This window comes from Bos grunniens, chromosome 9, assembly GCF_055505025.1.
Source record: "Bos grunniens cultivar Pamir isolate PY7600 chromosome 9, Bosgru_T2T1.0, whole genome shotgun sequence".
NCBI classification, from domain to species: Eukaryota; Metazoa; Chordata; class Mammalia; order Artiodactyla; family Bovidae; genus Bos; species Bos grunniens.
The window spans coordinates 100,512,914-100,585,002 of record NC_141173.1 but is presented as its reverse complement, the minus strand read 5'-3'; the positions used below and the strand labels follow the sequence as shown (position 1 = coordinate 100,585,002).

At 41.4% G+C, this 72,089-nt stretch overlaps 2 long non-coding RNA genes across 3 annotated transcripts in view; both read right to left on the bottom strand.

Moving 5' to 3' along the window:
• Nucleotides 1–39,134: 39,134 nt before the first annotated feature.
• On the bottom strand, nucleotides 39,135–47,729 carry LOC147366461 (uncharacterized). Its single transcript, XR_015132493.1, has 2 exons — nucleotides 47,397–47,729; nucleotides 39,135–40,285 (listed from the first exon to the last, which is right to left on the bottom strand). It is a non-coding gene; the product is annotated as an uncharacterized LOC147366461 (long non-coding RNA).
• Nucleotides 47,730–68,885: 21,156 nt separating this feature from the next.
• LOC147366460 (uncharacterized) overlaps nucleotides 68,886–72,089 on the bottom strand; it is a 23,641-nt gene continuing 20,437 nt past the window's right edge. Inside the window, exon 5 of one of the 2 annotated variants that reach the window (XR_015132492.1) lies at nucleotides 68,886–69,663. This is a non-coding gene — a long non-coding RNA (uncharacterized LOC147366460). Of the gene's footprint in view, nucleotides 69,664–71,128 lie in introns of those variants that run through there. The other variant, XR_015132491.1, reaches the window with a different exon arrangement.

The following is a 72,089-nucleotide window of genomic DNA, read 5'->3' as shown; positions in this document are numbered from 1 at the left end:
GCTGCAGAGCTGGGAAACGCACTCCTATCTGGAAGGCCATGTTGGGTGGGGAAGGACTCTGCCTTTCCAATCAAATTCTTTCCTGTGAAGCAGAAGCCATTGACAAAGGTGATTTTGCTCCTTTCTGCATATGTTGTTAGGGCTTCCCTGGTGGCTCAGTTATCAAAGAATCCAACTGCCAGTGAAGGAGACAGCAGCTTCCATCCCTGAGTTAGGAAGGTCCCTGGAGGAGGAAATGGCACCCCACTCCGGTATTCTCGTCTGAAGAATGCCATGGACAGAGCAGCCTGGGCTGCTGCAGTGGGTGATAGGGCTGTAAAGAGCTGCACAAGACTGAGCACGCACATACATGCAGTTAAGAGCCCAAGATCATATTCATCTACTGTCTTAATTTGAAAAACATAACGGAGTAATAATTTCTGTTTCCAATTTGCAAATAGACCATTATCAATAGAATTTAATTTGACCAAAATTCTAGGTTTTTGGAATTTATCTCAAATCCCCTAAATTTAAAAGCAGATGTTATTGGGTCACCAGATCAGAGAAAGCAGGGCCCCACTTCATTGCCACTACCCAGATGTTTTCCTGTCCTGTTAATGTATAAAGCCTACAACTAAAGATCATCCATCTGGTCTAACAGCTGCCCAGTGCCTTTTCCAAAATCTGGTGCTGTGCTGTGAGGTTGAGAGTAGCAGCATCATTTAGGTAAGCAGGGGACCCTCCCAGGTAGGAAAAGGATATGGACAGTACAGCTAACTGGGATAACAATGATGCCCTGTAGCATAATAATGGAGACTAACAGCATTCCTGAGGGAAGACCCAGAAGTGAAGATGACCCATTAAGATAATGCTGCTGTGCTTCAACTGAAAGGTGTGTGTGGGGTGTGTGTGTGTATGCATGTGTGTAGAACTTACTACTGGGAATTACACTTAGTCTCATATTAGTGTGGGAACAACAACAAAACTTAATCCACATTTATAGTATTTGCAGAGCCAACCAAGACGGACAGGTCATGGTGGAGAGTTCTGATAAAATGTGGTCCACTGGAGAAGGGAATGGCAAACCACTTCAGCATTCTTGCCTTGAGAACCCCATGAACAGTATGAAAAGGCAAAAAGATAGCATACTGAAAGATGAACTCCCCAGGTTAGTAGGTGCCCAATATGCTAACAAGGATCAGTGGAGAAATAACTCCAGAAAGAATGAAGAGATGGAGCCAAAGCAAAAACAATACCCAGTTGCGGATGTGACTAGTGATGGAAGTAAAGTCTGATGCTGTAAAGAGCAATATTGCATAGGAACCTGGAATATTAGGTCCATGAGGAAATTGGCAAAAAGGCAAATTGGAAGTTCTCAAACAGGAGATGACAAGAGTGAACACCAACATTTTAGGAATCAGAGAACTAAAATGGACTGGAATGGGTGAATTTAACTCAGGTGACCATTATATCTACCACTGTGGGCAAGAATCCCTTAGAAGAAATGGAGTAGCCATCATACTCAACAAAAGAGTCCAAAATGCAGTACTTGGATACAATCTCAAAAACAACAGAATGAGCTCTGTTCGTTTCCAAGGCAAACCATTCAATACTAAGGTAATCCAAGCCTATGCCCCAACCAGTAATGCTGAAGAAGCTGAAGTTGAGCAGTTATTTGAAGACTTACAAGACCTTCTAGAATACCCAAAAAAGATGTCTTTTTCATTATAGGGGACTGGAATGCAAAAGTAGAAAGTCAAGAAATACCTGGAGTAACAGGCAAATTTGGCCTTGGAATACGAAATGAAGCAGGGCAAAGACTAATAGAGTTTTTCCAAAAGAACACACTGGTCATTGAAAACACCCTCTTTATCAGATGGTCAGCACTGAAATCAGATTGATTATATTCTTTGCAGCCAAAGATGGAGAAGCTCTATACAGTCAGCAAAAACAAGACCAAGAGCTGACTGTGGCTCAGATCATGAACTCCTTATTGCCAAATTTAGACTTAAATTGAAGAAAGTAGGGAAACCACTAGACCATTCAGGTATGACCTAAATCAAATCCCTTATAATTATACAGTGGAAGTGAGAAATAGATTCATGGGATTAAATCAGATAGACAGTGCCTGAAGAGCTATAGACGGAGGTTTGTGACATTGTACAGGAGGCAGTGATCAATACCATCCCCAAGAAAAAGAAATGCAAAAAAGCAAAATGGCTGTCTGAAGAGGCCTCACAAATAGCTGTGAAAAGAAGACAAATGAAAAGCAAAGGAGAAAAGGAAAGATATACCCATTTGAATGCAGAGTTCCAAAGAATAGCAAGGAGAGATAAGAAAATCTTCCTCAGTGATCAGTGCAAAGGAATAAAGAAAACAATAGAATAGGAAAGACTAGAGATCTCTTCAAAAAAATTAGAGATACCAAGGGAACATTTCATGCAAATATGGGCTCAATAAAGGACAGAAATGGTAGGGACCTAACAGAAGCAGAAGATATTAAGAAGATGTGGCAAGAATACACAGAAGAACTATACAAAAAAGATCTTCACGACCCAGATAATCAAGATGGTGTGATCACTCAACCTAGAGCCAGACATCCTGGAATGTGAAGTCAACCAGGCCTTAGGAAGCATCACTATGAAAAAGCTAGTGGAGGTGATGGAATTCCAGTTGAGCTATTTTAAATCCTAAAAGATCATGCTGTGAAAGTGCTGCACTCAATATGCCAGCAAACCTGGAAAACTCAGCAGTGGCCACAGGACTGGAAAAGGTCAGTTTTCATTCCAATCCCAAAGAAAGGCAATGACAAAGAATGCTCAAATTACCACACAATTGCACTCATCTCACATGCTAACAAAGTAATGCTCAAAATTCTCCAAGCTAGGCTTTAACAGTATGTGAACCGTGAACTTCCAGATGTTCAAGCTGGTTTTAGAAAAGGCAGAGGAACCAGAGATCAAATTGCCAACATCTGTTGGATCATCAAAAAAGCAAAGAGTTCCAGAAGAACATCTACTTCTGCTTTATTGACTATGCCAAAGCCTTTGACTGTGTGAATCACAAAAAACTGAAAATTCTTCAACAGATGGGAATACCAGAACACCTGATTTGCCTCCTGAGAAATCTGTATGCAGGTCAAGAAGCAACAGTTAGAACTGGACAGGGAACAATAGACTTGTTCCAGATAGGAAAAGGAGTACGTCAAGGCTGTATATTGTTACCCTGCTTATTTAATTTATGTGCATCATGAGAAATGCTGTATGGGATGAAGCACAAGCTGGAATCAAGATTGCCGGGAGAAATATCAATAACCTCAGATATGCAGATGACACCACTCTTATGGCAGAAAGCAAAGAAGAACTAAGGAGCCTCCTGATGAAAGTGAAAGAAGAGAGTGAAAAAGTTGGCTTAAAACTCAACTTTCAGAAAACTAAGATCATGGCATCTGGTCCCATAACTTCATGGCAAATATATGGGGAAATAATGACAGACTTTATTTTTTGGGGCTCCAAAATCACTGCAGATGGTGACTGCAGCCCTGAAATTAAAAGATGCTTGCTCCTTGGAAGGAAAGTTATGATCAACCTAGACAGCATTTTAAAAACCAGAGACATTACTTTGCCAACAAAGGTCTGTCTAGTCAAAGCTATGTTTTTTCCAGTAATCATTTATGGATGTTAGAGTTGGACTATAAAAAAAGCTGAGCACCCAGGAATTGATGCTTTTCAACTATGGTGGCAGAGAAGGCTCTTGAGGGTCCCCTGGACACCAAAGAGATCCAACCAGTCTATCTTACAGGAAATCAGTGCTGAATATTCATGGGAAGGACTGATGCTGAAGCTGAAACTCTAACACTTTGGCCACCCGATGTGAAGAACTGACTCATTGGAAAAGGCCCTGATGCTGGGAAAGATTGGAAGTGGAGGAAGAGGGTAACAGAGGATGAGATGATTGGATGGCATCACCGACTCAATGGACAGGAGTTTGAGTAAGATCCAGGAGTTGGTGATGGACAGGAAGCCTGGTGTGCTGCAGTCCATGGGGTCGCACAAAGTTGGACTCGACTGAGGGACTGAACTGAACTGAATAGCACTTGCGATGGAGTTTGCTTATAGTGTATTGATAGCACAGAACCTCATGCATCTAATGTCTAAAAATTCATTTGTGAGAGTCTTATGGAAAAGAAAGGTTGAACTGATTTGTGGGTCCATGCTCAGTCTTACTGGACTTTTTGTGACTCCCTGAAAGGTAGCCCACCAGGCTCCTCCTTCCATGGGGTTTTCCAGGCCAGAACACTGAAGTGGGTGCCATTTTTTTCTTCCAGGGGATCTTCCCAACCCAGGGATGGAACTCATGCCTCCTGTGTCTACCTGGCAGACAGATTCTTTATCACTGAGCCACTCGGGAAGCCTGAACTGATTTACCCGTATTTGTTATCTTCAAATATTGGTGGACATTTAGCGTGCATATGCATGCTCATCCCTTAGTGTAGGACTCATAAAGTTGTTGGCATCTATGAAAGACTTCAGGAAGAAAAGCTGGTAGCGAGCAGGATCCTGTCGGCCTCCTGGGTGCACAACTTGCTATGTCCTCCATTTCTTGATTACAAGAAATAGGCTTCATTCAGCCTCCAAGACTTTTCCTAAATTCCAACAGGTAGGTTAAAACAGTTGCTAGTTGTGGAAGGGAGGAGATCTGGAGACAAAGAAACAGAAACAACACTGCAGCCTCAGGGCAGGGTCCTGACTCCCCTCCCCAGGGACACTCTCAACAGTATCTTTGAGCCGTTTTGCAGATCTGAAATCCTTGCCAGGTGGGAGAATTTAAAGATATGCTACCCACAGGCTTGTAGATTCCAGACTAGTTGGAACCAGAAGGTTGATGATGCTGATGCCCATTCAGCGCAGTCAGAAGAATGTCTACAGCTGATCATACCCCTCTTTAAATGATGACTATAAAACTTCTCACCAGATGGAGACACACAGTCTTGAGGACCTTAGCCCTCTGTGGCCCCCTTTGCCTGGCAAACCAGTAAAGCTTGTCTTTCCTACTTCACGCAAAACTGTCTTGAGGTTTCAATAAAGTGATGGGGTACAGGGCTCGGATTTGGCTTCAAAGCCTCTTTCCATTACTGTGCACTTTCCACTATGCAAAGGGAAAATCTGTGCAGTGGGGCTTTACGAGGTAGAAACCAGAGACGGCTCTGGGTCCACCCAGCTTAATCAAGATCATAAAAAATGTCCACATTTGTGAAAAATTTCTAGCCAACACTAATGACTTTTTTTTTTTTACTTAAAAAATTTAAAGTTGAATTTTGCTAGCTTTTAAAAATATCTCCAGATATGGAGGGGAAAAAAAAAATAGATATAACCACTTTACAAGTTGATTACACCCAAAGATAGTTTGCTTTGTAACCAGACATATTATTCACCAAAAGTTGTCTTAAAAAAAAGTAAACACATTTGATTATGCTTTATTTCATTTAACGCTCAAAAATTGAGAAAAATATTTTTGTGCAGTTTTGTGTGTGTGTGTGTGTTTTCCCCAGATAAACAGTGTTAGAGAAATGAGGTGCGCTTCCCTGGTCTGTGCAGCTGTTTACCCCAGGTCTGAATCTGCAGGTCGGGTCTTTGGACCCTGAGCTCTTCCCATGATAACACAGCGGCCTCCCAAGATTGTCTTCCGGGCAAGCATTCCTTGAAACCGTGTTTTGTGGAGGACCAAATAAAGCAATGTGCTGTCCTGGTGGCTCCATGGGAAGGAATCCACCTGCTAATACAGGAGATGCAGGTTGGATCCCTGGGTCGGGAAGATCCCCTGAAGTAGGAAACGGCAGTCTATTCCAGTATTCTTCCTGGAAAGTCCCACGGACAGAGGAGTCTGGTGGGCTACAATCCCTGGGGTCACAGAAGAGTAGGACATGACTTAGCCACTAAACAACAACCACCAAATAAAGCAACTCAGTGTGCCCTGCATGTTTGATAAAGTGTGAAATGTGAAAGTGGATAACACCTGTCAATGACAAAGACAAATGAAGCACTTTATTATAAAAGTTTAATGGGGTAAAAATGAAAAATTTACACTTATTATTCATAGCTCAGTAGGCTTGTGGCAAAATGAGTTTACTTATTGAGACCCTATGTCCTCCAACCAGGAAAACAGCAATAGGCAGAATGAATGACACCATCTCAGCCTCCTCATCTCAGGCTCCCAGGATTAGAGCCCTTCCACGTTGGTGTTATAAGAACCATTAAATAATCCAAAGTCATGAAGCCAGAATACCTGCACATTCACTAAAATCTTCAATAGCTTCCGGGCTCCATGCAACCATTTTGTGCTTGACTCTTTTTCATTTGTAAAATGAAGGGACTTTGTAAATCCCTGCAGATTCTGAAAAGTAGTTGTAGACACAAGAACCGCAGTTCTGCAAACTCTGAAATCTTAGCTCCACCCCCACTCCCCACCCCTCCGGGTGGCCAGAGCCCTTCTGCTCAGGGATCCAAGGCCCAAAAGAGAAATGCAGCCCTCGGGGCACAAGGCCAACAGTGAGATCTTTCTTTGCATGTTGTTCAGTCTCTAAGTCATGTCCAACTCTTTGTGACTTTGTGACCCCATGGACTGCAGCACCCCAGGCTTCCCTGTCCTTCATTATCTCCCAGAGCTGGCTCAAGTTCATGTCCACGGAGTCGGTAATGCTGTCAAACCATCTCATCCTCTGCTGCCCTCTTCTCCTTTTGTCTTCAATTTTTGCATGATGCAAGTCTAATCATGCTATCACTCTAAATCTTCTGTTATCTACCCGTATTGTCAAGATAGGGGTTTCTCTGATAGTTCAGATGGTAAAGAATTTGCCTACAATGCAGGAGATTCAAGTTCAATCCCTCTTAAGGAAGATCCCCTGATGAAGGGAATGGCAACCCACTCCAGTACTCTTACCTGGAGAATTCCATGGACAGAGGAGCCTGGTGGGCTGTAGTCTATGGAGTTGCAAAGAGTTGGATATGACTGAGCAACTAACACACTTATTGTCAAGATAAAGAAGACCAAGGTCCTCAGCTTATTATAATAAGAATCCTTTAAATCTGATCCTTGGACCTCAGCCTCAACTCTCACCTGTCTCCTCTCCACACCTCTGTAGGCTGGTCATGATCGCCAGCTGGTATTTTTACTTCTCAGTACATTTCCAGGTATCTCCAAGGCAGAGCCTGTGCTGATGTCTGGGTCTGCGATCATATCCTCCTATAACCAGAAGCTAAGAACCTCTCTTTCGGAACAGTTTTAACTCTGCTAAGAGAACAGGGTTTGGAATCTGTGAGACCCTGTCTAAATTCCCAACTTTACCACTAACAAACTCAACATGTCAATGAATCTTTCTAAGCTTTAGCCCCTTTAAATTGTGAATGCATGTGTGCATGCTAAGTTGCTCCAATCCTGTCCAACCTCTTTGCAACCCTGTGAACTGTAGCCAGGATCCTCAGTCCATGGGATTCTCCAGGCAAGAATACTGGAGCTGGTTGCCATGCCCTCCTCCAGGGGATCTTCCCAACCCAAGGATCAAACCCACATCTCTTATATCTCCTGCATCAGTAGGTGGGTTCTTTACCACTAGCATCACGTGGGAAGCCCTAAATTGTGAATAAGCATATTTAATTCAAAGAGTTGTTGCTGAGGATAAACACTATAATGAACGGAAGGCATCTAAAACAGTGCCTGGCACAAATAAATCATTCAATAAATAATAGTGTGTTTGTGTGCATGCTCAGTCTTGCCTAACTCTTTGGGACCCCATTGACTATAGCCCATCAGGCTCCTCTGTCCATGGAATTTTCCTGGTAGGAATATTGGAGTGGGTTGCCATTTCCTTCTCCAGGGGATCTTCCAGACCCAGGGACTGAATCCACATCTCTTGCATCTCCTACATTGGCAGGTGGGTTCTTTACCACTGAGCCACCTGGGAAATGATATTAGATGGTATACTTATTATCATTAGGTTAGACCCAACTAGAGCTGTTCCTCCTCCAGAAAGAATTCTCTGTATGTCTCTAAATCTCTCCTCAAGCCCTAACCTACCATTCCATGGGAGGAATTAAGAGTTCTTCCAAGTACAGAGGTTCTTCATTGACTGAGCTGTGGCACAGTCTTATAGGCTGAGCTCTTTCCAGGCAAGAAAAGGAAGTTTCTTCTTTCTAAAAACTAAGATCCTGGCATCCGGTCCCATCACTTCATGGCAAATAGATGGGGAAACAATGAAAACAATGACAGACTTTATTTGGGGGGGCTCCAAAATCACTGCAGATGGTGATTGCAGCCAAGAAATTAAAAGACACTTGCTCCTTGGAAGAAAAGCTCTGACCAGTCTAGACAGCATATTAAAAAGCAGAGACATTACTTAGCTAACAAAGGTCCATCTAGTCAAAGCTATGGTTTTGCCAGTAGTCATGTATGGATGTGAGTTGGAGTATAAAAAAAGCTGAGTGCCGAAGAATTGATGCTTTTCAACTGTGGTGTTGGAGAAGACTCTTGAAAGTTCCTTGGACTGCAAGGAGATCCAACCACTCCATCCTAAGGGAAATCAGTCCTGAATATTCATTGGAAGGACTGATGCTGAAACTGAAATTCCAATACTTTAGCCACCGGATGGGAAGAACTGACTCTTTGGAAAAGACCCTGATGCTGGGAAAGATTAAGGGCAGGAGGAGAAGGGGACAATAGAGGATGAGATGGTTGGATGTCATCACTGACTCGATGGACATGAGTTTGAGCAAGCTCCATGAGTTGGTGATAGACAGGGAAGCCTGGCGTGCTGCAGTCCATGGGTTCGCACAGAGTCAGACACGACTGAGGGACTGAATGGAACTGAACTGAACTGAACTGAACTGCTGTCAGCATAGGGCCTGAGAGCCCTCCCCGCCTTCCTTAGCCTCCTGACTATCTTTTATTGACCTTTCTGTGTATCTCTTTTGCAATGTGCGTGCCCACACTGAGAAATATATTGCTACATTTTTTTTCTTGAAATATAATTTAAAGTTTTTATTCTTATTTTTTATTGTATTATAGTTGTTTTACCATGCTGTGTTAGTTTCTGCTGTACAACAAAGTGAATCAGCTATGTGTATACATATGTCCCCTCCCTCTTGCACCTCCCTCCCACCACTCCCCATCCTACCCATTATTTGTAGAGATGTGGATGGAACCTCTCCCTTCTCCAGGGGATCTTCCTGACCCAGGGATCGAACCAAGTTTGCTGCATTGCAGGCGGATTCTTTAACCTCTGAGCTACCAGGAAAGCCAATGGATGGCACTAGAGCCTGTCATACAGAGTGAAGTATGCCACAATTTTTAACATATTATTTTAAACACATTTCTAAAAGGCCATACCTTTCCATCAAGTTTTTGTTTGTTTGTTTGTTTGTTTTTGCCTTAATGCTACATTTTTCAAGTTGTTGTTGCTGTTCAGTCACTCATTTGTGTCCAACTCTGCAAACCCATGGACTGTAGCACGCCAGGCTTCCTTGTCTTTCACCATCTCCCAGAGCTTGCTCAAACTCATGTCCATTGAGTCAGTGCTGCTATCCAACCACCTCATCCTCTGTTGCCCTCTTCTCCTCCTGCCCTCAGTCTTTCCAGCATCAGGGTCATTTTGAGGTAAGGCTCAGCAAAAATCACATTCACAAGACTTAGAGTAAGTATTTGAATTGTTCAATTTTCTGCCATTTATTGGCATTAGTTGCATTTATTTCTTCTCTTCTTATTTGCTTGCAAATTCCCAGGAAACAGCAACCAAGTTTTCATACAACTCTATATCCTTCACAATTTCCTGCACATTATAGTCCTTAGTTAAATATATGCTAAGTGACTTATTGACACATTAAATAAGAGACAAATGATTGAAGTGTTATATATTAGAAAAATATAGTGTTTATCTACATTCAGCTGATAAGTAAGTAGCAGCATTCACTTATCTCTTGGAAAAATCTCTGAAACATTTTGCAAAAAAAAAAAAAAACAGAACTTGCATATTTTTTTTTCCTGCCTACAGAATGAACAGCAAACTACCCTGTTCTTTTACCATAAAAAATATAGCGTTAACTGCAGGAATAGACTCTTTTGTCTTTTCAGGATCTCCAGTACATAGGTTGCATGCTGGAAATTATTTTTCTTGATTTCTATCATGGCTTTCTTGTTAGGCACCAGGAGGAATCTTTATAGACACAGCATTTGGTTTCTGTTCTTTGAGAACATGTCTGCAGCAGCTATTCTTAGAAACCTTTGTGGGAGGCCAAGTTCCACCTCTGTGGAGAGTGAGTCACCACTGCCTCACTAATTATGCATTATTCCCACTGAAGATTATGGGTCTAAATAACTACAAAACCAAATCCAAGGAACCTGGAGGCTAATTGGGCTGAAAACATCCCTTTGCTCAAGCCGGAAGGCGGGAGATATGCAGTCAATTAAGCTCTAATGGGCAAACCCAGGAACCACTGCTCCCCTCTCCCTGCAACCGCCAGGCTCAACTTGCAGGCTTCAAAACAGTGTGCATGCATTGTATGCCCCCTTAATTCCCTGAAGCAATTTCCTGGTAAGTTCTGCTGCTCTAGTGTTCGGATTTCCTTTTTAAAAATATTAGTTAACAGTGTTTCTTTCGAGAAATCCTGTTTGTGAAGCACCATGAAGGCTCCTGAGCTTCCCTGGTAGCTCATCCAGGAAAGAATCCACCTGCAGTGTGGGAGACCTGGGTTCAATCCCTGGGCTGGGAAGATCCCCTGGAGGAGGGCATGGCAATCCACTCCAATACCCTTGCCTGGAGAATCTCCATGGACAGAGGAGCCTGGCTGGCTACAGTCCATGGGGTTGGAAAGAGTCAGACATGACTGAGAAACTAAGTATGATGGCTCCTGGGGTGACTAAGAGCATTTGCCGCCCAGAAAACGACCTTCTAGTGAGGAGAAACAGACTTAGACACAAAATTTAAAAGAGCTTCTGATGAAGGATGGGAGGCAAAACAGGGACACATTCAGAACTGGCTAAGCCTTCAACTCCAAATTGTAGCTCTGGGGTCATGGCAAGGGTCCTTTAATTTTTATTCAGGGTCTTAAATTGGTCATAGAGCAATAGGAAACTTCAGACAGACAGTTCTATTCTGCCCCTTTCACCTGAGGTATTGGTAAGGTCCAGAGGTATAAAAAAGCCACAGGATAGATAAGACACAGAACATTAACTTTACATGATGGGTATTTTAAACAGTCTTGCATAGAGACCAACAAGTGTATCTGCCCAACACACACTTGCAGTGTGGTTGCAGGGTTCCATGTAGTCTTCCAGTCACTGAGCATTGAACTCAATCAGCAATGGCCCTGTTCTCATTGAGTATCATTTATAGGGAAATGGGAAGGGACAATTAATGAATAAGTAAGGGAGCATACAGTACTTCAGAAGGTGAGAGTCATGAAATGCAACAGAGAAGATGTAGGATGTGATAAGGTGACCAACTGTGTGCTCTTCCTGGTGCTGAGAGGCTTCCAGGACTTGGGACTGTCAGGGCTAAAACTGGAGAGTCCTAGCCAACCAGAACAAGTTTTTCATCCTAGGCATGGGAGGCATGGAGGAATCAAAGGTGACTCTAAGGATCTGGGCCAATATGAGGACGGACTTGCCACTGAACACAAATAGAGAGCAGAGGGTTACAGAAACAGTGGATGAAGGAGCACAGAACCAGGAGGACTGTTGCGACGTATTAAGTTTAAGATGTTCATTAAACATCCCAGTGGGTGTGCTGGGTTAGTAATTAGATACAAGTCTGAATTTCAGGGGGAAAACCAAGGTAAAAGAAATAAATCTGGCTGTCATTAGAATGTAAATACGTTTACTGCATTAAAGCCATTGGGCTGGATGCAATCATTAAGGGGGGTGTAGTTACAATGGTGATGGAATGATCCAGAAAAGGAGGAAATTTGATGAAAAGAGAAATCATGACTTACAAAAGAGAAATAATGATTTGCAAAAGAGATGGTCATGAATGAGTCAGAGGGGATAGGAAGCACTGCACAAAAGGAGAGATGATTCTAGATGGGAGAAGGAAGAGTTTCGCTTGGTTATAGTGGGAGGGGTGATAGTCTAGATGGCACAGGGAACTTGGAGACAGAAGTTTTGATGTAAATTAAGTGAGTACTAAAAATATTCTTTGAACTAGGAGAGAGAGTAAGAATAGAAAAGAATAGGAAATACAGGAGTTCATTGCACCTAATATGAATAAGATTTTTTTTTTCTGAAATGCATGTGCATATGTATCTTAGTCATGATATAATATTACTTACTGATTGCTCATGGGGGTGATACTTATTGCATACTTCAGTGATATTTCAGAGCTATTTTTCTGTGTGATTATCAAAATAACCATAATTTTAAAAATAATCATAATAATGGTAGCAGCAGTACTGAGAAAAGCATCAATGATTGGAAGTCATAAACTTCAAGGAATGATGGAGAGTGACCCAGGGTTCTGGCTGACTATACCAAGAAAAGGTTCTATATCATGGAGCTGCAGATGGAGGAGGAAACATGACCCAGAGTTGGCAGTGATGACTAAGCAGAATTTCTTCCTCCACTCCAAGCACAGTGGGGCACAGTGTGGGAGAGAAAGCAGCTGTTACTAAAGCAGGCTGCAAGAGAAGCCACACCCTTAGAACAGCGCTGGGATTATGCAGGGAATTGCAAATGCACATGTCTTTTCAAGATAAATATAAGTGGCATCAAAGAAATTTGTCACTTCTAGGTGGAGAAATCTGCAGGATCCCCACTTGGACTGAGAATTACATGTGCTCTCTTTCCCCTGCTCTTGGGGCATGTTTCATGTTCCTTGAATCACTGTGAGAAACGCTGACCTTATGGGAAGCAGGCTAATATGTTTTGAGTGTCTGCTAAGTACTTTATAGTCGTTATTTTATTCTCAGGAAAGCAATATGTGCTAAGATTACCCTAATTTGAGAGATAAAGAGACTGAGACACAGCACTTTTGTAAGACTGTAGAGTAGTAGCAGAGGCACAATTAGAACACGCCTCTCCCTGACTTCAGAGCCTAGGCTCTTTTTAATCATGCCACCTTGTAGGTGTGGAATGTCTCGTGCATGCCCACCAGTTATACTAGATGATTAAGACTGAGAGCTTTTCATTCAAGGTCAGGAACAAGATGGGGTGTCAACTCTCACCACTCTCACCTAACATGATACTAGAAGTCCTAGCCATAGCAATCAGGCAAGAGAAAGAAACAAAAGACATTCAGATCAGAAAATAAGTAAAACTGTCTTTGCCTATATCAGTAATATGATCTTATATGTAGAAAATTATAAAGCTCCATTAAAGAACTGTTAAAAACAATCAACAGATTTGGAAAGCTGCAGAACCCAAAATCAACATGCAGGAATTAGTTGTGTTTCTATACACTAAAAAGGAAATATCTGAAAAATACATAAATGGAACAAGCCTGTTTACAATGACATAATGAAGAAGAAATGCTTAGGAATAAATTTAAGGAGTTGGAAGAAGTTGGAAAACCTGCAGACTGAAAACTATAGGACACTCGGAGCAATTTAACAAAGAAATAACCAGCAAAATATTCCATGTTTATTAGTCAGAAGAATTAGTACTGTTAAAAGGCCCATACTACCCAAAGATAAAGACATCTACAGATTCTACGCAATCTCTATTAAAATTTCCAATGAGATATTTCACAGAAATTTTAAAAATAATATTTGTGTGGAATCACAAATAACCCCAAATAGCCAAAGAAAGTCTGATTAAAAGCAAAGTCGGATCCATGATATTCCCTGATTTAAAACTATACTATAAAGCTATTGTAATCAAACCAGTATGGTATCGGCATAAAAATAGACAAACAGACCAAAGGAACAGAAACAAGAGCCCAGAAATAAATCCTAGGATATGTGGTCAACTTGTAGTTGACAAGAGAGCCAAGGATACTCAGTGGGGAAAGGACAGTCTCTTCAGTAAATGGTGCTGGGAACACTGGATACCCCCACGCAGAGAAATAAAGTTGAAACCCCATCTTACATCACTCATAGAAATTAACTAAAAAATGTTTTAAAGACTTAAACATAAGACCTGAAACTGTAAAGCTTCTACAAAAAACAAACAAATATTGGGTGAGTGCTCTGACAGATTATCTGTAAAACTGTTCTAACTGATGTTCTTGAATGCAAGTTCTTCAGTGGTCCCTTTTCATTTTGACTCTATGCTTGAAAAATAGAACATTTGCAGAGATTATGTAAACAGATTTGAAAAGTGCTTTCATAATTGCATATAAGGACAGAACTCTGCATGTTCTTTGGAACCCCCCTACCATAGCCCCCCTGAGGAAAACACAGCCGACTTGCATCTAAGAGATGCCTGACACTGCAACTAACGTCTAAGTGTTTTCCAACACCCTAGCTTACACTGAGCCAAGCTCCACACTAGAGTGATGTACTGGCTCACAATAGAAATCAGTCAAGTGATCCCAGACCAGAAAAACAACTCATCTTAATTGGAAAAGTGGCAGATACGTAAATGTTTATGATTCTAACCCACTGATTTTGCATTAAAAACCTAATAGATACAACAATGTGTGGGGCAAACAGAAGATTATACACAGTTAAAGAGAAAATTCAGACCTAGAAGATCTGAAATCTCCAAAATGTATCAAATAGAGACTAAGAGATGGAAAAGATTAAAGATGGATATCTGCAGGATACATTGAAAATGTGGCAGTTTGATCTCTGGTTCCTCTGCCTTTTCTAAATCTAGCTTGAACATCTGGAACATCATGGTTCATGTACTGTTTAACTCTGGCTTTGAGAATTTTGAGCATTACTTTGCCAGCATGTGCTGCTGCTGCTGCTGCTAAGCCAGCATGTGAGATGAGTGCAATTGTGAAGTCGTTTGAGCATTTTTTGGCATTGCCTTTCTTAGGGATTGGAATGAAAACTGACTTTTTCCAGTCTTGTGGCCACTGCTGAGTTTTCCAAATTTGCTGGCATATTGAGTGCAGCACTTTCACAGCATCATCTTTTAGGATTTGAAATAGCGCAACTGGAATTTCATCACCTTCACTAGCTTTGTTCATAGTGATGCTTCCTAAGGCCCACTTGATATCGGACTCTGGGATGTCTGGCTCTAGGTGACTGTTCACACCATCGTGGTTATCTGGGTCATGAAGATCTTTTTTGTATGGTTCTTTTGTGTATCCTTGCCACCCCCTCTTAATATCATCTACTTCTGTTAGGTCCATACCATTTCTGTCCTTTGTTGAGCTCATCTTTGCATGAAATGTTCCCTTGGTATCTCTAATTTTCTTGAAGAGATCTCTAGTCTTTCCAAGTCTATTGTTTTCCTCTATTTCTTTGCATTGCTCACTGAGGAAGACTTTCTTATCTTTTCTTGCTATTCTTTGGAACTCTGCATTCAAATGGGTATCTTTCCTTTCCTCCTTTGCTTTTCGCTTCTCTTCTTCTCACAGCTATTTATAAGGCCTCCTCAGACAGCCAGTTTGCTTTTTTGCATTTCTTTTCCTTGAGGACAGTCTTGCTCCCTGTCTCTTGTACAATGTCACAAACCTCAGTCCATAGTTCTTTAGGCACTCTATTTATCAGATCTAATCCCTTGAATCTATTTGTCACTTCCACTGTATAATCGTAAGGGATTTGATTTAGGTCATACCTGAATGGTCTACTGGTTTTCACTACTTTCTTCAATTTAAGTCTGAATTTGGCAATAAGGAGTTCATGATCTGAGCCACAATCAGCTCCTGGTCTTGTTTTTGCTGATTGCATAGAGTTGCTCCATCTTTGGCTGCAAAGAATATAATCAATCTGATTTCTGTGTTGACCATCTGGTGATGTCTATGTATAGAGTCTTCTCTTGTGTTGTTGGAAGAGGGTGTTTGCTATGACCAGTGCATCCTCTTGGCAAAACTGTTAGCCTTTGACCTGCTTCATTTTTTACCCCAAGGCCCAATTTGCCTGTTGGGCAAATCTCTTGACTGTCTACTTTTGCATTCCAGTCCCCTATAATGAAAAGGATATCTTTTGGGGGTGTTAGTTCTAGAAGGTCTTGTAGGTATTCAAATAACTGCTCAACTTCAGCTTCTTCAGAATTACTGGTTGGGGCATAGACTTGGATTATTGTGATATTGAATGGTTTGCCTTGGAAACGAACAGAGATCATTCTGTCATTTTTGAGGATTGTATCCAAATCTGTATGCAGGTCAAGAAGCAACAGTTAGAACTGGACATGGAACAACAGACTGGTTCCAAATAGGAAAAGGAATACATCAAGGCTGTATATTGTCACCCTGCTTATTTAACTTATATGCAGAGTACATCATGTTTTGAAATGCTGGGCTGGATGAAGCACAAGCTGGAATCAAGATTGCCGGGAGAAATACCAATAACCTCAGATTTGCAGATGATACCACTCTTATGGCAGAAAGTGAAGAGGAACTAAAAAGCCTCTTGATGAAAGTGAAAGTGGAGAGTGAAAAAGTTGGCTTAAAGCTCAACATTCAGAAAATGAAGATCATGGCATCCGGTCCCATCACTTCATAGGAAATAGATGGGGAAACAGTGGAAACAGTGTCAGACTTTATTTCTGGGGACTCCAAAATCACTGCAGATGGTGATTGCAGCCATGAAATTAAAAGATGCTTACTCCCTGGAAGGAAAGTTATGACCAACCTAGATAGCATATTCGAAAGCAGAGATGTTACTTTGCCAATAAAGGTCCGTCTCGTCAAGGCTATGGTTTTCCCAGTAGTCATGTATGGATGTGAGAGTTGGACTGTGAAGAAAACTGAGCACCGAAGAATTGATGCTTTTGAACTGTGGTGTTGGAGAAGACTCGTGAGAGTCCCTTGGACTGCAAGGAGATCCAACCAGTCCATTCTGAAGGAGATCAGCCCTGACTGTTCTTCCGAAGGAATGATGCTAAAGCTGAAACTCCAGTACTTTGGCCACTTCATTAGAAGAGTTGACTCATTGGAAAAGACTCTGATGCTGGGAGGGGTTGGGGGCAGGAGGAGAAAGGGACGACAGAGGATGAGATGGCTGGATGGCATCACTGACTTGATGGACGTGAGTCTGAGTGAACTCCAGGAGTTGGTGATGGACAGGGAGGCCTGGTGTGCTGTGATTCATGGGGTCGCAAAGAGTTGGACATGACTGAGTGACTGAACTGAACTGAACTGAACTGCATTTTTGACTCTTTTGTTGACCATGATGGCTACTCCATTTCTTCTAAGGGATTCCTGCCCATAGTAGTAGATATAATGGTCATCTGAGTTAAATTCACCCATTCCAATCCATTTTAGTTTGCTGATTCCTAAAATGTCAAATGTTCATTCTTGCCATCTCCCATTTGACCACGTCTAATTTGCCTTGATTCATGGATATAACATTCCAGGTTCCTATGCAGTATTGCTCTTTACAGCATCAGACTTTACTTCCATCACCAGTCACATCCCCAGCTGGGTGTTGTTTTTGCTTTGGCCCCATCTTTTCATTCTCTCTGTAGTTAGTTTTCCACTGATCTCCAGTAGCATATTGGGAGTAGCATCCCAGCAGATAGCAGTAGCTATCTCCAGTAGCATATGAACCTGGGGAGTTCATCTTTCAATGTGCTATCTTTTTGCCTTTTCATACTGTTCTTGGGGTTCTCAAGGCAAGAATGCTGAAGTGGTTTGCCATTCCCTTCTCCAGTGGACCACATTTTGAAGGTATAATGACTGAAAGTTTTCCAAAATTGTTGAAAACATCAATCTTCGATTAATATCCAGTTCAGAATGACTGTGAATCCCAACAAATAAGAAGTAGAACAATGTTAGATCTAGACACACACCAAGTTAAAATGTAGAACACAAAAAGAGAAAAAAAAAAAGATTGTAACAAAGTACAAATTGAGGGGCAATTTACAAAATATCTAGGCTTTACTCTTCAAAAGTATGAAGGTTATGAAAGATAGAGAAAGACTGAGGAGCTCTTATAGGCTAAAGAAGACTGAGGACATAATTAAAAGCTAAAAATATTTACAGCGAAATGATAATAACAATGCTAATTAAAACTCATGAGATGCAGCTAATAAGATACTTAAATTCTCATCATGTTTAATGCTCTTATTTGAAGGTAGAAAGACTGAAACAAATGAACTAAGTATCCAATTTAACTTGTTAAAAATAATAAATAAAAAATAGAAATAGGCAATAAGGGCACAAATGAATGAAATGAAAGTGAAACATAACATTAGAGAGAATCAGCAGAAATCAAAGACTGATTATTTAAAATAACTACTAGGAATGACAAATCTTTGAAAATATTAATCAAGAATAACAAAAGTTAAATTAAAATACTGTTAAAATCAATAAAAGTATTATTTTAATAAAAATTTTAGTATTTTAATAAATTAAATTTTTTTATTTTTAATAATTTTTATAAATTAAATTTTTAATTAAAAGTGTTAAGTATTTTAATTAAAAAATTAAAATACTGTTAAGACAAAATTAACAGTATTAAGAATATTAAAGAGAAACATATCTGCAGATATAGCTGAGATAAAACAGTTGTAAGCAAAACTACAAAAATTCAGATTGATATATTTGAAAATTTATGTAAAATGGGTAAATTCTAGAACATTTCAAATTACTAAATCTAACTTAAGAGGAGAAAGAAAATCTTACCATTAAAGAAACTGAATCAGCATGTAAAAATCTTCTCCAGAAATCATTTTCAGACCCAGAGAGTTTTTACCACTAAGTTTTAACAAACATTCAAGAAACAATTATTTCCAAACCTTACCAAGTTCTTTCAGAGAATAGAAAAATAAGTGTTGCCTCTAAGGGTCATTGCAGTCTCGAGGTTTTTTTTTTTTTTTTTTTTTTAGAAAAAGCATAAATGAGGGATGGCAATGAAGAAAATTATAGCCTATTCTTACTTACAAGAAAAATATTAAACAAAATAACATCCAGATTTCTGATGTATAATCTAACGTACCATCACCACACTTCATTTAGTCCACAATACAAAGTTGCTTCAGTATTTGGAAAATATCATAATATAAGCCTTTTATTAAAGAATAAAAGAAACAGCAGAGGAAGAATATTTCTGGGAATAAATTGCAAATGATAATTAAAAAAAAGAAAAAGAAAAGGATTTCCTCAAGTTTAACAGTTATTGAGTCAGGGGCAGAGAGGTCAGAACTTTAAGAGAATGAGGTATGGGAGTGTGGTTGTCTCCGTTTTCTTTTTTTTTTTTTTTCCCCATTTTAGAGTATCACCAGAAAATGAGGCATGAAGAATGTAATTATTCTCAAGTTTCCTAAAAGAGCTCAGGCTGGGGGCTTATCTCATCATAGTCATTGTTGGAGGGGTGTTGACAGCAGCAACTCACGGTGGGCTGCCTGGTCTATAGACCCTGAAAAAACTGCCAGTTAAAAGAAATTCCCTTGAAACCAACTTTTACCCCTAAGATTCCTATTTAAGATTATGTATATCAATTGTTTCCAAAAGTTCTTTTTTTTCCTTGTATGTGATTATACACCATGTTTTTAGGTATTGTGATAAGCTTTATACAATGAAATGGTGATGTTAGTAAGTGGTGGGTTTTATGTAAGGACTTTCTGAACCAAATAAATAATGGCAGCTGTGTGTTATATTACACTTCTAATTTTATGGGTCCCTGAAACTGAAAAATTTGGGAACCAAAAATATGTACTTTTAATCATAACTCTTAGCACAGTCTTATTTATTTTACTCTTTGTCTTCCCCAAGGAGTTATGGAGCCCCTTGAAGATGCAAACTGTGGCCTGTTTATGCAAGATCTGAGTGGATGCTTGCACACTGGAAAAGCAAAATAACATACTTTCCTAAGGGGTGATACCACATGTTTTCTTTTGTTGTCTCTTTCAGGAAATTTTGATCCATCTAATGAGGAATACTGGGTGATTAGGGAAAGGACATGTTATAAATAATTGGAGTCAAGAGTTTTGCATTGGCTCAGATAAATGAAACGCTGAAGAATGGCTGGCACTATACTTCAGACTCCACAGCAGAATCAAGCCTTAGCCAAAACGTGAAGCACATCCCTCCTGTCTTGTTTGAGAGCGCGTCTCCCAAGGCTGTCCCGAGTACACCTCCCGGGACACCCCTGCCGCTGCTTCTCCAGATCATCCTTCCAGCTTTCTCCCAGGAAAGCAGGCAGGGTTGCATCAGCTGATGACACCGGGGTGGGGAGTATGCTGACATCTCCTGAGGGCTGTGCTCCTGTCACAGTGAACCTATAAAAATCATTGACAACCTCCCTCACGCTGGATTCCTGGTGCTTCTCAGTCTTTATAGGCAACGTTTTTTGAAGATAAAGATGAAACCTCCCTTGGACATCATCCCATGTAGGTACTAGGCAGCCATCTCCTCCTCTGCCATCTCTCCATCTCCTTGTGGTTGCTGTTTAGTTGATAAGTTGTGTCAGACTCTTTGTGACCCGTGAACTGCAGCATGCCAGACTTCCCTGTCCTTCTCTACCTCCTGGAGTTTGCTCAAGTTCTTGCCCATTGAGTCAGTGATGCCCTAGAACCATCTCATCCTCTGTTGCCCCCTTCTCCTCTTGCCCTCAATCTTTCCCAGCATCAGTCTTTTCCAGCGAGTTGGCCCTTTGCATCAGGTGGCCCAAGTATTGGAGCTTCAGTTTTAGCATCAGTCCTTCCAATGAACACTCAGGACTGATCTCCTTTAGGATTGACTGGTTTGATCTCCTTGTTGTGCAAGGGACTCTCAAGAGCCTTCTCGAGCACCACAGTTTGAAGGCATCAATTCTTCGGTGCCCAGCCTTCTTTATAGTCCAACTCTTACATCCATACATGACTACTGGAAAAACCATAGCTTTGACTACTTGGATCTAACTTTCATCCCCTACTGTCTCTGCAGATATCCTTCATTGCCTGAATCCATAACTGGATGCCACAAGGAGTATTTACTTGTCCAGAGACATCAGTGTTCCATTCTCTGTGGTGAAAACTCTCCAATCCACCGAGGTCAATAAGAAATATATATTTACTGAAAAGAACTATGAAAATACACCTGCCTTACTTATGTATATTTCACAGACTGTATGAAGTGAGATAGTCCCTGTATGAGCTTCTGTCTCCTCTCTCAGAAAAGAAAAGTAGGTTTCCTATAATGACATCAGTTCTGGTACATCTTCGCCTACACTTCGCTCACAGCCTTCAAGACCGCAGTTCCTGACGGGGCTCCCAGATGGCCTTGCACACTCCCACGCTGCTGGTGGGATGTGCAGGCCCTGAGCCAGATGGGTCGACAGCATGTCTGGAAGTCATACTTCTTACCTTCCTTCTGCCTAGATTGGTACAGCAGTCCATCATCTTCCTAGTTCTTATTTTTTTCTGTATAAGTAATTCCATTCATGTGTTAGCATATCAAAAGTATATAAAGGTATATAATGAAGTTTCCTTTCTGTCTCCTCTCCTATTTGCTAATTCCCCAAACTCCTTCCATAGGTAACCATGGTAACTAATTGTTTTTCAAGACATGTAATAATACAAATATACATTCCCCCTTCTCTTTAGATGCCTAGTGACACAGATACTGTGCACCTTGCTTTTTTCTAGTAGGGATATGTAAATGAGATGATGGCAGAGAAACCTACAAGTCCACAAAGTACATTCTCCCATTTCAGGGTAAGTAGTTATAGCTCAGAGCAGCTGCTCAGGCAGGAACGGGCATTTTACAACCTTTGTTTGATTGAGCTATGGCTGTGGGTCCAGCTCTTTCAGATACAATGTGTTAAGATCAAGAGTTAAGAAGCAGGGATGCGGTCACCATTTCACTGGCTGGACGCAGACGATGATGAAGCTTTGGAGGGAAGTAGGACCAGATGAGGAAAGGAAAAACATGATGGTCTTCACGCAATCTCAGTTAAAGAAAACAAAATGATCCTTTGGAGTTAAGGTCCCAGAATCACCTCGTGGAGGAGAACCCCTTTCCAAAAATGAGAGTGAGAAATAAACTCCAATTGTGCTGATGCATGTGGGCTTATTTTTTTTACAGCTCTCTAGACTACCTTTAGACTTCTCTGGTGGCTCAGATGGTAAAGCGTCTGCCTACAATGTGGAAGACCCAGGTTTGATCCCTGGTTTGGGAAGATCCTATAGAGAAGGAAATGGCAACCTACTCCCGTACTCTTGCCTGGAAAATCCCATGGGTGGAGGAGCCTGGTAGGCTACAGTCCTTGGGGTCTCAAAGAGTCAGCAACAACTGAGCAACTTCACTTTCACTTAGACTACCTTTGGGGACTTCCCTGGAGGCTCAGTGGTAAATAATCCAGCTGCAACGCAGGAGATGCAAGAGACATAGCTTCAATCTTTGAGTCAGGAAGACCCCCTGGAGAAGGAAGTGGAACCCCACTCCAGTTTTCTTGCCTGGAGAATCCCATGGCAGAGGAGCCTGGTGGGTTACAGTCCAGGGGGTCGCGTGAGAGTTGGACGTGATTTAGCGACTGAACAACAACAGCTAGACAACCTTTTACAGCACAGAAATCACACCATGTTGATACACAAAGAACTTCCCTTCTTTCTGTTTTTACAGCCTTTCACTGTTCTATCACTTTAGACTTTCTCCTATTGTAATTGTTCCCAGCTTTTTGCTATTAAACATTATGCTACTGTGGATAGAGGTACACAGGGGTCATCCCACATGGGAAACACCTTTTATACAAATACTTCCTTCTGGAATCAGAAATCTTGTGTCAGTAGATCATTTAGTGTTTATTTTCAGTATACACATGCATATATGTATATACAAACATATGTACATATATCAAGACCTATGCCCTACTAAAATTAATGCAAAATATATACATGCATTCAGTCCCCTTTCAGAAGGGATTATTCCAACAACTGGAACACCGAGAGGCAACCTTACCCAGCCCCTTCTCACTTAAACCAGCAGCCTCAACGATTTGGATTAAAAATGAACCATCTTTTAAGACGGATAACATGGAAAGTCTTGTGTTTTATTATAATCAATTTCACCTGTGCTCACTCAGGACTCTAATTCACTCTCTCTTTATGAACACTCTGAAAATATTTGATCATGTGACACATTTAAAAATTGAAAGTGGCAAAGAATAGAAGCAAGGAGGAAATTGTGGTAAGCAGAAAGAGAGATGGTGGCGAGAAACCAGAACACCATGAAAACCAGACAGAATGTTTCAGAGGCTTAGAATAAGGCCACTTCAAACCAGGTCTCATGTGGCACCATTATATGAAAGCACAGGGAAATAGCTGATACTCAAAGTGAGGACCTTCAGATATCAAGGAACCAGTGAACCATCTTCTGTAGGCTATTAAAAGCGAAATATGTAAAAGTGTAGTATTTTAATTAACATTCCCAATCTAAGTAGTGAGCTCTGGTGGCAGCTCAGAAAGCACGCATGTATAAACCTGTTCATTCTCTACCAGTTCTGGTAAGGTGGACCAGAATATTTTAGGTCCTAGTAATTCAGAACTCTAATAAGTATGGCAAGAGGTGAACTACTAAACTTATCAGGAAATGACATTTGAGAAAGTTCACTTTTAATGGAAAAAAGAGTATGAGTTCAGTTCAGTTCAGTCGCTCAGTCGTGTCTGACTCTTTGCAAGCCCATGGACTGTCCCGCATCAGGCCTCCCTGTCCATCACCAACTCCCGGAGCTTGCTCAAACTCAGTTTCATTGAGTCGGTGATGCCATCCAGCCATCTCATTCTCTGTCGTCCCCTTCTCCTCCCACCTTCAAACCTTCCCAGCATCAGGGTCTTTTCCAATGAGTCAGTTCTTCACATCAGGTGGCCAAAGTATTGGAGTTTCAGCTTCAGCATCAGTCCTTCCAATGAATATTCAGGACTGATTTCCATTAGGATGGAGTGGCTGGATCTCCTTGCAGTCCAAGGCACTCTCAAGAGTTCAAAAGAAGTTTCTAGTAAAAAGCAAATGACTTTTTGACATTTGTATTCCATGTGCCTTGTTGTGTGTGACCTGTGTAATATTCTTAAATATGCCCCCTGGCTTCCACCTGAAATAAATGATGTCCCCTGTGTGGAACTATCCTGGCTCATTCATTAAGAATAGTATTTAGCTGGAAAAATAGGTCCAGCAGAGGAGACTCATTAAAGCCATCACAGGTTAGAAATTCAGGCGCAGAGCTGTGGGCTTATCCATAGGTTGCTATGGTCCTTGACTTGCCAGTTCTTTTCCTACACCTCCAACCTCCCAGCTCCTGCACCAAGCACAGACTCAGCGCCTTCCCTGCTTGGAGAGGAGAACTTGAAGGAAGATCCATCAATGCTACTGGTAATCAGGGGTGGGTGCTCATTCTCCAGGGTCACTGCCAAGTGGACATCCAGTTTGGCAGCCTGCAAGGGCTCCTGGAGAAAAGCTGTCTGGATCTAAAACACAGTAAAGGTGAGTTCCAAAATCACTGCAGATGGTGATTGCAGCCATGAAATTAAAAGACACTTACTCCTTGGAAGGAAAGTTATGACCAACCTAAACAGCATATTAAAAAGCAGAGACATTACTTTGTCAACAAAGGTCTGTCTAGTCAAGGCTATGGTTTTTCCAGTAGTCATGTATGGATGTGAGAGTTGGACTGTGAAGGCTGAGCACCAAAGAATTGATGCTTTTGAACTGTGGTGTTGGAGAAGACTCTTGAGAGTCCCTTGGACTGCAAGGAGATTCAACCAGTCCATCCTAAAGGAGATCAGACCTGGGTGTTCACTGGAAGGACTGATGTTGAAGCTGAAACTCCAATACTTTGGCCACCTGATGGGAAGAACTGACTCATTTGAAAAGACCCTGATACTGGGAAAGAGGAGGAGAAGGAGGGCAGGAGGAGAAGGGGACAACAAAGGGTGAGATGGCTGGATGGCATCACCAACTCGATGGACATGGGTTTGGGTGGACTCCGGGAGTTGGTGATGAACAGGGAGGCCTGGTGTGCTGCAGTTCATGGGGTCGCCAAGAGTCGGACGCAACTGAGCGACTGAACTGAACTGAAAGGTGCCCAGCTACTCTGTACACAAGTGAGGCATTTGTTTTCGTTCTGTTTCATTCACGGCAACTGTGTGCTTTATTTCCTCAACACTGTTATGTGAATGCAATATCCTTCTCTATTTTGGATCCCAAATTGCTCTTTAATATTGCATGGGGAACAGCTGCCTCATTGCTCCCCCTGCCCACCAAGTGGGTTATGGAGACGCTGACTGTCTGCAGCGAAGTGAGGAGACTTCGGGGTGAGTGGTGCTCCATAAAGGACAAAACATTAACATGGCAATAAACACCAAGTTCTGTTCTCACTGAGACTGTAATAGGTCCTCACATTTTACAAAGAAACAGATGGGCTAGAACTCCTTCCTTGATCTGGAATTAGCAAATTCGACTTTCTGATTATGCTAATCTGAGGAGAGTTTAGCATAGAGCATATGTGTTTGGATTCAGAATATTTCTTATTTACAAGCAGAACTAAATTTAATTTCTTCTTCCCACTTTCTGAGGCCGTTTTTGCAGGTTTTAAACACTTGTTTGGGGACCTTGAGAAACCATCCACCTCTGTCTCAAATGCCAGGATTGGGCCCACGATTGCTTCACACCATTATCAAATTTGTACAAACACACGTCTTGAAGTTATTCCTTTAAGAATCTCACCAGAGAATCAAATCGGCTGCCCCCAAACATCAACCTTACTCTTTGTAGGTCTGAAACCTACAAAATAATATTTTGTCTAACACCACCCTCAACATGAAAACAGTAGTCTTTTCTTTGCATGATGCTTTATGGTTTATGAAGCATTTTCTCTTTTTTTTAAGACTTTATTTTTGGAATTGACATTGACAAGTCACTCAGTCATGTCCGACTCTTTGCGATCCTATGGGCTGTAGCCTACCAGGCTCCTCTGTCCATGGGATTTTCCAGGCAAGAGTACTGGAATGGGTTGCCATTTCCTTCTCCAGGGGATCTTCCTGACCCAGGGACTGAACCCAGGCCTCCCGCATTGTAGGCAGACACTTTACCGTCTGAGCCACGACAGAATCTAGTCTAAATATTTCTTTGAGCCCCCTTTTTGTTGGGGGGCAGGGCAAGAATACTGGAGCGGGTTGCCATTCCCTCTCCAGGAGATCTTTCCAACTCAGGGATTGAACCCAGGTCTCCCATTTTTAGAATACTTCAAGGTTTACACGTGTGAAAGGAAGCTACAGAGATTATTCCCACCTTCTGTATGCATAGCCTCCCCAGTTATCAATATCACTCATAAGAAAGGTACATTTTTATCAGGAATGAACCTGCTTTAATATCTCTTAACCACCCAATAGCCATAGCTTATCTCAGGAGTCACCTAGGTGTTATGTATTCTATCAGTTCAGTTCAGTCGCTCAGTCTTGTCTGACTCTGCAACTCCATGGGCTGCAGCACACCAGGCTTCCCTGTTCATCACCAAGTCCTGGAGCTTGCTCAAACTCATGTCCATTGAGTTGATGATGCTGTCCCACCATCTCACCCTCTGTCATCCCCTTCTCCTCCTGCCCTCAATCTTTCCCAGCATCAGGGCTTTTCTAATGAGTCAGTGGGCTTGTACAAAAGTATAATGATATATAGCCAACATTGTAATCTCATACAGAATATTTTCATTGCCCTAAAGTCCTCTGTGCTTTGTCTAATCATTTATGTTGTTCAGTTGCTCAGTCGTGTCCAACTGTTTCCGAACCCATGGACTGCAACACACCAGGCTTCCCTGTCCTTCACCTTCTCTTGGAGTTTGCTCAAATTCATATCCATTGAGTTGGTGATACCATCCAACCATTTTGTCCTGTGTCATCCCCTTCTCCTGCTGCCTTCAATCTTTACCAGCATCAGGGTCTTTTCCAGTGAGTGGTCTCTTCCCCTCAGGTGGCCAAAGTATTGGAGCTTTAGCTTTAGCTTCAGTCCTTCCAATGAAATTCAGGGATGATTTCCTTCAGCATTGACTAGTTTGATCTCTTTGTAGTACGGGGACTCTTAAACTCTTCTCCAGAACCACAGTTCAAAAGCATCAATTCTTCCGACCTCAGTCTTCTTTATGGTCTATCTCTCACATCCATACATGACAACTAAAAAAAATCATACCGTTGACTATATGGCAAAGTAATATCTCTGCTTTTTAATACTCTGTCTAGGTTGGTCATAGCTTTTCTTCCAATGAGCACACATCTTTAATTTCATGGTGCAGTCACCGTCCACAGTGATTTTGGAGCCTAAGAAAATAGTCTCACTATTTCCCCTGTTTCCCCATCTATTTGCCATGAAGTGATGGGACTGGATGCCATGATCATAGTCTTTTGAATGCTGAGTTTTAAGCTAGCTTTTCACTCTCCTATTTCACCTTCATCAAGAGGCTCTTTAGTGTCTCTTCACTTTCTGCCATAAGGGTGGTGTCATCTGCATATCTGAGGTTATTGATATTTCTCCCGGCAATCTTGATTCCAGCTTGTGCTTCATCCAGACCAGCATTTCACATGATGTACTCTGCATAGAAGTTAAATAAGCAGAGTGACAATATACAGCCTTGACGTACTCCTTTCCCTATATGGAGCCAGTCTGTTGTTCCATGTCCGGTTCTAATTGTTGCTTCTTGACCTGCATACAGATTTCTCAGGAGGCAGGTATGGTAGTCTCGTATTCCATCTCTTTAAGAATTTTCCACAATTTGTTGTGATCCACACAGCTAAAAGCTTTGGCACAGTCAATAAAGCAGGAGTAGATGTCTTTCTGGAATTCCCTTGCTTTTTCTATGATCCAACAATGTTGGCAATTTGATCACTGACTCTTCTGCTTTTCCTAAATCAAGCTTGAACATCCGGAAGTTCTTGACTTACATACTGTGGAAGCCTAGATGGAAGGACTTTGAGCATGATCCTGCTAGCATGTGAGATGAGTGCAATTGTGCGGTAGTTTGAGCATTCTTTGGCATTGCCTTTCTTTGGAACTGGAATGAAAGCTGACCTTTTCCAGTCCTGTGGCCACTGCTGAGTTTTCCAAATTTTCTGACATATGGAGTGCAGCACTTTCACAGCCTCATCGTCTAAGATTTGAAAGTGCTCACTGGAATTCCATTGCCTCCACCAATTTTGTTTGTATTCATGCTTCCTAAGACCCACTTGACTTCATACTCCAGGATGTCTGGCTCTATGTGAGTGATCACACCACTGTGGTTATCCAGGTCATGAAGACCTTCTTTGTGTAGTTCTTCTGTGCACTCTTGCCACCTCTTCTCAATATCATCGTCTTCTGTTAATTCCATACCATTTTGTCTTTTGTTGTGTCCATCTTTGCATGAAATGTTCCCTAAGTATTTCTAATTTTCTTGAGATCTCTAGTCTTTCCCATTCTATTGTTTTTCTCTGTTTCTTTGCATTGTTCACTTAGGAAGGCTTTCTTACCACTCCTTGCTATTCTTTGGAATTCTGCATTCAGTTGGGTGTATCTTTCCTTTCCTCCTTTTCCTAACTATTCTCCTTTTCCTAATCATTTATATCTTCCCCTAATTCATTGCAAGTACAGATTATTTTACTGTCTCCCTGCTTTTGCCTTTTCCAAAATGTATATTTGGAATCATACAATATATAGACTTTTCAGGTGGTAATGTTTCACTTAATAATGTGTATTTAACTTTCCTCCACATCTTTTTGTGGCTTAATAGCTCATTTCCTTTTGTGTGCATGCTAAGTCCCTTCAGTCATGTCTGTTTCTTTGTAACCCTATAGACTGTAGCCCACCAGGGTCCTCTGTCCATGGGATTCTCCAAGCAAGAATACTGTAGTGGGTTGCCATTTCCCTCTCCAGGAGATCTTCATGACCCAGGGATGGAACCCACATCTCTTATGTCTCCTGCCTTGGCAGGTGGGTTCTTTACAACTAGTGCCCCCTGGAAGCCCTCATTTCCTTTAGTACCTAAAAGCATTCTATTGTCTGGTTGTACCACAGTTTATCCATTCACCAACTGAAGATCATCTTGGTTTACCCCGGATTTGGAAATTATGAATAAAGCAGCTATAAACATGCATTTGCAGGATTTTGTATAAGCATAAGTTTTAAACTCCTTTGGGTAAATATCAATTCCAAGTAGTGTGATTGCTGGATTGTATGGTAAGAATGCTTAGTTCTGTGAGAAACCACCTCATTCATTGTCGTCCAAAGCGGCCGGACCTTTGTGCATTCCCACCAGCAATGAAATACAATTCACATTGCTTCATGCCCTTGCCAGGATTCTGTGTTGTTATTGTTCTGGATTTTGGACATTCTAACAAGTGTGTACATTAACTTCATACCTGCAACCTTGCTATAATCTTTTATTAGTTTCATTAGTTAGATTGATTTTTTTAAGATTTTTTACATGGATAACCACATCATTAGAAAAGACCCTGATGCTAGGAAAGATTGAAGGCAGGAGGAGAAGGGGACGACAGAGGATGAGATGGTTGGATGGCATCACCGAGTCACTGGACATGAGTTTGAGCAAACTCTGGAGACGGCAAAAGCCAGGGAAGCCTGGTGTCCTGCAGTCGATGGGGTCACAAGGAGTCGGACACAACTGAGCGACTGAACAACAGCAAACCATATCATCAGCAAAGACAGTTTTGTGTCTTCCTTCCCAATCTAATAGACCTTCTTTTCTTATGTTGTCGCATCAGAAAAGACTTCCCGTACAATACTGAAGGAGTGGTCACAAAGGACAGCCTTGATTTGTGCCTCACGCTCATGTAAAAGCTTTGGGTTTCTCGCCAGTTAATGTTTGTAGGTCATCTTTATCCAGTCACAAAAGCTCCCCTCTATTCCTAGCTTACTAAGTTTTTATCATAAATGGATGTTGGATTTTGTCAATCTATTAACATGATCATATGAGTTTTATTTTTTAGTTTGTTGATATGATGGAGCGCAATGGTTGACTTGCAGTTGTTGAGCCAGCTTTACATAATTGGGATAAATCCCCTTTGGTCATGGTATATAATTAATTTTATGCTTTTTTGGAATCAGTATGTTAATATTTTGTTGAGGATGCTTATCTATGTTTATGAGAGACATTGGTCTGTAATTTTCTTTTCTTATAATGTCATTCTCTGGTTTTTAAATTAGGATAGCACCAGCCTCAGAGATGAGTTTGGAAGTATTTCCTTTCCTTCTATCATCTGAAAGAGATTATAGACAATTGATATAATTTCTCTCTTACACCTTTGTATAATTCGCCAGAGAACTCATACATCATTATACTTTTGAGTAATTCCAGAAGTGGAATTGCTGGATCATATGGTAGTTCTATTTTTAATTTTTTTAAGACTCACAGTGTGGTAAAGTTCTTTAGTGTGATTTTTTTTTTTCTCCTACATTGAAAAGCTGCAAGAATCAAACCTGAAGAAATGAAGACATGGACAGTATTTTAACTTCTGGGATTTATTATATAATGGAGGTTTTGGGAATTTCAAACTTATTATGTTAAATAACTTTTGTTGCATCTGAATTTATATGAATGAAACTTTTTGAAATTAAAGTTTAACAGTATTATTTGATCAGCTCTTAATGAAGATAAATGAACAAATCTGGTTTTAGTCTCTGTTGAACATGAACTTACAGAGAATACCAATTTGATAATCATTGACAAATTGGCAAGTTAATGTTAAAAAACAGAAATTGTCATTTTATAATTCTTTTCTGTGACAAACAAATATGCCTGTTATTTCCTGCATTACCCCACTTCTGTATATTCCTGAGCAATATCCAATATTGTTTTGAATATTTTAAAGCTTCCTATAAATTGTATCACACTAAAGATATCCTTCTAAACCTGTTTATTCCCGTAATGTTGCCTTTCTGAGTCATCAGCATTGATCTGCATAATCTTAGTTCAGTTATTCTCAATGCCCTATCATGCTCCATGGCAGATTTCTGCCATGGAATGCGTCCTTTCTTGCATCTTCCCGTGGGTGAATATTTATGTTGTCTCCCATTTGCTACCACCGTTTCCCTAGGTTCAACTCATGGCTATGAGTAGGGCAACTCAATGAGAGGATGCACATTTCTTAAACTTTACTAGACATGCCACATTGTTCTTCAGCATACTTATATAGAAATACATTCTCATGAGCGATGAGTCAAAGTTCCCAAAGTTCCTTTTAAACTTTTTCAAATTTGTGTGCAAAATGTTTTACCACTGTGGTTATAATTGATTTCTCTGATTACCAGTGAGATTGAACATCTTTTCATAGTTTTTTTTGAATTCAGGTTTTAAGACTTTGATCTCTAAATCTCACTGCTGCTTCCGCATATCCCCTAACAACCATTATACTCTTGATATTGTAACTGTAGAAGCTGACATTTATTTATTTGATGACCGTTCTGCTCATCAACAGCCAGTAACACTTAAAAATAGAATAACTTATTGAAATTAATTATGTTAGTTAACCAGGAAGATACTGGTTATGCAGCCACAAAATTAAAAGATGCTTGCTCCTTGGAAGAAAAGCTATGACAAACCTAGACAGCATACTAAAAAGCAGAGACATTACTTTGCCGACAAAGGTCCATCTAGTCAAAGCTATGGTTTTTCCAGTAGTCATGTACAGATGTGAGAGTTGGACCATAAAGAAGGCTGAGCACCAAAGAATTGATGTTTTTGAACTATGATGCTAGAGAAAATCCTTAAGAGTCACATGGACTGCAAGAAGATCAAACCAGTCAATCTTAAAAGAAATGAACCCTGAATATTCATTGGAAGGACTGATGCTGAAGCTTAAGCTCCAGTTCTTTGGCCCTCTGATGCGAAGAACTGATTCATTGGAAAAGACTGATGCTGGGAAATATTGAGGGCAAGAATAGAGGGCGATGACAGAGGATGAGATGATTGGATGGCATCATTGACACAGTGGACATGATTCTGAGCAAACTCCAGGAGATAGTGAATGACAGGGAAGCCTGGCATGATGCAGTCCATGGGATCACAAAGAGTCGGACATGACTGAGAGACTGAACAACAATTATTCCTACAGATATTTACTATTATATTGCACATATATCTCTGCTTTTTCTCTATTTAGAATGATTTAATATGTTACAGTTTCTTGTTAAAGAAAAAATATTGAGAAATACTTATTTTTTGCCACATTCTTCAGTGATACACAGGAACACTTTTAATGTCCCTTGGGACATTAAAATAATTTGACAGAAACTCTAGACAATTTAAACACACATGAAAACTTGTGGAAAAATACAAGTTAATGTGCAGATCTGTGTTCTGTGTTCTGTGAAATCCAAACTTGTTGCTGTTGGCTAACAAGTCTCATTCTCCTGACCTCATGTCCTTCCAAGCTCCCCTTCCTCCCTTGGGGGAAGCTGTCACTTGGAGCAGTCCCTCTCCTGAAAACTGCCCAGCTTGTGTCTCCCCCAGGACACAAAATAGGGGGCGTCCCTGTTCTTGAAATCCCCGCCTGAGATATTCCCAAGGCCCAATTTCTCAACCAGATTAACCTCAAACTGTCTAATCTCTATCACATTCTTTTTATTTTCTTCATATTATTAATACTTTTTCACCATCAGATGTGGCCCCTTTTTACTTTTTACTCTGTTTCATTAGGCAAGAACACAGCTCCAAGAGAGGGCCCTGTGTATCCCAGTACCTGGAACTCCGCCTGGTGGACCAGCGTGCTGGAGAAGTCCTTTGAGGGCTTACCTAGTCAAGGTCATATTAGAGGTCGTGCCCTTCTCACGTTAACACATTAAAACCCATCCACAGCTAGGAAAGTGTGTTAGTGACAACGGCAGTGCTGTATGGTGTCCTGTGTGACAAATGGAATGCTATTCAATGTACTTCCTGTATTTCAAGTGCCAGACCTTGGCTTCTAAGTTGAAGAATGATTCTATGAGACTAAACTAATTGAAAGACATTTGAATTACAAACACTCGACTGTGGTTTTTGTATATGGAGGGGAAACGTGTGAAAATGAAGCCGGCAGGCCATTTCAGAGGTCTTCTTATCTGATAATGATGCTCCTGGAATAGCTGCTCGTGTGCTGCCGGCAGGAAAGAGCCCAAAGTCACAATTATTCAACAAATGATACTCAATTCATCATTCTAGCTCAGTCTAAAATGCAGATGACACAGAAATTCCAGATACAAAATCATCTTCAAGGCTGATTTGTATTCACATTGATGAAGAAACTACTTCACCCTGGATTGGGGCTTCACAGGTACTTTTGAGTGTGAAAAATAAATAAAGCAAAAAGTATCATTAGATGTTGCATATTTATTTGGGTACTTTTTAGAATATGAAAGCAAATGGCCTCTAGTTTTAAATGGCACACATTTATGCGTTAATAACACGAATGTCATAGGCTATGGTGTCAAACCACATTTTTCAGATTATTAGTTTCAAAAAGAAAAAATCACACTCATGATTCGGAGAGCTGTGTGTCGATTCTTTGCGAACATTTTATTCCAGATGTGACTAATTAGTAGTATAAACAAATTTGCTCAGGGACTATTTATATTACTTAGGAAAAAAAGCCTAATTAGGAAAGAAGCTACACAGAACATGTCTCTGGGAAAAGTTACTGATTTGGGTGATTAGCATCTTATTCTGTACATTCTCTAAAGACCCTTTGTGGGGATCATTTGTTATTACTATTTTTTTGCATTCTTCGCATTAATATATAAGCATTTCCATGTATTATTCTTATATGTACATAGTAATTATAATATTTGCTTAATATCACCAGTAACACCACACAGTTGTCAGTGAGGAGCTGAATCTTTGCAAAGAAACTGAGCTTTTTTCTTTTTTTTTTTTTTCCTTTTAGACTGACTAGAAATCGTAACTTCTTTTTAAATATTTTAAAACATTTTTTATTTTTTGTCGAGGTTTAGCCAGTTAACAATGTTGTGATAGTCTCAGTTGACACTGAAAGGACTCAGCCATACATAGACATGTATCCATGTCCCCCCAAACTCCCCTCCCATCCAGGCTGCCACATGACACTGAGCAGAGTTCCCTGTGCTTATAGCAGGACCACGTTGGTTACCCACTTTAAATATAGCAGTGTGTACACGTCCATCCGAAACTCCCCAACTATCCCTTCCCATCATCCCTTCCCCCGGCAATCACTGAAGTCATAATTTCTAACTCCAAAGCTTGAAGAATTTTTCTACAGGTTTCTGGAGGCCTTTGTCTGCATGTATATTTTGTTGTCCACTTAAACTCATGAGAATTTGGAATCTTTTTATGTTTCTGATATTAATATTTTAAAAGCATAAGAATAGCAATTAGCTTCCCAGGTGGCACTAGTGGTAAAGAATCTGCCTGTCAATGCCAGGCACATAAGAGATGTGGGCTCGATCCCTGGGTCAGCAAGATGCCCTGGAGAAGGAAATGGCAACCCACTCCAGTATTCTTGCCTGGAGAACTCCATGGGCCAGAGGAGCCTGGTGGACTGTGGCCCATAGAGTCACAAAGAGTCAGACACGACTGAAGTGACTTAGGAAAGGAAAGTGAAGTGGCTCAGTTGTGTCCAACTCTTTGCGACCCCATGGACTGTAGACTACCAGGCTCCTCCATCCATGGGGTTTTCCAGGCAAGAATACTGGAGTGGGTTGCCATTGCCTTCTCCAGAGGATCTTCCCAACCCAGGGATCAAACCCAGGGCTCCCATATCTCAGGCAGATGCTTTACCGGCTGAGGCCAGAGAAGCCACTTAGCATGCCCACACGTTTAAAATCCTAGGAAGAGTAATTAATCAGGCCAACTTAGGGGATGCAAGTTGAGTGCAGAGACATTCACTTTCCGTATCTAATTAAAGAATTACTCAGACTGAGTGATTCTCCTTGGCTGACAGCATCCTATCTATGTTTCATGCAGTCAGTTTTGTGCTTATAAACTGGAGATACTAATCTGATGGAGCCAAGCTCATCCGTAAGTCGACTCCTGGTAGATATGTCTTCTAAACGGAGGTTGTTAGGGTTTTCTTTTGACCTGTGAACCTGTCTCAGGCCATTGAACTAGAGCTGATAGAGTCATTGAGGGAATGAATGGATAAAATTTTCAGTATACAATTACAAACTGACCTTTCACCAAAGAAAGTATTGTTGACCAAACCCTAGAGAAGTTGACCAAACTTAAGAGAACAAGTTTAAGTATATAATTAAGGCAAACTTTGCTTCTAATTAAAGCTAAAAGATATTTGGATTATGCACAGAAATCACACACACACAAAAACTCCACCATATCTTACATACCTCTCCCCAAAGACAAGTATATTCCACATGCAATCCTTATCTTTTTAGCCAAGGCGGTAGAGGTTTTGTTTCAGTTCAACGTCACTTTCATTTGACATGCTGGTGCTTTAGTAAAATTCTGTATAAGTCAGACTGGTTATCTATTCTAAAACTTCCAAGTAATAAACTAAAAGCATTTAATATGTTGTTTTAGCCAATTGTGTTTTTGAAAGAAAAAAATAATAAAGCTTCTACATGCAGACAATTATAGTAAAATTAAGGGAAACAGATATTATATTACTTAAATGTGCAGTTTAAAGCTACATATTGAAAGTTACGGCCCATTAATGTAAGTTATTTTGTGGTGGAAATATCTAATTATCTCTTGCAGATAACAAATATAAATGTAAATGTTTCAACCTAGTCATAATCACCTGCCGGGAGAAAAGCTGCACAATTAAGGATTCAGATGCGCCCCAAAGATGAATCGCTTATGAAACTCACCCTTGGTGTCTCCGCTGTGCCATTTCTGGGTGTCTCTTTCATAGATCAATCGAAGGAAATATATTCAGTTTTTGTGTGTTGAAATTACATTTTTATAAGGGTAATTATTTGGGGTGATTAATAATGGCAGTGATTTTTTTAAACTTGCAACTAACATGGTTCTCAGCAAAATGCATCGCCAATAGTGAATGCGTATAAATTAATTTCAAGGATTTTTTTCACCCGCTGATTTCACGCCAGAATTGTTAACCTTTCAGTAGTTATAGGCGAATAAACTATCACAAGCTTCAGACCTAAAATATATGCTGAAGCAGATAATTTTGTAAAACAACTAGGAATTTGGGTACCCTTTAGACAGCAGTCCTGAACCTTTTTTAGTACCAGGGACAAGTTTCACGGAAGACAGTTTTTCCATGGACACTGAAGGAGATGATTTCAGGATGATTCAAGGACGTTGCATTTATTGTGCAGGTTATTTCTAATATTATTGCATCAGCACCATCTCTGATCATCAAGCATTAGATCCCAGAGGCTAGGGACCCCTACTTTAGGAGTTATGACTTGCCCATGCTTCATTTATAGGCATTTTCAGCCTAGGTGCTATATATTTTCTATTTAGACATGTCTGAGCTGACCTCTGTTGTTACAGCAGCAAACCCAAATATCAGGAATACTAAAGTCCTGGATATGTAGCCATGATCCCCAAAGCACCACTTGTTTATGAACATTTCTGACCATTTAGCAAGTCAGGAGCCTGAAAATAAGGGCTTCTGTTAGAATGAGAGTAGAAAATTTTTCCATATAAGTGAAAGAAATAAAATATTTGGTTCACCTTCCTGTCCACCTGCCCTCATTTTTAAGATACACTCTTTTGTTTCAATTAATTGAAAAACACAAAGCTAACATGTATTTTCACAATATCATGCTTCAGAATTTTTCCAATGTCTTCATGTTAACTGAGAAGAAATATTGATCAATCAATACTTTTTGTTCTCTTAGCCACGTGTTTGGATCAATAGTGGATATATGTCCCAAGAACTCACAATCATCTGTGACCATTGTATGAAAGAAGTTTTATTTTTGTTTGTTTGTATAAAGTTGATTAAATGGTAAAGTTCAAGTTTGGAGTTTCTAATGCCAACATTTGTTGCCACACAGGGATAACCAATGTATGGGAACGCCAACACAAGTGTAATTGGAGGTGAGAGAAGGAAAGAAGAATCTGGTAACATTACTGGAGCACCTGGATCAAACCGTAACTGAATGTATACTACTGGGATTTTCCTTTGTGTATGACAATAAATTTCTCTCTCTTTCTCTCTTTTTTGGCTCAAATGAGCATTTTACTACCTGCAATATAAAAAGACCTAACTACAAGTTGTTTAAGCTTCGTGCCTCTTATAACACTTATGCTGTATCACGTATTTTTCCTTCACTAGACTGTTAACTCATGGAAGGCTGGAACCATGTCTCATCTTCATGAGCCAATGACTGATGAACTGTATGTTATACTGTGTTGCTGTTGTTATTTAGTTGCTAAGTCATGTCCTACTCTTGTGACCCCATGGACTGTAGCCCTCCAGGCTCCTCTGTCCGTGGGATTTCAAAGGAAAGAATACTGGAGAGGGTTGTCATTTCCTTCTCCAAAGTATCTTCCTGACTCAGGGATTGAGGGTGCATCTCCTGCATTGGCAGGTAGATTCCTTACCACTGAGCCACCTGGGAAGCCCTAGGGTACCTCAGTGATATATACATGTGCAATGATATATATGAGATTCCCTGGTGGCTCAGCTGGTAAAGAATCCGCCTGCAATGCGGGAGACCTGGGTTTGATCCCTGGGTTGGGAAGATCCCCTGGAGAAGGGAACGGCTACCCACTCCAGTATTCTGGCCTGGAGAATTCCATGGACTATAGTCCATGGGATCACAAAGAGTTGGACATGACTGAGTGACTTTCACTTTCACTTTCAATGATATATACATGATACATACATTTGTCCAAACTCATATTATACATTTATTAAATACTTACTGGACAAATGAAATGAAGATGGATAAACTTTTTTGCTGTTCAGTAGCAGTATTTTCTAAATTGCCAAATGTGTTATTTTGGTTAAAAAAATACCAAATTTGCATTACAACAAGTAACATTTTGTTTTTTAATCAAATTTAGGACTTTTCTCTCTTCAACGTTTTCATACAAAGAATAAAATCCAGTTGAATTTTCACTGTGTTTTCTCAGTGGAAGAGAAGTATCATTTTTCAAGCTTCAGTCTATAGATCCCATTTCAGTGGTTCAACAACAGTGAACAATTTAATAGAGAGAGAAATGAGGTTGATGAGGGAATCAAAGTCCGGATCATGGAGGGTCTCAATTTCTATGCAAAGCAGTTTGGATTTTATTGTGGTTGGCAATTTGGAGCCATTGAGGAGTAACCACCCAAGATTCACACTTTGGAAAGATCATTGGGCAGATTCAGAGAGCAGGGAAAGAGCCAAAAGATCCTTTGATCTAGAAAAGACCCAGCCCGACTGAGTGTAACTGTCCAAACTGCAGAGCAGGCAGTGAGGAGAGACGTGTAAGACAGCAGATGCTGAAATCAGGGGTTGCACGTAGGGGAAGAGGAAACAGATTAAAGATGATGTCAGATTTCTGGCTCAGATGGCAGCCATGCATGAAAATATTTTAAAAGGTAAAATAAGTAGACCCAGAACAGAAATTAATTTGGTTTTTGGACAAATCAATTAAAAAGAGGGAGAGAGAAATAATTTACCAAAAATAATCTTGTGGGCTTCACTTGCCTTTGCCTTTTACCGGCAATAACCCTTTACCATGGGCTTCCTAGGTGGTGCTAGTGTAAAGAACCTGCCTGCCAATGCCGGAGACTTTAGAGACACAGGTTCAATCTCTGGGTCAGGAAAATCCCCAGGAGAAGGAAATGGCAACCCACTCCAGTATTCTTGCCTGGAGAATCCCATGGACAGAGGAGCCTGGCAGGCTACATACAGTCCATGGGGGTCACAATGAGTCGGACACCACTGAGCAGACTGAGCACCTCTCTTTATCCGGCACCTGGAGCCGGGCAGCTGGTTCTTCTGTCATGAAGACGTTCTGTCCACATGCTCTGCCCAGAGGAGTGATCCTTCCGGGCCTGGATCACCTCTGCTGACCTGAGCTTACAGCAATCTTCTGAGCAGGGTGCTTGTGGCAAGCTTCCTGATGCTTCTCCCATGCCCACGCTTATCTGGCACACACAGAATGCTGAAATTGGGCATGGTAACCCACATTCCACTTTATGATCTTCATGTATTTTTTTTTAAGGTGGAAGAATGTTCAAAAGTGCTTTATTTATGAAGTTTACTTAATTTCCAATGAGTCTCTATCATGGTGACTTTTTCCCTCTGCTGCAGAGCACGGGATTGGGAATGCCGCAGTCAGACAGACTGAAGGAGAGCCTTCCTCGCTGTGGGCGGTGGGCCAGGTAGAAATCCCAAGTCGTATCTCATCACTTGTATCTGATTTCTTCCCCTTTGGCCAATAGGTGTCCCTGTAGCAAATGAAAGAATTTTGAAAGGAGTCCAGGGGTGTAATTAAGTGAGACAATACAGATGCCAGGATTTAAACACTGCCAGTTTTATGTAATTTAATTAATACTGTGGAGAGGAAGAAATGCTTGCCTGTGCAGTATTTTGTGAAGTAAAGAGCTTCTGACTGTAGGGCATCATTCTGACAGAATCCAGAGAAATAAAGACTTGATCCATAGATGGCTCTATTCGCTTAGAAAGAACAACCATATGCAGAGTCCTGTTTATTATTTTATGTCTGACATTTTAGGAGTCTGTGTAATGTCATTATCTGGAGAAATTCCAACAGCATGCCAATTGTCCGTTACAGGTGTCCCTGTCTTTTCAGACAATCTTCTCAGACATCTCTTACTCATAGCACCTGTTCCCTTCACGGGAGGACTGGACCCTATGAGGGGCTTTTCCTTACAGATGAGAAGGGAAGGAAGACATTTTGAACTGAAAGGACGGTTCTTCTGCTTAAAAATACACATATGCTGGCATTGGTGTTACCAGCTTTTACTTAGCTTTATTCAGCTGGGACATTTTGATAAATATATATTCCATCTTCCTCAGAGAAGCAGTGGATAATGCTTCAGATGCAGACTCAAAATCAATTTTGGTAATAATGGGGGGAATAGCTCATAGCTCCCTAAATGAAAATCAGGCAACTTGAAAGGAGAAAGCAAGCCTGTGATTTGCTTTCACAGCAAAACACTCAATGAGATCCCACTGTCTCTGGTGGCTCCTCATTTATGGCTTATGGATTTTGAATGAGGGAAAACTATTTGAAATTTCAAAGAGTTTGGGGTTTTAAATTTGTCTTTGTTTAAAATGTTCCTTTTTTCTCTCTGTACTTCATAGTTCTTCTCAAAACTTTCATCCTCAGCACATAGCACACAGTAACACTGTGTTCTGGAAATAAAAACAGAAGATGATAAATGAAAACAAGGAAAAATAAAAGGATATGCTGACAATGAAGGGCAGAGGGCTCCTACGACATGAAGCTCGGTTCTTCACTCTGGACACACCATCCCAAGACTGATTCTGTCTGTCTACTTTCATCAAATATGATTGTACTTAAATGAAGTGGATTAATAATTCTGCTTAGAATATAGATTCAGTAGAATCAAGATAAAATATTGAGGCAATCGATTAGCTTTTGATAGTTTAATAAATGTATGCCAAATAATTCAAGTGTAATCACAGTAAGACATGGCCCTTCTATTTTAATTAAGTATATTTAAAATGCTCATTCAATCATGTTTAGTGTAGCTGAAATTTCAGAAAATTTGATCACTGGCCAAGAACAGTGACCAAGGCATGAACAAAGCTGCTGGATACTGCCTGCTCTTGGTGGGTGATTTATTTCTCCTGGGTAACTACTCCCAAAATTCTGTGGCTTAAAATGACAATCATTTCATCTGTTTGTGTGCCTGTAAATAAAGAATTTAGACTCTGGGCTCTGCTGGGCACTTCTTTTGTCCCCAGAGACCCAGGCTGGGATCACAGGGTTGCAGTCAGGCTGCTTCATTCCCAGGTGTCGCGCTGGAGGCGAGGCTCAGAGCAGGAACTTCCTGTCTCAACTCAGCCAGCTTGGGCCTCTTGACACAGCTGCCAGATCCCAGGAGAGGGTTTCCAGAGGAGCCAAGCAGGAAGCTTCAGATGCAGGCCCAGCTGTGGATGTTCTATCACATCCTTCCACTGCACTGCCTCAGCCAAGTTCAGGCAAGAGGCCAGGTCAGATGCAAAGGGGGGAGCACAGACCCTGTGTGTCCATTATAGGCAAGAATTTGAAGTCACCTGTGTGCGTGTGTTAGTTGCTTAGTCGTGTCCGACTCTTTGCAACCCCATAGACTGCAGCCCACCAGGTCCCTCCATCCATGGGATTCTCCAGGCAAGAACACTGGAGTGGGTTGCATTTCCTTCTCCAAAAGAAACTATAGAAAGAAAGGGAAGTCCCTCAGTCGTGTCTGACTCTTTGCGACCCCATGGACTTTAGCCTACCAGGCTTCTCCATCCATGGAATGTTCCAGGCAAGAGTACTGGAGTGGGTTGCCATTTCCTTCTCCAGAAGTCACCTGCAGTCTATTGGAAACCATCCTCTGGCCATGAATTACTTGCGTTCTCTGAGATGCAAAATACACATTTTCCTCCCAAGAAGCTGTAACTCTCATCACATTGTGGCATCAGGCATTAACACAATTCAGTTCAGTTCAATTCAGTCATTCAGTTATGTCCCGTGTCCAACTCTATGAGACACCATGGACTGCAACATGCCAGGCTTCCATGTTCATTACCAACTCCCAGAGTTTGCTCAAACTCATGTCCATCAAGTCGGTGATGCCATCCAACCATCTCATCCTCTGTTGTCCCCTTATCCTCCCACCTTTAATCTTGCCCAGCATCAGGGTCTTTTCCAATGAGTCAGTTCTTCACATCAAGTGGCCAAAGTATTGGAGTTTCATCTTCAACATCAGTCCTTCTAATGAATATTCAGGACTGGTTTCCTTTAGGATGGACTGGTTGGATGTCCTTGCACTCCAAGGGACTCTCAAGAGCCTTCTCCAACAGTTCAAAAGCATCAATTTTGAACCACATTTCAAAAGCATCAATTCTTTGGCCCTTGGCTTTCTTTATGGCCCAACTCTCACATCCATACATGACTACTATTCCCAGGATCTAATTCTCTGTCAGACACAGATATTGATAAACCTCCTCCCATGAGGCTCCTCAGGTTGGAAGATCCTTGAATTAAAAAACAAAAAAATCTAGTCACTTACAAGACAAAATATGCATGGAGAGACAGGCACAGAATGCCTGAAGTTGACACTCCAATTCAAAGAGGGAAAATGGGAAGCATAGACAGAGTGATTGTGAAACCTAGCCATGAAGGTCCTCAGTGTCTTGTGCTCATTTAGGAAGACCTAGGCCTTCTCACTTTGGCCACATGAAAGCAAAGAACTGACTCATTAGAAAAGATCCTGATTCTGGGAAAGATTGAAGGCAGGAGGAGAGGGGAATGACAGAGGATGAGATGGTTGGAAGGCATCACCGACTCAATGGGCATGAGTTTGAGCAAGCTCTGGGAGATGATGAAGGACAGAGAAGACTGGCATGCTGCAGTCCATGGGGACGCAAAGAGTCAGACACGACTGAGTGACTGAACAACAGCAAAGACCTTCTCAAGGGGAGGAGAACTGGTCAGCATGTGGCTTCTCCCTTTGGACTGTGGGCTTATTCGCCTGACTCTTCCTTGCTTTGCTATAAGAAATGGACCATGTTCATGACACTGGGGAGAAAAAAAGAATCTTCTTTCTGTCTTGTACTTTGGGGACAAAATGATACAGTTTCCTAAATTAAGGTGGGGTGTGCTCAGTCATGTCCAATTCTTTGAGACCCCATGAACTGTAGGCCACCAGGCTCCTCTGTCCACAGGATTTCCCAGGTAAGAATGCTGGAGTGGGTTGCCGTTTCCTACTCCAGGGGATCTTCCTGACCCAGGGATTGAACCCAGGTCTCCTGCGTCACCTGCCTTGGCTAGCAGGTTCTCTACCACTAGCCACCTGAGAAGCCCAGCTTAGTGGGATGCCAGAGTATAAAACCTTTAATCCAGTCCATTGGACAGATGCCATGCCCAGATTTTTCTTTGACACAGGCTTCTCTCTACTTGGGCTATGAGTTGGGGAGTTATGAGAAACCACCGTTAAGTTTCCTAGAGATTGTCATAATTGTCATACTGAGTGAATTTTGAGTAAGACAAAGAGAAATATCATATGATATAATTTATATTCAGAATAAAAAAATCACGTTATACAAATGAACCTGTGAAACAGAAACACGGTTAGGAGGATAGGATGGTTAGGGAGTCTGGGATGGGCATGTACACACTGCTGTATTTAAAATGGAGAACCAGCCAAGACCCGAAGTACAGCACAGGGAACTGCTCACTATTTTGAAACAATCTAAATGGGAAAAGCGTTTGAAAAAGAAGATACATGTACAAGTGAGTCACTTTGCTCTACACCTGAAACTATCACAATATTCTTAATCAATAATATTCCAGTATACAAGAAAAAATTAAAAAAGAAAGATGCTTAGAAGAAATTGTGTCCAGAGTAGGGGAATAACAAGCACCTCTTAAAACTCTGAGATCTTAACAAAGCATGGTGTTCCCACACTCCTGACTTGACTTTAACCCCAGGCCTTGTGTTCCTGGCAACATCTGTCTTTGATCTTTGCCCGAGTCACCTTTTACCTTGAGAAATGTTTGCCCAGTGAAGAGGCATGCAGTGAGAAATAGTTTTATTTTCCAACTTAGCAAGTCCAAAGTTGGAATATTTCCTTTGAATTCTGCTTTAAAAAAAGCAAACCGTTTCTTTTCAAATCCGTCTCTCTCTCAGCGCTTTATCATCGAGAGCTGAAAGAAGCACAACCGTGCTTTCGACATCCTGCCTGGAGATCTCCGCTAGATCCACAAGTTTACCAGACTCACATTCTATCTTGTGTTCCCACAAGGATGAGTTTGCAAATGTTCTTCCGCTTCCGGTCACAGGTCACCGCTCTTCCAGGCTTGAATGAGAATTTGCTCCATGCATTCCGAGTTTGCAGCAGCATTCTTCTCCCTATTCCTCACCAAAGCTGACACTACCTTGGTTTAGGTTTTTGCGGCTGAAGGATCCCACTTCTAATACTGCTCTTGCATGCTAGGTTGCTTCAGTCGGGTCCGACTCTTTGCAACCCTATGAACTTTAGCCCACCAGGCCTTGTCCATGGGACTCTCCAGGCAAGAATACTGGAGTGGGTTGCTACGCCCTCCTCCAGGGGATCTTCCCAACCCAGGGATCAAACCTTTGTCTCCCATATCTCTTGCATTGGCAGGTGGGGTCTTTACCACTAGCACCACCTGGGAAGCCTGTACTCTGTTTGAATTTTTCTATTGCTGTTTAACAAAACACCTTAAAACAACAACAGTTTATCATAAGTTATAATTGTGTGTCCAGAGAGTTATTCTGCCTTACTGGTGTCATATGAAGTGCTGGGATGACAGAAGTTTCCAGAATGTCCTCACATGGCTGGCAGTGGTACGGATCACTGGCTCCATCCAGCAAAGGCTGGGGGCTGGGGCTTTTCCATCAGAGTTTCTCCACATGGCAGCTTGAGCTTCATCATAACATGGCAGCAGGGTCCCAGTGAAAGACATTCCAGGAGTGGAAGGCAGAAGCTCCAGACCTCACAAAGGCAGCCTCAGAATTTCACAGCGTCATTCCCACCATGTTCTGTTGGCAAAAAGAGTCCAGGAGCAGCCTAGACTCAAAGGAGGTAGAAAAAGTCTGCCTCTTAATGTGGAAACGATGAGGTCAAACTGCAAAATCGTCTATGGAATGGGAGATGTGATTCATCAACCATCTCTGCAAGTACTTAGGGATGTTGGGATGGGGAGAATGTGTTTTGTGTGTGAGGAGAACATGGATTTGGGGGAGGCTAGAGGAGAGGGAGTGAACTGGTGTGTCTCCCCAGGCTTACATGCTGAAGTTCTAACCCCCAGTACCTCAGAATGAAACCTTATTTGGAAACACGGTCACTGCAGATATAATTAGTTAAGAGGGGCCCCCTGCTCCAGTAGCGGTGTCCTTATGAAAAAGAGAAACTTGGACACAGATGGGTACACGGGGAAAACTCTCTCTTAGGAGAGAAAGGCAGAGATCTGAGTGAAGGGGCAAAATCCAAAGAATGTCAAAGACCATGAGCAAACCCACAGGACCGAGGCAAGAGGCCTGAGACAGACTGTCTTTCAAAGCTCTCAGAAGGAACCAGTGGTCCAGACCGCTAGAGCACATGTCTGCTGTGTAAGCCAGCCGGCCTGTGGTGCATTGCGAAGGAGCCCTGGGAAACTCTTACCAGTAGCCCTGGGAACTTTGTTGAGCACCAAGCCTGGTGGGTAAAACAAGAACAGCAAAATTCCCTTCCCTTCAGTGATTCAGGTTCATAGAAGTACCAGGGTCTTCACAGAAATACAAATATTCAAATAATTTCTAATGCGGTTTCACCCACCTTTTGGCACGAGATCTCATGTTGTGCTATAATCAGCAACAAGGCATATCTGTTTGTGACATGTGTGTGTGTGTGTGTGCTGTGATTTCCAGTCACAAAATACGGGCATTCTCAGTGACCTGCGTCGGAAAGGCTGTTTTTCCTGGCACCACTGGCGCTTTAACTTTGAGGCTATATACAGAGTTTTTTTGTTCAGTTGCTAAGTCATGTCTGACTCTTCGTGACCCCATGAACTGCAGCATGCCAGACCCCTCTGTCCTCCAGTATCTCCCGGGGTTTTCTCAAACTCGTGTCCATCAAGTTGGTGATGCCATCCAACCATCTCATCCTCTGTCGACCCCTTCTCCTCCTGCCTTCAATCTTTCCCAGCATCAGGGCCTTTTCCAGTGAGTCAGCTCTTCACATCAGGTGGCCAAAGTAGTGGAGCTTCAGTTCTAGCATCAGACCTTCCAGTGAATATTCAAGGTCGTTTTCCTTTAGGATTGACTGGTTTGATATCTTTGTTGTCCAAGGGACTCTCAAGAGTCTTCTCCAGCACCACAATTTGAAAGCATCAATTCTTGGGCCTTCAGGCTTCTTTATGGTCCAACTCACATCCGAGCCTGACTACTGAAAAACCCACGGCTTTGCGCATACAGACCTGTGTCGTATGCAAAGTTTAGACCAGTCTTAGATTTCAACCAGCTCTTCTATGGAGGGAGCTCCTCCAGAAAGCCAGGATCAGACAAGTAGACAACCGTTCGCACTCAAATCCTCAGGCTCACAGGTCACTGTCAGTTTTGCGAAGAACAGCAGTTTCTTAACTGTTTTATTCCGATTTCCTGGGCAGCTGCTTTGCCAGTCCAGAAAAGTGGTGCTGTGACCTCGTGCCAGTACAGCACATCAAAAACCCAGTACAGATGCTGGAATATGTATGAGGAGATGATGAAGACTGATCTGTCTGCGGGGGATTCAGATGTGAGCATCTGCTCTAATGGCACGAAAAAGGATTAGACTCATCAACTACAGTGATTCATAATGATGGCTGTGTTTGCTCTCCGAATATTAAGGGAATCAACCACTCACTTAATTGCCAAAAAGGAATCTTAAAAAAAAATACAACATCTCTCTCACATTCTCTCAATATATAGATTTTTATATAGATAGATATCCCAAAATGGTCTCACTGGCTCAGGCATAAATGTAGCAAAGAAAAATTAAAATGAGCTAATACCTTTGATTAATGCGAGGTTCCATGCCTGAACTTAGAAGCATAAATATCTCTTTATACGTAATACTGTCTGCAAACAAGATCAAATCAAATTTCAAGGCACTTTGCTAATGAAAAGTATTGATCTTTGTAGCATTTGGATCAAACCATTGCCAATTTTCAGTCTCTTTGAGACCTCTTCTAGCAATGAGGGCTTCATCCTTGAATATATAGATCCTCTCTCTCTCTCTCCTCCTCTCAGGCTAACGTTAGACCTCATGGCTTCTCTCTTCAGATTCTCTTCTGTGTTGATCTAGTTCATGTCTAAAACATCAGCTGTCACTTCCAGGTAGACGACTCCCACGCCATTGTCTTAGGAAGTTGATACCTTCCTTTTCAGCGCCTTGTCCACGTAGCCTGTCCTTTACAATTCATCTGCTTCCTGATGGCTCCCTGCACTTTATTTTCTCTAACTTTCTGTTCAGTTTGCAGCCCCCACTCCACTCCTTCAAGTGTAACTACCCTTTAAAAACTGAGGGATAGCCCTGGTGGTCCGATGGTGAAGAACCCCGCTTCCAGGACAGGGGACATGGGTTTAATCTGTGGTTGAGGACCTGAGATCCTCCGTGCTGCAGGGCAACTAACCCCGTGAGCCACAAGAAGAGAAGCCCGTGCGTTGCAACTAGAGAAAGCCCTCACACAGCAACAGACCCAGCACGACCAAAACTAAAAAATAAAAATAGAAAAATTGAGGTGAAGATCCATGTTATCCATCCTTCCTACCTCCTTTCTGGCCCATCATGACTCAGGCAGTCTTCTTTCTGAACACCGGAATCCATCAGCTGTTCATACAGAGACTGGCTTTGCTCCATCCCCAGCAGTAGAATTCAATGACTGAACATGATATTTTGAGTGGGTACCTGTCGTGGGGCAAGAGAAGTGAGGTAGCTAAAGGAAGTAGGCACAGCCTAGCCACTGTGACCCTTCCGATTGTCTCTAGCAATTATCAGGGTGACATTTATCTCTGAAAGATCACCAGCACTGAAGCTTAGAGTCAGCCTCACTATTCAGTTAAATATTAATCATCCACCATGTGACACCTCATGTTTTATTGAAGATTTCTATTTAAATCTAGTGTTTTTAATTAGCTTCACTGTGTTTATATTTGGTCTCCCCAGCTAGAGGATAACTCTCTAAAGAAAAGGTGGTTATCAGTTTTCTAATACCCCTAAGAGGGTCGAGATCTGCTGAACCAGTATAATAATAAAGATTCACCCAGAAGGGACTCTGTTTAAACAGTTGCCACTTTGATTGATTGAATCAACCATGAGAACCTCTTAATTGATTTGCAATTGTAACTGAAATGGAAATATTTCCTCAGACTAAGTGAGTAATGGAGGCAGGACAAAAGAATGAAAGGAGAAGCTATCACTTGCGGTTTTTTGAAGCCAATAGTTAAATGAGTGTGCTGGAATCAGGCGCTTCTTTATACTCATAAGAGAAAAACAAATGTGTTTAGAAATAGCCCAGATTCTCTCTTCTAGAAACCCCCATATGGATCTGCTTTTGGCAACAGGTAACAAAGATATTGATTTAAACTCACTTCCAGAGTAGATTGCAATTTCTAAAGAAAGCACCCTTTGAAAATGGTAATCTTTATTTGAAAATAATATATAGAGATGGCTTGCCTGACAAATGGTAATGTTCTTGTGTACTAGAGCAGTTGATGTCCAGACACATTCACACACACAGTCATTAATCAGCTCAAATGAAAGACACTGTATCCTGTGAAAGACTTTCCTACAGAAATCCTTGCACTTGGTTATTACATCTGCCCTGTCTCTCCCAGAGACCCTAAAGTAAACCTTCGCAACCTAGACACGGACATGAATTGCTTCCTTCCCACGTGTTTACTTTTCTCATCCTATAGCTACGCCTGGTTTGGTCAATTTAACAAAATGAGTTATGTTATACAGTCAACATCAAACAGCCTTTGTTGTTCAGTTGCTAAGTCGTGTCCGACTCTCTGCAACTCCAAGGACTGCAGCACACCAGGCTTCCCTGCCTACTACAGGTTAATCGTTATAGCTATGCCTGGGCTGGATAATAAGAAACAGGGAACCATAAAGTCAAGGTGACTAAAACCAAAGACTATAAGAGAAGAGAGAAAGCAGGAGTGGACTGGGAGGTGGCAGCCAGATTGAAGTCCCTGAAATTTCTGAATCTGAAAGCTACCAGAATCCATGAATCTTGGATGAAACAGGCTGGTCTGGGGGCGGAAGGGTGGTCTTGAGACTTTACTCGACATCGATCCTGTGCATACAGCTGCCAGTCCTTTTAAGATAAATTCCCATCGTTGTTGCTTGAGAAGATGTACAATTGTTGAATACTTATGTGATGAACATGTGTCACTTTGCTCCTTTTTTCCTGCATCTATCTTTTTACGCACTTGGTTAGGCTGGAATCCCTCTGTAATTACAAGCACGGTTGTACCGGTGACTGGGCTGGCGTGCGCTGCCCTCCTGGTGAGATCCTCTGAGTTCAGAGGCTGGTGGAGGCCCGGGGATGCCTGGGCAGAGGTAAATCTCCCAGACATATGGCCTGTTTGCCACCTGAGGCAGAGGGACTATATCTTCCATTTTAACTCTCATAAAACATGCTTTGGGACCTAGACATTTTTGATGCATAAATCTTGGGCACTGAAAGTTCAATCTTGTTCTCTTGACTCTGGAGTTATTTCAGGCCATATGCCACTGCCAATATTTCCAGAACAGCAAACGGTGTGAGCGAGGGGCCAGGGCAGGGAGGGTAGCCGTCGACTCACCCTTGTGGAAAAATACTATGAATATTTTCTGCTTTAAATGTTTGTTATTTTTTTCATGTCAGGGATTAATTAACAACCAAAAGAACATGCCCAGAGACAGAAACTACAAGATCAGTGAATCATGAAATCGTCACTAGAAACCACCACCGATGGAGCCCTTTCTGCAGCAGCAGTGTCTCTGTTGTTCTTGTTGAACCTCAGCTGGGAAAACTCCAGAAATACAGAACTCACCACCTCCCTCCCCCAGCTCATTCGCACATAAGACCATGCTCTGTCTTCTAAAAATATTCTTTTGTTTTGAAACAAAATCTTCCCCTCTTCAACTTTCACATCTCCAAAAGATGGGAATACAGTCTTAACAGTCTTGAAAACACAAAAATGAAATTTGGTGATAAGAAAATAAGAATAAGTGGCCAAAGTGAACAGAACTCAGAAGCTTGCGTTTTAACCGGGAGCATCATTCACAAGGAGCATTAATATCTGCTAATGGGAATGTATAATCCTTTTAATGGACTGCTATCAGAAACAAAGCCTGGGGAAGGAAACATCTCATAACAAGCATGCTTTGCAAATGCCCAGGCTCATTTAGCAAACCCACAGTTTCACGAATAAAAGGTCAGATAATTTTGGCTCTCTCCCACATAGAGCTTATTAGTAGTCCCTGCAGAAATGACTTCCCTTCATTTACATATTAAAATTTTATTGTTTCAGACCTCTAAGCTCACCAGAAAAATTGGTCTTCAGCTCAACTCCTTTAAAAATATCTGTCTTTTCTCTCCTTCTGGCTATCAGGAATTCCTTTATTAAATTAAATTTAATTTTTATTTTATATTAGAGGATGGTTGATTTACAACATTGCGTTAAGTCATATGGCAAAACAAGCCAGTTGCACATATACGTATATCCATCTCTTTTCAGAGTATTTTCCCACATAGATTATCACAGAATGCTGAGTAGCATTCCCTGCCCTGTGCATCAGGCCCTTGCTGATTGTCTGTTTTTACGTACAGTACTGTGTACATCACTGCTCCCACTTCAAAAGGAAAATAAGTACCTGTAAAGGTGCACCCAAGGACCCACCACAGAAACCTATTCCTACAAAATCTAGTTGCTGCTGCTGCTGCTAAGTCGCTTCAGTCGTGTCCGACTCTGTGCGACCCCATAGACGGCAGCCCACCAGGCTCCCGCGTCCCTGGGATTCTCCAGGCAAGAACACTGGAGTGGGTTGCCATTTCCTTCTCCAATGCATGAAAGTGAAAAGTGAAAGTGAAGTCACTCAGTCGTTCGACTCTTCGCGACCCCGTGGACTGCAGTGCACCAGGCTTCTCCATCCATGGGATTTTCCAGGCACGAGTACTGGAGTGGGGTGCCATTGCCTTCTCCGAAAATCTAGTTGGGAAGGGAACAGAGACAAGAGATCTAGGCTGGCAAATTTCTTTTACTCTCTCTGCCCGATTTGTTCTAGTCCTGCCAAGATGTGGGTTAAGTATCAATCTGTTTATGACCACACTCATTTTGAGAGCTCTGTGAAAGTACAAGCAAAATGAACTCTTGTTGCCTCCTTTTGAAAACATTCCAGGCTTGCTGTCTCAGCCTTCTTAAAAATATCCTCAAGGGTATCATCTATAGGTTTGCAATGAAAAAGGAAACAAAAGTTTGTAAATAACTCTGGTTACCAAATGCCGGTTCTCCGAGTGTGGTCCGTGGACCAGCAGATCAGCCTCTAGGGAACTCATGAGAAATGTAGAATCTTGGAACCCCACCCTAGACTTCCTGCAGCAAAAACTAAAGGTGGAGTCGGGCAGTGTGAGCTCTAAGGACCCTCCTGAGATTCCCCTCAAGCGTGAGAACCACTGCTCGGGCCACCGGGAAAGAGCAAAAGGCTTTTCACGTGAAGAGTCTGGACCGACCTTTCGCCCAAAGGCAGGAGTGTGAAACACACAACCGCACAGGACTTTCCCAAAGATGGGGTGGACAGGAAGAGTTAGAAACCTCATGGCCAGTTGCCAAACTTTAAATTCTCACTCTTAATGTTATGATAAGAAAGCTTGCTGCATGGGAATAATAGGATGTAGTTAACTACCCTCAGTAATAATATGTCATCCAGGCTTGATGGTGCAATTTGAAAATATCATTAAAGAAACAAGTTGTAGGATAGAGGATGACAGAAGTGTGATTATCTTTGGAAATTAAATCCTCAAACATCATGTGGCTTCTAAATGTGTGTCTCTTATTGATTTGAAACTCTTGGCTAATAGCTGACTTACTCAAACACTGTTCCAGATACACAGGCATGTGTAACTCCACACAAACATTTTAAAGGGATTTGAAACCAGATGGCACTGGTGGTAAAGAACCCATCTACCAATGCAGGAGACATAAGAGACGAGGGTTTGATCCCTGAGGTCAGGAAGATCCCCTGGAGGAGGGCATGGCAGCCCACTCCAGTATTCTCGCCTGGAGAATTCCATGGGCAGCGGAGCTTGGTGGGCTACAGTCCGTGGGGTTGCAAAGAGTCGGACATGACTAAAGTGACTTAGCACGCATGCAAAAATCTTGAATATCCTTGAAATCCATTGTCTGATTTATTAATAATTGCATATAGCTTTTTTCCCTTACTAAATTTGACACAAACTCGTAGCAGAAGAGGAATAACATATGGGAAGGAAGGAAGAGAAACAGGGAGGGGAGAAAGCTCAGAAGGAAATCGTCTAAAAAAATACAACATAAAAAGAAGCGAAAATTCACCCGAATTCCCATAATTCAGAGAAAAGCACTGCTTCTTCTTGTTCACATCTTCCAGACAGAGGCCTGACGAATAAATCGGCCGTGCGTGAGTGACACAGCAAGTGTACAAAATAGGAGTCGCCCTGCTCACGCTGTTCTTAAATGGGCCTCTTTTCAGTACCTGTCAGACACGTCTTCAAGTTAATAACCATACAGCTACATCACCATTTTTAATGTTACACGGTGTTCCTTTTGCTTTGTATGCCCTGATTTGATGTTATAGTGTGTTCCGTTTTCTATATATGTCATCTTTTCTTGACTACATTTTTATATTTTTGCTACTGTAAACAATATTGTTACAACTATGCCCAGATACTTTGGCATACCTATGCGCTGCCCTTGGGGGATATCACTGGAAATCTGATTTTTAAGTCGAATGATGTGTTGCTTTTAAATTTTGACTCACGACGCTAGACATCTTCCCAGAACAGTGTACCAACATCCACTGTCTCCAGTAATGTGTGTTCACGCATGTTCTTCCAAACCTTCAGATATATTTGCGTCCTCCAGTGCTTTAAATTTTCAGCAACCAGATGAGCGAAGTCATCTATTTTCTTGGTTTTTATGTTAATATTCTGACTCCTTGTCTTACTGAAATCTCTTACTATTTCTGGTAGTTTGTCAGTTGATTTCTTATTTTCCAGCATCAAAAAATCACGTAATCTACAAACAGAAGAAAAAGAATCCTACAACTTTCCTGTACTGCCACTTTTTAATTTATACTTTTGTCAAATTTCCTTGTTTACTTTCCGTATTCCTGGTTTTAATGGGAACGCGGTTAGTGCTTTAAAATTGTCTGCTGCCTTTCAGTTAAGCTATACAGTTTTCATTATGTGTTACCACTGATTTCTCCTATTATCACTTTAAAAAGTATCACATATTTTTTAAACATGGAGTCAATACAGAATTTTAGTGAATGTTACTTTAGTACTTATTGGAGTGAACATGACTTTTAAACTTAATTTTATTAATAAAATTATGAACATGAAAGAGCCATTCTTTCTTAGAATAACTAATATTCGATTTGCAATTTCCTGTCAACTTTTTAAAAAGCAAATATATCTTTGACACGTAGTTTTATAATTGTTCAAAAGCTTAGAATTATTTATATGTAACCAGTTAGCTCCTTTTGTTTTTCTTAAATTAATTTTTATTGGAGTATAGTTGCTTTGCAATGTTGTATTGGTTTCTGCTGTACAGCAAACTGAATCAGTTATATGTATACATATATCCCATCTGTTTTTAGATGTCTTTCCCATTTAGGTCATCACAGAACAGTTTTACAAATATTGAATCAGGGTTTTTTATTTCAAATTATATATGAAATTATCTGTAGTTTTCTTTTGGATACTTGCTAAAGGTTTGGAATAAAGCATTTTATAAAATTTAGACAAATAAAGGCAATATCTTTTTCTCTCTGCAGAAGCTTATATAGAAGATATTTATTATTTGGAGATTTGAAAAAAAATTCACCTATGAAAGCATCTCAGCTTGGCTCATCTTTCTGACATGTAGGCTCTTTGACAATGTTTTTAACTTCCTAGAGGCAGCCTGGATTTTCTTTCTTCTAAAGTCAATGGTGATAATATATTTTCTGAAAAACTTTTACATTTTATCCCAATTTTAGCTTAAATTCTTACATTGCCCCTCCCCCAACATTAGCGATTCTCTCTAGTACTTTATCATTTATCACTTACTGTTTTCTTCTTTTGTTTCTCCTAAAGAATCACATTTTGCATGAGTGTATTCATTTTACTGTACTTTTACCTTTAACTCACTTTTCTCCTTTTATCATTAAAAGTGATAAATCACTAAAAGTAAAAAATATCACAGAAAGTACCTTGCTTTTCTGCTTATATTTCCCTAAGTACAGGTATGAATACACTTTATAATTTTATATTGTAACTATTTTATACATAATCTATTATTGCAGTTGCATTTTCTTTATTTTGCACTGCTTATTTTTTGCTTTTTTTTTTTTCCCCCTGAGACAGAATTTCATTGTGCTCAGGAGTTGAGGACACTTTGTTTCTTCATTTGATAATTATTTGGGGATTTACCTCTCTATAGTCTGTGCTAGACACCTGGTCCTGGCCCCGAGATAGCCTGAATTCCCTTATTCTCATTTCCTCCAGGTCACTTCACCCCACTTCCGATGTATCAATCAGATGGCCCCAGCTGAGGAGTTGCTGTTGTTGTTGTTCAAATGCTAAGTTGTGTCCAACTCTTTGTGACTCCATGAACTGCAGCACTCCAGGCTCCTGTGTCCTCCACTATCTCCCAGGGTTTGCTCGAATTCATGCCTGTTAAGTCGGTGATGCTATCTAACTATCTCATCCTTTGCTGCCCTCTTCTCCTTTTGCCTTCAATGTCTCTCACATCAGGGTCTTCTCCAGTGAGTCGGCTCTTCGCATAAGGTGGCCAAAGTATTGGTGTTTCAGCTTCAGCATCAATCCCTTCAATGAATGTTCAGGATTGATTTCCTTTAGGATTGACTGGTTTGATCTCCATGCAGTCCAAGGGACTCAAGAGTTTTCTCCAACACCACAGTTCAAAAGCACCAATTTTCTGGTGTTCAGCTTTCTTTATGGTCCAACTCTCACATCCATACATGACTACTGGAAAAACCATATCTTTGACCATATGGACCTTTGTTGGCAAAGTGATGTCTCTGCTTTTTAATACACAATCTAGGTTTGTCATAGCTTTCCTTCCAAGGAAGGGACCATCCAGGTCAGACCAGCTGACCATCTGGGCTGGGCCTGAAATTGAGAGGTGAGTCAAGAAGGAGAGTGGGAACTGCTTCAGCCCCTGGCTGCAGAACCTGAAGGGTCTGTCCTGAGCCCCCAACCCAACCCCCTCCGCAGAGCTCCTCTGGCTTCTGTCCTCTTGGCAGGAGTGATCGGTTCCTTCTAAGGGACAATTTATGTGGTGTATCCATTTTATCACTCCCATTCTTGCCTCACCCCTCTGATTGGGCTATTAAACATGATACTCCACAAAAATGGCTTATTTCTGCCTGGTATATCATTACCTATTCATTTTTAATTTTCAAAATATCACTGTGATTCAGTTTATTCATGGAAGGAAATAAGATTACATCTTTTTTCCATTTAAATTTTTTAGATATTTCTCATCTTTTCTAATATTTAAATTGGTTGAAACTTTTATGATCAGACTTTTTTTTTTCCTTACATTTTTAAGTAACTTTTTTTTTTTTCTCATGGTCTCTGGGGTTCTTTCTGTAATCCTCAAGTTCAAAAGCTTCACCAGGGCACGTCTTCATGATACTAAAGAATTTTATCACATTACTGGGGAACATGATAATTTCCTTTGTCAAATATTCATATCCCTTTATTTCAGAAGAGAGTTTTTTTCCCCTAATATATGTTGGAATAGCTTTGTGTCTTCATCCCTGGATTTGATCATTGCTTATTGATCACTGGAAGCATCAGTATTCAAATCTCTATTGTTTATATGCTTCTAATCATTTTGATTTCTTCGTGCCTTGTGTGATTTTTGTGATGAGAACTCCCCTATACCAATCTAATTTTCTCTTGGTTTCACTATTTACCATTTCTAATTCATTTTTAGTTCCATAATATTGCTATTTTCTGCACAATCTTGACTCATTTATACCAGACTTTTAAAAAATATTTTTCTGCTGGCATCTGATTTCTTAAAGATTCTGTTGTAAATAAACTTCAATGCTTTGGCCACCTGATGTGAAGAACTGACTCATTGGAAAAGACCCTGATTCTGGGAAAGACTGAAGGCAGCAGGAGAAGGGGATGACAGAGGATGAGATGGTTGGATGGCATCACCGACTCAATGGACATGAGTTTGAGCAAACTCCGAGAGTTGGTGATGGACAGGAAGGCCTGGCATGCTGCAGTCCATGCAGTCGCAAAGAGTCAGACATGACTGACAACTGAACTGAACTGAACTGTAAATAAATACTTTTACTGTGGCCTTGGAAAGGTGTTTCTTCAGCTCTCATTGGTAAATTTTACTGATTCATTTCTTGTTCGTGTAGGCTGTTCTGACCTACCCCATCCCGTTCAGTTGGGCTTTGCGTTGCGTTTACCCACTTTTGATGGGGGAGTTCTAGTGAGTCCTGCTATTTGCTGAAACATAATGTAAGTAAAAGCTTCATGAAGCTCCCCCTCCTTTCGTGAAACACCATTTGGGTTTCCCTCTGAGCTCTTGCTGGGGGACCAGACACTGACGTTTTGTGTTTTCTGTCCAGCTGTGTGGTTGCCCAAAGGGGTTGGGAAAACATTATGAGCCTGGAGACAGCTGGGGGCAGGGGGAGGCTTAGTTTGGGGTTTTTCTCAGAATTATCAGAAGCTCTGCCCATAGGTCAGCTCCCAGGTTGGGGGACGGCTTCTGCCAGAAACTCCCCCACATTTCAAGAGGTTCCCCTGTTACAGGATAGGAAGCTAACGATAGTGAAACGAGTTCGGGGGATTCTTTCTCCAGCCACCTTTGAAATAAAGGAAACTGACTACTGACCTTACCCATCTTTGCAGGGAAGACAAGTCAGAGAGAAAAGTTCTCTGACTGTGCTTTGGGGCTGTGCTTAAACTTCCTTTTTTGTCCTAAGCACTATTTGACTGCATTTATTTTTTTTTCTCCCATCTCATACCTGCTGCCAACATGTGCAAGGGAATTCCTCCACACGAGTGACCGCCTCTCCCACCCAGTTAGCCATGGGTCCACAGGGCTCTTTCGAACATGCTGTGCTCGGTCACCACTTGTGCGTCCGGAATAGTTTCCACTGCATCCAAATTGTATGCTCTGAAATTTTCAGTTCGAGTGAGGAATCTTGCTTTATTCTTAGCTATTGGTATTACTTTCTGAGGACATTATTTCTGTGGGTTGAGGAGAAGAGCCAGAGGAGTCTGTAAACATATAATTTAGCTGACATCTTTCCCAGAAGTTCTTGTCATATTCATTTAAATTAACTCAGTGCAAGCAGATTTGATTCCATAATATATAATTTGAATATATGCATGACCATACTAATGACATGTCTCCAGGGGTCCTTTAACATAAATACATGACAGTTTCTCTAAAGTCTTTTCAGAAAGATCTGGAGAAGAATTCATTTAGCTGAAAATCTGTAATTTAGCAAGTGAAAATAAAGGTGTTTTTTTTTTTTTTAATCACACAGTCATAGACACTACTCTCATGTTTATCAAATAATGTCTAACAATTATATTCAAATAATTGGATTTGTTTTCAGGACTTGAGTAGAAGATTCGAAATATGTGCTTGTGAAAATAATTGGAATCTTTCTTAATACAAGATTTAGCCTTAATTATGCACATAAATTTACACTGTTCATCATTGCTAACAACACAGGAGCTTATCACTTCCCACCTGTGCAGAAAGATGCAGAAAAAAGAGTGGGAAGTTAGCTGATAGCTGTTCACTCACTCGTACTTCAAGTCAGAGTTACCAACTTGACAGCCGATAGGGTAGCTTATACTTTCTATAAGCCTTTCTAGTCATTGTTTTCATATATACCTGTGCTTCAACATGTAAAATAAGTACCTAATTGCACAGGGTATCAAAGGGACACATTTGCCTGTGCATGCACATGTGAAGGCAATGGCACCCCACTGCAGTACTCTTGCCTGGAAAATCCCATGGGCGGAGGAGCCTGGTGGGCTGCAGTCCATGGGGTCGCTAAGAGTCTGACACGACTGAGCGACTTCACTTTCACTTTTCACTTTCATGCATTGGAGAAGGAAATGGCAACCCACTCCAGTGTTCTTGCCTGGAGAATCCCAGGGATGGGGTGAGCCTCGTGAGCTGCCATCTATGGGGTCACACCGAGTCAGACACGACTGAAGCGACTTAGCAGCAGCAGCAGCAGCACGTGTGCTGAGTCACTCAGTCACGTCCAACTCTTTGCAACCCTAGGAGCTGTAGCCCACCAGGCTCCTCTGTCCACAGGATTCTCCAGACAAGAACACTGGAGTGGGTTGCCATTACCTCCTCCGGGAGATCTTCCCAACCCAGGGATCGAACTCATGTCTCCTGCATTGGAAAGTGGATTCTTGCCCACTGAACTACGTGGGAAGACTGGCTTTTGCGAATTTCTAGGCAAAACACTTTCCCCCAAACTCAGTCAGCCTCCCCAGCCTCTTCTCCCAGGCTCCTTCCGAATCCCCCACGTGTGACGAGTTCAACAAAAGGAGCGAAGGAAGGCTGCATTCTGTCTCTAACTGTTGAGACTGAAGCAGACGGATTTTAACAGGCGCCTTAATTTGGCACGCTCTGGGAGGGAATGTGGGTGGGGCTACTTCTCAGGGACCATGGCAAGCAGGTTAAAGAACATTACGTGTAGACTCACTCAGGTGAGAGCACTGTTCAGGTCAGTAGCTCAGTCGTGTCCGATTCTTTGTGACCCCACGGACTGCAGCATGCCAGGCCTCCCTGTCTATCACCAACTCCCAGAACTTGCTCAAACTCATGTCCATCCAGTCGGGGATGCCATCCAACCATCTCATCCTCTGTCATCCCCTCCCCGCCTTCAATCTTTCCCAGCATCAAGGTCTTTTCAAATGAGTCAGCTCTCCGCATCAGGTGGCCAAAGTATTGAAGTTTCAGCTTCAACATCAGTCTTTCCAATGAACACCCAGGACTGATCTCCTTTAGGATGGACTGGTTGGATCTCTTTGCAGTCCAAGGGACTCTCAAGAGTCTTCAACACCACAGTTCAAAAGCATCAGTTCTTCAGCACTGAGAACACTGTTCTGAGGTGCCCACACTCAGTCACAGGGACCAGCCAATGCTCCGTTTGCCCAGCTCTGGAATTCAGGCCGTGGACAGACTATCTCTCCAAGCCCCAGTTTCTCAGATGCAGAGGAGGTAGTATTTATCTCATCAAAATGCTACGACTATAAATTATATGAGCTTTAGAAAAGATGTTTAAAGTCCTGGGTTAAATCAAAACGAAAGCTCAGTTAAGTGGTTTTTCTTGTTGCCCTTATATGTATTATATTAAAGCCATAGTGGAAATGTTTACAAGTGGCTACCTTCAAGTGCTTATGTGCCAGGTCCATGCTAGGCCATGTAAGCAATATAACGAATTGAGATCCATGAAACTGTACATAAACATCTCCCCTTGACTTCTTGTGTCCTCCTTTGAGTTTTGGAATCGGCAGGCTCTGCATCCACTGAGAATCTCAATGAATGCAGATAGATGAAGCTCTCTCGTTTGTATCTCATTTCTTGAGTGGGCGCATCAGGATGAAAACTGAGATTTCAAAAACAAAAAGCAAAACTGTAAACAAATCGCTTCTGAAGAGTTTTCTTGGCAGGATGCAGTTACCACTTACATTTATAGGATGCTTTGCAGTTTTAAAATATTGTAATGTGGACATATTGTTGTCCTACATGTTTATGTGTGTGTTTGCATATCCTACATAACTGGGCTGGACAGAGTGGCATTGTGGACACAGTGGTGTTATCACTCCATGGCATGAATGAGGGAACAGAAGCCAAGACCTCCTGGCCGAGTAAATGGGAAGCTTGAGAGAATGCAGCCATTCCCTGACTGTAAGTTTTCGCCTTGTTCTACCGAACTTCATGATTGCTCCTGGTTTGAACCACCACATCTGTGAAAGCTTCCCAAAGAGCTTCTCGATGCTAAGAGGAGAAAATGTAATCTCTGCCCTCTCTCTTTTGATCTCGCCTAATACTCTCCCTTAAATGCCAAGGTATTAGCAGATAAACCGTGTGGAAATGGGTAAGTAGATGAATTGCTTTTTGTACTGTGTTACATGATGGATTGGAGCGGATTAAAATTTCATCATTCATCTTCTCCTGCTTCCAAACCCACTGTTATTTTTACCATTTTGTTTAAGCCAAGGGGATATGCTTATATGACTTATGCTCTTCAGCTATGAAATCCATTTGCTTTATCCATTATACTTCAGGATGATTGATGCAGTTCAAAAGCATAATAAAAACTAGTAATTACACAGGAAAAAAAAAATCCCTTGCCCAGTTGAGGCTAACTTAACAGTGGAATGCAGGACACACATTTTAACTGTCTTGTTCATACATTTTTTTTTTTTTTTTTACTAACATGTTAGAATCCCCAGGGCTTTTTCAGGACAGCAGTGTGATTTGATTGGCTGGTTGAGTAGCACGTTCAGCCTTGAACGAGGCCATCTGTGCTCATGCTGGGTGCCATATTGACTCCTTCTCTTCCCAGGCTCGTCACTGACTAAGTGAGGCATCCATGGAGGAGCATCCTCAGGAGTCCTTTAGGCAGAATGGTTTCTTTAGTATATCAGAGAAGACGTGTAAACTGTTACCTATGGCACTTTGGGAATAAAGAATGTGTGAAGGAATCAGTGCATATCACACTGCTGGAAGTAAATGCATATCTTAGATCTTTAAAAGTTGTTTTCTGACTTGCAAGTGGAGAAAGAACAGATATATCCTCTATCTTGCAGGGTTTCCTTTTAAAATTCCCAACAGATTAATGAGTCAGCCAAACAAAAATATTTTTCCTAACACAGAATGAAAAGGAGCATAGCAAATGTTTACATGTTGGCATTTTGACTTGCTATTGATGAGAAAATAATTTTAGGTAAGCTTGCCATTTTTGAACAATATTACATAAATATAGGAAGTCAGCCAAATGTAGACTTAAAGAAACATCCTGAGAACAATGTTAAGTGCTTCAGACATCTGGATGTGGAACTCCAGCTCTGGGTCACACAGTCATACTGCAGCAGGGAGCACATGAAAAGAAGTGAAACTCCATGTCGCCATCATCATCACCCGACTTCCTTTCGATTTGTCCTATTCTATTTGTCCTGTTGATTCAGACCTGAAGGTTTCCTGGCTCCCATATTCTGTCAGTTAATAGCTCCCAGGTTGGAAGAAACTTCTAAGCTAACTCTCCTTGGAAAAACAACTCTTCCGTCTCTGCCTCAGCTTGTCTTTTATGTCCATTTTGCATATACGGAGGCTACTGTTAGAGCCCTATTGCTCTCCTTCTTTAAAGAACTGCTTGGATTCCCAAGAAGAAACGTGGAAACTCCTATATGGATGGGCATCCTAAGTCCACCCTGCTCTGCCACCGAGGGTTAGAGGGAGGGAAGAAGGGGACTTCAGGAGTGACAGTGTGCATGGGGAAGGTAAAGGGTCCCTCTTCTTTTACACTGTTATGTGTTCAGTCCACATTTGTTTTAATTCAGGCATTCCTTAGGAAAATCACTCCCAATTTCTAAGAGCTTTCTTTCTTCCAAGGGCAATTTCCTCTCAAGTATTTTATAGTTTGGTAGATTTGACACTCAATGTGCAATTTGTCTCTTTCATAAATGTTAATTTCAAGTCTTTGCAAAAGATGTATATTTTGGGAAACACTCATACATTTTAGAAGCAGCTGACAACAGAAGGAAATCACCTGTGTCTATAAATATAGCTTCTGTTTCTGTCATAGGTTCAGTAACAAAAAGGAGGGAAATAATTTTGCTTTGTTCCTGCCAGATTCCCAAGGCTTAAGCATTTCTTCGGGAACGTCCTAATGAGTCACAATTGCTATCCTTCTGCCCAAATGTGGGGTCTCCCTGGCATCTAGAAATGAGGGCACCCTACAGCAGTCCCCCTGAAGGAAGAGGGTCTACTCGAGTTCTTTATGGAAGAGTTCTACTTTCCCTTTCTCACACTGAAAGTGGAAGAGGTGGAATGGATTGAAGAGAGGAAAATGCTTAATTGGTAGAAACCAAAGATCCATCTCCTCTGCTATAGTTAAAATACGAGGAGGAATGGAGTTATATGCTCACAAAAGCATTAGCCTCCGGCCTTGAATTTGCAAAGGCACTAAAAAGAGAAGTTACTATTTTATTGCCATTGATCCAGTGCACTGCTGAGATTCAGAGCTGAGGCCAGATTTATTGTAGGGGGTATCCCCCTAGTAGCTAAATTGAGGGTGCTCCCTTGCACTAATTTATCATTTATGACCTGTCACCAGTATAATCTGTTCATCTTTTAATGCTTCACCCAGAAATATAACTTCTCATTGAAAATTTTATTAATGGTCAGATAGCCGAAACAGAATAAATAGGAAGTATGTGAAAAATTCTGGTGAATTCTCATGAATGCGATAACCTAGACATTAATATAACTTTCCAGACCAGCTTCATCTGCTAATAGGCCGCTTGTGAGCGTTACTCCTTTTTCCTTAACAATCCAGTCTTCTTAATTCACCAGTAGAGTGGTATGCAGAATGAGGTAAGAGGACTCCTGAAAACCAAAAGAAAGTCCCCTGTCAAGGCCTATGTTACTGGTAAAAATAAATGGGAGACTTCCCTGGTGATCCAGTGGTTTAGAATCCACCTTACAATGCAGAGAATGTGAGTTCCAGCCATAGTTGGGGAACTGGGATCCCACATTGTGTGGCAACAAAGCCCACACACCGCAGATAGAGTCTGCAGGCCGCAACGGAAGATCCTGCATGGAAGATCCCAAGTGCTGCAGCTCAGACCCAAAGCAGCCAAATGAAAAGGTTTAAATAAATGGCATCAAAACAAGTGCTCAATTCTAAATGTCATAAATATCATGCATCTATTAAAATGAATACAACCTAATCTCTATCAGTTAACCTGAGGAATTTTTAAAGATATTATTTTTTAGTGAGACAATTAAGATGCTGAGAAGGTCACGTAACACACCCCATTTTGGTGAAGCAGCAACTGTCACCCTAGACGTGCATTTGCACGTTTGCACAAGAGGATATGAGCGAGAAGCAAGATGAGCTAAGACAAAGGGCTCACGTGGGGGCCCTGGAGGGGCCATGTGGGCAGGGAACTGAGCCAAGAAGGGAGCAGCAAAAGGAAAAGCAAGATACAGGAGTCAGGAAGGAGCCATGATGCAATACTCTTTCCGTAAAATTAGCTGGACGCACGCACCCCTGGAGGAACGCATGAGAGCATATTTGCCCAAACAGTAGTGGTGTCTACTTTAAGGTGGCACAAGCTCAAAGGATGCTCCTTTCTTTTTATGCCTTTCTATATTTTTAAAATGAGTATGCATTATGCATTCAAAAAGACAAATTTATTTTACAGTGATAAAAATAACCAATATACTAAATATTCTTCTTAGCATGCTTAATGTCAGATTATGTTGCTTATTACGAGAATGTCAAGCTACTTACCACAAACCAAAATATAATGTAATGTATTTGTAATGCATTTGTGCCTGCACATGTTTTTCTGTAAAGGAGCTGTAAATGCTTAATGCACAGATATGAATTCATATCTGCCTTTATACATGTATGCATGCCTGCACACACACACACAGGCAGGCAGGCATGCCCAGAGTCATGCCTGCAAATTTGCGTGCACATGTGTGCATGCACAGACATATTTGCACACACACACACATACAGACTACATGCATGCACACATAGGGAAACTTACATGCATACACATGCACACATATAGGGACACATATGCATCTGCAGGCGTATGTGTGGTTCAGAGAAAAAAAACTGGCCCAGAAATCCAGAAACAGAACTCTAAATTCTCTATTCAGAGATGTGTTTCTGAATATTCACAGGCCTCAGTTTCCTTATGTGTAAACTGCAGGTACGAAAATAGTGATTTTCAAACCCAGCATTTTCATACAAGTACTTAAGGAGTTTTACAAATGTGACAGTCTTACAAAGTGATTGTTTTCAAAAATGGAAAAAATAAAAGCAATATATATCAAGAAAATGCTATACGTTATAATTTAACACCCTGAAGGCCACTAATATATCAACTTGTACTGGCCAATAAACTCAATTTTTATAAGGATCAGTTTACAGTTTTCCCAGATATTTATCTGTGAATGTATTTGAAGTTCTTGTCATCATGTACTTGCTAGAAAGCCTATAACCCAAACTCCTCCTTTCATTGCATCTTTGTATTTCAGTCTTCAAACAAATGCAGGGAAATGCAGTGCCTCTCCCATGGGTGCCAGGCACACCTGGGCAGTGGGCTACAGTCCACACTCACCAGGACAGAGCAACGGACTGTGTAAAATGAGCTTATACAATACATGTACTATGTTCAAAATTTTAGAACTTAGAATAAATATGCATGCTTCAAATATGAGTTTTAATAAACTAAATAGCATGTGTGTATGTGTATTAGTCGCTCAGTCTTGTCTGACTCTGTGACCACATGGACTGTAGCCCGCCAGGCTCCTCTGTCCATGGGATTCTCCAGGCAAGAATACTGGAGTGGGTTGCCATGCCCTTTCTCCAGGGGATCTTCCCTACCCAGGGATCAAGCCCAGGTCTCCCACATTGCAGGCAGATTCTCTATCATCTGAGCCACCAGGGAAGCCCAAACTAAATAGCATGCATTCCATTTATTAAATTATTAACACACTTGGAAATTCAGCTCAAGTGTTAGTATGAAACGAAAACATAAGTTGCAGAATCAATGAAACCAATGTGAATGATTCAACTTTCAGTGAATATTGAAACACAGGCATCTGTGATTTTAAAAACAAGATTGCTACATGCCTCAAAATGTTGTAATACCTTGTAGGCTATTTTCTACCCAAATAGACTTTTTGGCCAACCCAACACCAGGTACGCTTTAACTGGTTAAAGAAGTTGGCCTTTGACTCTCCCCAGTTTGAACACTTTTCAATTAAGGAATGCAAACAGTTTTTAGATACTGTATTTCATCACTCTGAGATGCACTTTTCTCTTTGAAATTTGAAGACTTTTGTCCCCTGAGTAGGGCTCACCATGGGTGTCATTGCTCCATAGCAGGCCACCTGAGCTGGGCTGTACTGGTTTCCACTGCCTGGACATATCTGGTTCTACTGGTGAGACTTCACTGGTGCTCACCACTCTTCCCAGTTTTTCTTGCTTCCTTGGACATGTGGAACAGTTAAACTTAACCATTTCTTTGAAATCAGGGGTCACTATAAGATGTCCTTTGTCCAGTGGGATGTGAAGAGAAGGATCACTTGCCAGTTTCAGGCAGAAGCAGATTTTTTCATACTTTTTTTTTTTAGCACATATTCACTTGTTCAGTAACCAGCATCACCTATGCAGAGGAGATCCACAGTGAGTTTGAATAAAATTTATCAAATATACTTGTTGAATATGAAATAGCATTTGTTAAATCTGAAACTCCAGGGAAATAGTTTTGAAGATAAAAGACTTCACAGGATAACCAGATTCTAGAATTCACTCCCTACAAAGCTTCTGGGCTAACCCATTAGGCACATAGTTTCAGAACTAGGTAAATTCACTGCTGTATTAAAATTAACAGCAAGACAAATATGACTATCTTGAAAGGCGAGGAAAGCAAAGAAAAAGGGGATAATGGGAAAAAAAAAAGCCTCAGTTTCTCACAGTGAACTTAAATACTGAAGTCATGGCATACTATTTCCCTGGAGTTTCAGATTTAGCAAATGGCATTTCACATTCAATAAGCATATTTGTTAAATTCCTTCCATGGGTCAGGGACTGAATTGGGTTATAGGTGGTGAGAAAGATAAAACACAGTGGGCTTTCTTACAGAGCTGACAGCTTATCAGGAAAGATGGAAATTCAAGAGTAAGAATCCCATGTGGTCCCACTGCTGGGAAAGGGAGTTCCTTGAGGTGAGTTCTAGAGGAAGAAACAGTTAGGTTGAAACCTGGAGGGAAAGTGTCTGGATGTTAAAGGGGAATGGAGAGATGATTTTCATCAGCAGGAGCTAGACATATGAAAGCTCAGGAGAAGAACACGGCACGTTTAGCCACCAGACTCCCGGAGCCCAGACAGAAGGAAGGCACAGGGGGACTCTAGGTGGCTCAGCTGTGCAGACAGAAATCTGGTTTAGATGCTAATGACTCAGATGCACTTACCTTATACTTTTAAAAACTACCTTGAGTTTCAGATTTCAAAGGGAAAAGTTTGTGAACCACATCTTAAAAGGAGAAAAATGTATCACTCTAGAGAATTTCTCAAAGACTAGTGGAAATAGTAAGTTTTCAAATTTCCTGTAATCTGCAAAGAATGAAAGGCTAGTGCCTCCAAAGCTGAAGATGGCAGGATTTTTTAGCAATTCGCAATCAAAGCTATGCCAGGTTGAAGAGGCATTATTCTGTCCACCTTAATGCTAATTATCCTAAATTTCAGAAACACTTGGGTGCAATAATTCTAGGAAACTTTTTTTAAAAATAAGATAGAATAACTGTGTAATAGAACCGTAAATTCTAAAACTGTTTAAGACACTTAGGAACTGTCCAGTGATCTGAAATGTACCCTGGATAGTTGTGTTAATGACTGCAAATGCTTCCATTGTGCATATTAATATGTGAGTATTCCAGAATCTAGACTGCATCACTTAGAAAATAAGAGCCGTAACTTCCTTGCTACAGCTTCTGTGTCGCTGTCAGAATTTCCTGAAAATCATAAGCTACTAGAAAGTGTGAACCAACTGCCTAATTCTTTGTATACATTTTGACATGATATTAAATACTTAATGATTACTTTTTGAGAGTAGACGATGAGATTAAGTGCCAAAATCATAACAATTCTGAGCCACAGCTCCTCACAATGAACTGTGTTCAACAAATAATAACAAGTACAAAGGAAAGCAGATCTGCAGGAAGTTTGCTCGCATGCTAATTAGCAACTAACACTGACAATTTTCAAACTTTAGCCAGAAGTATATTTGCACGTGGGCTTTGCTGGTAGCTCAGCTAGTAAAGAATCCATCTGCAATGCAGGAGACCCCAGTTTGATTCCTGGGTTGGGAAGATCCGCTGGAGAAGGGATAGGCTATCCACCCCAATATTCTTGGGCTTCTCTGGTGGCTCAGACAGTGAAAAAATCTGCCTGCAATGAGGGAGACCTAGGTTTGATCCCTGGGTTGGGAAGTTCCCCTGGAGGAGGGCATGGCAACCCACTCCAGTATTCTTGCCTAGAGAACCCTCATGGACAGAGGAGCTTGGCGGGCTAAAGACCATGCAGTCACAAAGAGTCAGACAGGATTGAGCGACTAAGCACAGCACAGGACAGTTGCATGTATTCCACAGAGAAAACAAACATCAGCTCAAAAACAGTCACAATTAACCCTACAAACTTTATTTAATTTTTCATATATTTATATTTTAAAACAGAATGTATTTGTCATTTAATGCAAGCAGATATAGTAACTGGGCTCAAAACCAGAAGTCCATCTGAACACTTGAAAAATTCATTTGAAGTGGAGTTTTGGGATTTCAGTTAAAAATGGCACTTATTTGTCTCTCTTTTTCATGTCTTCCTGATAGAATATTCACAGATTTTTTAAAAAAGGGAAATGTTTAAGTGCTTCAAATAGGTAAAGAAAGTGAAGGTGGCTCACTTGCATCTGACTCTTTGGGACCCTATGGACTGTATAGAATGCTCCAGGCCAGAATACTGGAGTGGGCAGCCTTTCCCTTCTCCAGGGGATCTTCCCAACCTAGGGGTTGAACCCAGGAATCCCACATTGCAGGTGGATTCTTTACCAGCTGAGTCACAAGGGAAGCCCAAGAATATTGGAGTGGGTAACCTATCCCTTCTCCACGGAACTTTCCCAACCCAGGAATCAAACCAGGGTCTCCTGCATTGATGGTGGATTCTTTACCAATTGAACTATTGTGAGGGTGTCAATAATGGACCAGAACTTTGGGGTTCTTTCAGGACTTTGTGAAGAAACTCCAACCCCTGTATACCCTCCCTTCCAGTATAAATAGAATAGTTGATCTCAATAGCTTTCCACACAACAGTCCAAAACTACTCTGCAAAGGAAGTAATCTCTGTCGGGGGGAGGGGGTGTCTCTGAGGCCTGGAGAAATAAAAGCAGAATTTGAGGCAAATTAATTCTCCAGTTCTGAAGTATAGTCTCCTTGCACAGGTGAATTTGGAATTCCTTGGATGGAATTCCATCCAGAAGAGTGGAATTTGGAAGACGAAACTTGAGTTCTTGCAACCACTGTAAAGGAAAGACAGCAGAGAGAACACGAGGCATCACACCGAGAATTTAAAATAAGGTTATTAATATACCCAAAGGCATTAGGGCAGACGAGTGTACTAAAAGCAGAAATAAGAGACTGCATGGGAAAGTACTTGACATGAGAAAATATAATAATTTAGATAGAGAACACATGGATGGGGGAAATAGTAGATGGACAGAACCAGGAATGAGACAGAGGGCTGGAAATTCAGGAGAACTGCCCCCAAGCAGTGGGACAGCACAGAACAGACAGCACAGCGGAAGCGAAGCCACACGGGGGATGAAATAGACTTGCTGAATCAAGATAAGAGGGGCTTGAGAAGGAGAGGCAATGGAGGAAGGAGGCAGATCAAGAATCTAAATGAAAATTTCAGATTTCAAGACTTCTCAAGTTCCAAACAGGATAAATAAAGAAAGCTCACATTTGGATATCACAGTAAAATTTGAGAGCAGCAATGATTTAAAAAATCTAAGTCTATCCAGAGGAAAAGTGATAAATAGATGATAGATATTGATGCACAGGAGTTTGAGCAAGCTCCGGGAGTTGGTGATGGACAGGAAAACCTGACGTGCTGCAGTCCATGGGACTGCAGAGAGTCGGACGCAGCTGAGCGACTGAACTGAACTGAGCTGAGATACACATAGATGGGCACGTTCAGACAGATTCATATATACCTGTATTTACACATGCACACACTTACAAAAGAACAGAAGCCTGCTTGATACCAAACTGCCATTGGCCACACCAGATACAAAAAGACAATCAAGCAGTATTTTTTAAAATTACAGGAAAAAAAAGTTGGAAATTATTTTTAAGTAACCATGTAAATGGGTTCAGTCCCTGGGGGTTGGGAAGATCCCCTGGAGGAGGGCATGGCAACCCACTCCAATGTTCTTGCCTGGAGAATCCCATGGACACAGGAGTCTGGCAGGCCACAGTTCATGGGGTCATAAAGGGTCGGACATGACTGAATCAACTTAGTATGTACACGCAACCATGAGAACACGTCCTCTCTGTCAAGGTCTTACTCTCTCCTTCACCCCCACATCCAATCCCATGTTGAATCTCTTGATTCTACCTCCTGAAATATCTCAAATGTAATCCCCCAGTTCTATTTCCAGTGCCTAGACCCTATTTTATACCGAGGTAAGGAATCCTCTGACCAATGGGTTGCGAAGGCCTCTAACTGATTTTCTTGCATCCAGCCTCACCTGCTCAATGCTGAACACAGGTGACCTTGTCTTGTCATATCTGGTTTTGCTCTGATTTCCCAAATGAACAAAATTAAACCTATTTTTTTTTGATCTACCATATGAGTCTTTTAGCAGAGCCAGTGTCAATAACCTCACGGAAATGCTTCTGAATGGCAACACGTTCAGGAGAGACACAGGAATCGTCTTCCCATGGAGGCATCCATCTCCATTAGGTCCTCTGCAAAGATAAGAGCGCTTCTGTAATAAACAAGGCCCAGTGCAGTGGAAACAGGAAGATCTGCCGGGTGGCCACTCATCTGCATGCAGGGGACATGAGAACATGGCAAAGGAGATGTTGTAGATCACCCGGGAGCCCGTGACGGGGCCTCTCGGAAGGCCTGGCTCAGAATTATTAATTAAAGCTTCCTCAAGGCTGGTTTGTTTGCACATCGCTTGAGCTAAGCCACACTGGTATCCCTGTAAATAATAAGACAGCCCGATTAGGCCCAGTCATTAATTAAGTGTCTTCGCTGTGAATAAACAGTGAAATCTTTCAGTCTGAGAGGGCCTATGGCGCAGTGATAAATATGCAGCTGTTGACAGTCGTGGAACACAGCCTGACATCTTCATTCGTTAACTGGAGCTCCCTCCCCAGGGCTGGGCAGCTCATGTCACAGGGAAGATGACACTTCTGCTGCTCTTCGTCCCTAAACTGACACCATAGGCAAGTTTACGAACAACCTACATTGGGAATAAACAAAGGGGAAAACGGTCCAGACCCTTCACTGTGACCCACAACTGTCACATTTAATTGTCAGAGGCAATGGCATGCTTGAAGCACACAAATATGGATAAAAACAATCCAGTGCTTTACTTGTAGGAAAATGTTCAAGTCTGTTATTTAAAAAAAAAAAAAAATCTGGGGTCCAATTGCAAACACTTTCAAAACTTTTAGCTGTTTTCTAACTTTTTTTTTAATAGTTGCAGCAAATGCCCCTAAACTGATGATGCAGTATAAACAATCATCACGTTTCTAACATTTGAAAAACAGTCCTCTCTACAGCAAACACTCATAAATTTCCTCGTACTCGTCTGCCTCTGGAAGTGCTTTGCAAACTCTAAAATACACACCACACAGAAGGGGTTGATTCTTTTTCAATGTAATTTCTCCATGAAGCCATAGTTGCTGATAAGGGTCAGAGTGCAGTGTTAGTGAACCTAGCCAGCGCTCGAGAACCAAGGAATTCTCAAGTTCTCCCGATAATCACCTCCATCATCTCTATCCCAAGGCTGCCAAGGAAGTTATAAACAAGAGCCAGCGTGATGGTGGAGAAGCACCAGCTTGTCAGGAATCATTCAAGGTCAGAAGAAGAGTTCTGAAACAAGTAAACAAACGAAAGCAGACAAAGGAATGCCTGCCAAGGTTGGGGAATGATCAGTCAACCTCTCATCTCCTCTCTCAAGGACTCACTCTGAAACCTGACCTTCACCCCGCAGAGCAGCCTCAACCTGCAGAACATGGGTGGGTGCCTCCCGCAGCTTCAGTGAGACTCCCCTTCACAGCTGACCACGTTATCCCAATGATGATAAAAACACCGATACTAGCTCTTATTTATTTGAGTGTTTAATATTGTCCTGGTTATGTGTTCAGCACTTGAAATCCTTACAGGGGCCAAAGGGTAAAAAAAAAAAAAAAGGTAAGATTGGTAGTTTATCCTTTTTATTAGTGAATAAACTCAAGGTTACAAATGCTTCTTAATTTCAAGAGCAGAATTTGAATTGAGGCCTCTCTGACTTCAGGGCCTGCCTTACCTACCCTGTCCACCTACAGGCAGGGGCTGGGCAAGTTGAATACCTTTAATTTTATCTTATGGATCATAGAGGTGAATTATGATGCCTGCTTTACATGAATTTTGTTTTTGATTCCCCTCACAAAAAAAGGCAATTCAACTGTGCATGGAAGCTTCACTCATACTTCATTTGCGTCAATAAGTATAATGATTAAATATTTTACTGTCATTTTAGTGGAATTAAACTTAGAAAGTACTATTGTATGTGTTGTATCTCATTCTACTGCAAAGACAGTTGCCCCTTAAACCCGGGCTGCTGGTACGAGCCCTCGAAGCTCCGGTACACGGAGGGGGCGGCGGGTGGTCAGGAAGGGTTTGGTACCCCCACCTGGCTAACTAGGTAAAATCCCCTTGCTACATACTTCAGGACAGCTGCGCTGTATTATTGCCCTAAGACATCCTCAGTGGTAGGATCAAGGAAGCAAGACTTAAATTTCCATGACTCTCCAAGACATCAGAGAATATTCCATCTGCAAATTCTCCTTGGGGTCCTTCCTTCTTGCCGACTTCAACTGCACTTCATCCTGTTGGATTTTGCCCTTCTTGTGGTTAGGTAACAGCTGCGCAGCAGTCTTCTATAATTACAAGAATCTGAAGAAATATTGGTCACTGTCTACACCCTTAAGGAGGGTGACATTCCTTTCCTTAAAGCTGATCATCTCCACTGCAGAGATGCCTGAAGTCTCCATCTGAAGATGCAACCTGAGATTTCAAGCACTATATGATGTTAGCAGAAAAAAATCACCAGGCTTTTTTTTTTTTTTTCTTAATTTGGGTTTTTCCCATGTGTGTATGCCCATTTTTTTCTAGGCAC